At 43.4% G+C, this 72,089-nt stretch overlaps 1 protein-coding gene across 1 annotated transcript; it reads left to right on the top strand.

The window, feature by feature from the left end:
• Positions 1 to 11,764: 11,764 nt before the first annotated feature.
• On the top strand, positions 11,765 to 65,986 carry LOC135546101 (prostacyclin receptor-like). The gene is made up of 2 exons (XM_064974255.1): positions 11,765 to 13,378; positions 63,014 to 65,986. The coding sequence occupies exons 1-2, from the start codon at positions 12,551 to 12,553 to the stop codon at positions 63,296 to 63,298; spliced, it is 1,113 nt and encodes a 370-aa protein (XP_064830327.1). The 5' UTR covers positions 11,765 to 12,550; the 3' UTR covers positions 63,299 to 65,986.
• The last annotated feature ends 6,103 nt before the right edge of the window (positions 65,987 to 72,089 follow it).

The following is a 72,089-nucleotide window of genomic DNA, read 5'->3' as shown; positions in this document are numbered from 1 at the left end:
GTCAAAAGAATATCAGAACGTGGCTGTCTGTGTAAACGCACCCGTTGTGAGCTCAATTTCTCAGGGAGGATCTGTTTTACATCATGTCACGCCTTCTCTCTCTCTCTATCTCTCGCTCTCTATATCTCTCTCTCTCTCTCTCTCTCTCTCTCTCTGGCGTTTCTAATCAGGCGAACATGGGATATGGAATCCAAGTCGTCACACTGTGCATTGTTGTCCATAACAAACTGCACTCACAGATGAGGTAATTGTTATACCCAGGGCATGTTATTTTGATTACACTGTACTCTCTGCTTGTTGGGAACACTGCATTTGTTTTTGTTTTTTACAATTGCATTATGTTTTGCTATTGAATTAGACATGGTGAGGCTGGCCTGGCTGAATCATGCCAGTATTGTATGGAGGAACACAATATGCGTTCCATCACAGGGGTCTTCCCCTAACCAAGAGGGCACTTGCTCAGTGTTCCTTTGTGTCAACCGCTGGCACATACAAGGGGCTAATGTTAAGACTTGTACAACAACCAGGTGGTAAATGAACTGGTTGACCCTCTGTGCTGCACTGCCTCTTGTGAAGTCTGGATGTTAACGGCAGTTCATCTCAAGGCACCATTAGGGTCAGGAATGAGAGAGGTGGGTGGGGGGGTGATTTCTCAGTTCCTGGAAGTTACTTCTCGTTTGACATGGAAATATACCACATTTGACCCCATGTCGTTCTTATACCCAAACACAAACACGCAACAAGACATGCACTCGCGCATGCACACACAAACTGATTCAACCAGGAAAAGTATTTAATATTTTCATTACTTATAGCCTAAACCTGATCCTTATCTACCTAATAGCAAACTAAGCAACCAGACGGCCTTTCTTCGGGACAGCCTCAATAACAGAACAGATCTCACCACCGAAATGGGAAAGACCGTTAACAACATTTTCTTCATTTTTTGATCAAATGTATTTTTGGAAGTCCATGAACAAAAATATATTCATGTCCAGAATAGTCCAACTGCAGTTCCCAGACAGACTGAAGAAAAAACACACAGTCCCTTGTGGCTTTACATTCTCCCCAAATGTCTGTCATTGGAAGATTCAATAATGCTGGAAACATTGAGAATCTACAGTAGTAGATGTATCTCTGTGTCCCCAATAACAATCTGCTTTCAATTACAGAAGAGACACTGGGACCACATCGAAGCACATTTTCCCTCCTACCATCACGCTCTTCGCAGATGAGGTGTAACTCTTTCTTTATCTATTCTCACAAAATTTGAAATCAATCTCCATTACATTTTATCACCTATTCGTGCCATTCAGAAATGCACAATTTTAAATATATTAAACCATGATTAAACCTATATTAAACCGTGATTCCCTTTATATTACACCTTGTGCTTTCGGACATTAGCCAATCAATTGAGCTGAGGGAAGTGTCAAGTAAACCAGGGACTTTTAAATGTCAGACTTGCTTGGCCACGTCATCGACAGTACATGTTGTGTACACATCTAAAAAGAGACGTGTTGTCGACAAAAGAAGTAGGTGGGAGCTGTCCTAATACACTGTGAATATGGCACAGCTCGTTGCTTCACTATACAGTTTCGTAATCCTTCACTAAATCCACATTCGTATGCTATGAATGTATGGCCACAATTTATTTTGGATAGTCAGCATTGTCCATCTGTCGATGATCTGCAGATGGTCACACCCTCTGTTGTTAAAGCAACTGCTTGCTAAGGTTAGGTTAGGGCAAGGGGTTAGGGTGAGTTAATGTTAGGGTTAGTAGATAGTTGAAATGCCCCTGATAGTCCATCTGTAGTTGCTCGACAGACCACCCAAATAAAGTGCTACCAAATATGTTTATCAGGTAATATAACATTTCATAAGAGCCCACTTCCATCACTCATTCATATCTTTATGTACATATTCTTTATCCCCTTACACTGTGTATAAGATATTAGTTTTGGAATTGTTAGTTAGATTACTTGTTGGTTATTACTGCATTGTCGGAACTGGAAGCACAAGCATTTCGCTACACTCGCATTAACATCTGCTAACCATGTGTATGTGACAAATAAAATTTGATTTGATTTGATTTGATGTTCCCAAAGACTGCTTGTCAAGCATAGAACCAGATCCAGACGAGCCGATTTACTGTTGTCAATTCACAAATGGAAATCACGGAGAGGTGAAAGTCAATCCAGACCGCTGACGATAGACTGTAAAACACTGATTTCCATTCATCTCCATAAAGGATGTTAAACTCATAGCAATGGCCATTCCTCATTCCTGTCTGTCTGTGATAGGAGGTGGTCAACATTTCATACAAGTCAATCTCATCATGTGCCACATCATCCATCTTGACTGAGGGCCTGTTTTGATTTTGAGTCAGCCGAGGCAGGGAAACAATTTTTAACTCGACAGGGGAATCTATCTTAAACGCAACCCTGACCCAGATGGAACAAGCACAGGGGCCAGAAACAAAGAAATTGGCTGGATGTTCATGACTTTATGATGAATAGTGATACCTTTTAGTGCTACTTGTTGGATTTATTGTCAAACTCAACTCAGATTTCCCGAAAGGTCAGGCAGTGTGGCAAACTGAGGTATTGGGACAAAAAGTTAATGAGTTTGAGAGTTTGTACACTGAAACCACTGTAATATCCATTAGAAAGTCAATTCATCAAAACTGACTGAACGATTTCACAGAGGGACATCACCCACGTAAAGGGACCTAGGTTGATGTCACTGAAACAATATGTACATCCAATCACCTCTTTCTTTAGAGGACTTTCAGTCCGTGGTCGAAGAAGCTACGGTCAGTCAGGTATGTACGAGGGTATAAACCACTCTAAGATCATCTGGAGCAGTTTGAGTGACATTCCCACATCCTTTCTTACATTCCTGTCTAGCCTCAATCGTTAACCTCAACATCGACTGTTAAGGACTGCTGTCCGGTGGCCTTTATGAACAATATCAGTCCAATGTTCTCCCCTTAGCCAGATAGGAGCTCGAGACGTCTAGCCATGCAGTTGTGTCTGCATCATACCATTGATGCATCATACCACGCTCCTGTTGTGGTTAATGGCTGTATGGCTCACCAACATCTGCCTTTGTGTGTGTGTGTGTGCTCGCGGGTGTGCATGTCTGTGTGTGTGTGCTTGTGTGGGCTTGCATGAGTGAGAGACTGCACGTATCACCAGATGTCTAAAGACCTGCTCTATTTATTGCTGCTTCAAACCTTGACTAGCTTCCACTCCGATCTCTGACAAAAAGGCCACAACACACCAACCTTAGTACACAAGAGCAGATTCCAGGTGAGATGTCACCATCTCTGAGTGAGCAGAGCAGAGCACTGAGCGGGCTTCAAAGAAACAGCAGCATTCTTGTACCCTTTCGGTTTTTTTCCCCCCAGGCTAACTCCCGGGCCAGGAGCACCGTCTCTGTGCAGCCAAACCTGAGATGCTCACAAAGTCCTTTTGGTGTTTAGTTTATTACCAACAGCGCTGACGTCCCAGGCCCAGGCTGTTAAATCATTTCGGGGAGATATTTAACGTCTGCGATATAAAAACACGTCTCTCAAAGGCTTCAATTCCACAGTTTATTTCCTCTAGTCCATTTCAAGTTTCTATTTCTGCTCTGGTCTCTGGCGAAGTATCCGGACAGGCACTGAACCCATTACAGAGTAGGTCAGCTGTAACAGTGGAACTTTACGAAATTCAAGACCGAAGTGCTTTCATGGAGGTTTGTCACTATGATGCATTGAGAATGGGATTCAACTCAAATAATACTTCACAAGGTCACATTATGTGGGTTGGAGATTGTTATCATGCGGTACTCAGCCATCAGACCACTTACCTAACCTGTTTGTTCTTCAACCAAGCAAGCATAACAGTAAAAACGGAAGACATCAATAAATACCAATCAATGGTGTATGTTCCTGGGCGACGCACAATTGGCCTAGCGTCGTCTGGGTTAGCGAGGGTTTGGCCAGTAGGGCTATCCTTGTCTCATCCCGCACCAGCGATTCCTGTGGCGGGCCGGGCGCAGTGTGCGCTAACCAAGGTCGCCAGGTGCACGGTGTTTCCTCCGACACATTGGTGCGGCTGGCCTCCGGGTTGGATGCGCGCTGTGTTAAGAAGCAGTGCGTCTTGGTTGGGTTGTGTTTTGGAAGACGCATGGCTCTCGACCTTCGCCTCTCCCGAGTCCGTACGGGAGTTGTAGCGATAACACAAGACAGTAGCTACTAACAAATTGAATACCACGAAATTGGAGGGAAAAAGGGGGTTAAACATTTTTTTTAAATGGTGTATGTTCTTTAAACATGTTCATCTCAGAGAGTAAACCCTATGACCCTGGAGCAACAGGCATAGGTTTAACGTACTCTACCTCTACCGTTATCCTCAGCTTACTCATAAGCTCCCGTACATTAAAGACCCAGTACTCCAACAGACACAGAGGCTCTGCAATGAATCAACCTATAGCCCCAACTGTCTGCAAAAATCTATCTCAATATGGGGCTATGCAAATAACATCGGAGTTGTGACATTGGTGTGGTAGTTGGTATATTAATGCTGGCCTCCCTGGTTCTGCGTGCCTATTCTCTCCATGGCCCATGCCCTTCTCTATGGCTTTGTCTGGGTGGTGTTTATTTAAAAGATGCCACTGTGTTTAGTTTTATGGGCAGTAGACTTGAAACACTCCCAGGCATTCTTTCAGTGATAATCTGTGAGCAACCCCCCCCCCCCCCCCCCCCCTCATGGTGCCAGGGAGCATGGGGGAAAGATAGCGGGACGGGAAGGACAGATCAGGGGAAAGGGGTAGAGGTCTTAGCTTTTCTTCCTTACGTGTTTGGTAGGAGAATATGGCTGACGTGATGGAAATGCTTCACATCAAATGTTTTGGTACAGTCTTGTTGCTACGACAAAGGTACTGAGTGTGTTTGAGTATTTCAAAGTGCAGGCCATATTGTATTGTTTCACAGCATCTTTTTGGCCTGTACCTCAAGCGAAAGGGGCCAGCCCATTCAAGTGACAAACCTTGAGCTACATGAAGGGACGTAGGTTTAAAGAAACAAACTCTTACCACAACCCAACAACCATTGGCTGAAAAATTTGTCTACCAATCAATGCATTCAATGCGTCCAGAAAATGACTGCTTAAAAGGTGAAAGCTAAACAGAATGCTGCAGAGGCAAAACAGAGCTACCCAATTGTTATTACTAATTTGGCAGCGATGACGGGTTATGTTTGACTACAGCATTCCGCGATGGAAAAGCACTCGCTATGGAGAACGGGAGCAGGTGCACTTAGTGTGAAGCTGCTGCTGATTTCCCCCCCCCGATTTTTCCAGATAATTCCATATGGGCATATACATATTTCATAATGAGAGCCTGTAACAAGCCTCGATAGGCAAATAGGCCGCCAGGCAGACTGATCATTCCTGGAGAGTGTGTGTGTATCCTACTGTTGGCAACATCATGCATCAGATGTTGTAAAAAATTAGCTCTGTGGGACAAACTAGTGCCTCCAGGTGCAGATGAGACAGATGTGATGAATCAGAGTAATGTTTTAATCAAACGGGCGGAGGCGGTGAAACTCAAATCTCCCGTCTGTAAGAAGAACCACAATCGAATACACACGTGCACACGCACACACACACACACACACACACACACACACACACACACACACACACACACGACCACGCACACACGCACGCACGCACGCACGCACACACGCACACGCGCACACGCACACGCACACACACACACACACACACACACACACACACACACACACACACACACACACACACACACATGCAGGCACCTGGAAGTGAGTCAGGCCAGTAAAGGAGGCATCTCCAAACGCTCCATGTAACATCTGTTAACATCTGTCGGAGTACAATTCCTACTAAATCAATACTGGTAAGGTCAGATACAGCGCATTTGGAAAGTATTCAGACCCCTTGACTTTTTCCACATTTGGTTACGTCACAGTCTTATTATAAAATGGATGAGATCGTTTTTCCCCGCATCATCGTACACACAATACCCTATGATGACAAAGCAAAAACAGGTTTTTAGAAATTTTGGCAAAAATATTTATTTTTAAAAAATGCACCTGAGCCCAATTTCGAGTCTCATAGCAAAGGGTCTGAATCCTAATGTAGATAAGGTTTTGTAGTTTTTTACATTCCTACTGGTACTGCTCAATGAAAACACCTTGACTCAACGAAAAAGGAACCGTTACTCGCCAAGGAAACAATTTCTCTGACAGCCCTAGTTAGATTTTCTCTGTGCCAAATCAAATCACCTTAAAGGCACATTAAACATTGGAGGTACAATTAAATCCAATGGCCTTGCTCACACCACCACGTCATTATAAGTGATGGCACTATGATCTGTAACACCTGGGTAGTATCTAGGATACCAGCATTACAGACCATTGTCACGGGGGATGTTTGGAATGGGTCATCTGGGCAGAGGAGAGCAGAGAAGAGTGTGGAGGCTGTGGCTCATTTCTGCCAGGAAGCTTTACAGCTTGAATGAATCGTCTTACTCCGCATCTCTGTGATGGGTACATGAAAACCAGTACGGACACAAGTGCGGACGCGCGCACACACACACACACACACACACACACACACACACACACACACACACACACACACACACACACACACACACACACACACACACACACACACACACACACGAGTGACACATTAGCAGTGGTTTACACAGGCATTAACACCAGGGGAACATGTTTGACTGGCCATTAGGAAGGCAAATGCCCTGTTAAAACTGCTACACTGCACAGGGTCTGATCTCTCTCTCTCTTGCTTTCCCTCAACCTGTGAAAAGTAATGATGACAGATATGTCTACCGGTTGAGACAGTGCACCATTGGGTGTCTACGTTTTTGTAAAGCGCTGGTAGAACATTCCAGTGTCATAGCCTAGGGCAAACTGTAGGTCGAACAAACATGTGCAAAATTCTATAAATCAATACTGGTAAGGTCAGATACAGCGCATTTGGAAAGTATTCAGACCCCTTGACTTTTTCCACATTTGGTTACGTTACAGTCTTATTATGAAATGGATAAGATCGTTTTTCCCCGCATCAACGTACACACAATTACCCCATGATGACAAAGCAAAAACAGGTTTTTAGAAATTTTGGCCAAAATATTTATTATAAAAAAATGCACCTGAGCTCAATTTCGAGTCTCATAGCAAAGGGTCTGAATCCTAATGTAGATAAGGTTTTGTAGTTTTTTAAATACACTGCTCAAAAAAATAAAGGGAACGCTTAAACAACACAATGTAACTCCAAGTCAATCACACTTCTGTGAAATCAAACTGTCCACTTAGGAAACAACACTGATTGACAATACATTTCACATGCTGTTGTGCAAATGGAATAGACAACAGGTGGAAATTATAGGCAATTAGCAAGGCACCCCCAATAAAGGAGTAGTTCTGCAGGTGGTGACCACAGACCACTTCTCAGTTCCTATGCTTGCTGGCTGATGTTTTGGTCACTTTTGAATGCTGGCGGTGCTTTCACTCTAGTGGTAGCATGAGACGGAGTCTACAACCCACACAAGTGGCTCAGGTAGTGCAGCTCATCCAGGATGGCATATCAATGCGAGCTGTGGCAAGAAGGTTTGCTGTGTCTGTCAGCGTAGTGTCCAGAGCATGGAGGCACTACCAGGAGACAGGCCAGTACATCAGGAGACGTGGAGGAGGCCGTAGGAGGGCAACAACCCAGCAACAGGGCCGCTACCTCCGCATTTGTGCAAGGAGGAGCAGGAGGAGAACTGCCAGAGCCCTGCAAAATGACCTCCAGCAGGCCACAAATGTGCATGTGTCTGTCTACTCAAATGGTCAGAAACAGACTCCATGAGGGTGTTATGAGGGCCCGACGTCCACAGGTGGGGGTTGTACTTACAGCCTAACACCATGCAGGACGTTTGGCATTTGCCAGAGAACACCAAGATTGGCAAATTTGCCACTGGTGCCCTGTGCTCTTCACAGATGAAAGCAGGTTCACACTGAGCACGTGACAGACATGACAGAGTCTGGAGATGCCGTGGAGAACGTTCTGCTGCCTGCGACATCCTCCAGCATGACCGGTTTGGCGGTGGGTCAGTCATGGTGTGGGGTGGCATTTCTTTGGGGGGGGGCGCCGCACAGCCCTCCATGTGCTTGCCAGAGGTAGCCTGACTGCCATTAGGTACCGAGATGAGATTCTCAGACCCCCTGTGAGACCATATGCTGGTGCGGTTGGCCCTGGGTTCCTCCTAATGCAAGACAATGCTAGACCTCATGTGGCTAGAGTGTGTCAGCAGTTCCTGCAAGAGGAAGGCATTGATGCTATGGACTGGCCCGCCCGTTCCCCAGACCTGAATCCAATTGAGCACATCTGGGACATCATGTCTCGCTCCATCCACCAACGCCACGTTGCACCACAGACTGTCCGGGGGTTGGCTCCTCATCAGGAGCATGCCCAGGCGTTGTAGGGAGGTCATACAGGCACGTGGAGGCCACACACACTACTGAGCCTCATGTTGACTTGTTTTAAGGACATTACATCAAAGTTGGATCAGCCTGTAGTGTGGTTTTCCACTTTAATTTTGAGTGTGACTCCATGGGTTGATAAATTTGATTTCCATTGATCATTTTTGTGTGATTTTGTTGTCAGCACATTCAACTATGTAAAGAAAAAAATTATTTATTAAAAATATTTCATTCATTCAGATCTAGGATGTGTTATTTTAGTGTTCCCTTTATTTTTTTGAGCAGTGTACATATATATATATATATATATATATATATACATTTTGAACTATTTCTAAAAACCTGTTTTCGCTTTATTATGCGGTTTTGTGTGTAGATTGATGAAGATTTTTTTTTGTTTAATCCATTTTAGAATAAGGTTGTAACGTAACAAAATGTGGAAAAAGTCATGACAATGACAGCTGACAGTGTTGCATTCTCATATCTTTTTCAGTACGCGGTCTGGGATGTACACCATGGGATTTTCTTTGCCAAATGACTTTTTCAGCAGCTTTTCTCTTTCTTTCTCTCTCTGATTCTTTTCGTTATAGATCCTTGCCACCTCGTCTTGGTGGGCTTTCACCCTCTTTGTTCTTCCTGACTTCTTCCTTACTCGCTGCTTTTCTAGCTCTGAACTCTTTCACTTTGTTCTTCTCCAACATCTCTCTTTCTTTCCTCTCCTTTTTCTCCTGCTTTGCCCTGACTATCTGGGCAATTTCAATTTCCATCTGAAAGAGAAAGTCCATATATGTTAGACAGTGATCTGAGATATTATTGTTACTCCCTCTCTAGCATGCAGACAACTTAATCCATTGAATCTGATAGTATAACCATTAGGAGGTGGCTTGTGACCTCCCTGAACTGTGACTGATTAAATGGAGCACTGTATCTGCGCCTGCTCTTGCTCTCTGAACTTCAGGACAGTCTGCATCTGGTACAGCTTTACAGTATGTAAGCCTCCTTCATCCTCTCCACCATATCTATCTTCTCTATTGCCCATCTGTCTTTCTCCATTTGCATTTTCTTAATTTCACTATTCTTTCTCTCCCACTTCCCCGTAAGCTCCAACCTCTCCTTTTCCATCTGTCATCCCTTCTTTTCTTGTCCATGCAGGTACAGAATCCTTCTCTTTTTTCATTCCAGAGCCTCTATCGCTCTCTCCTTTTCTCTCAGCTCAGTCATCCACACCTCTGCTGCCTGCATGTTCCTCCTCTTAATCTCTTCCTCCTCCTCCTCCTTCATCCATCTTTACCCCCGTTGATCCCAGAGGCTTCATAGGCCAGCCTTGGCCCGTCTCCAAACTGTCCTCCTTCCAGCCTACTAGTGTCTGATCCCTCTCCTGGTCTGCTGAGGCCAGAGCTGTTCTCTCTCTCTCTCTCTCTCTCTCTCTCTCTCTCTCTCTCTCTCTCTCTCTCTCTCTCTCTCTCTCTCTCTCTCTCTCTCTCTCTCTCTCTCTCCGCCCTTCCATTCTCAGCTAACAGTATGTTATTCTCCACTGTCACCTTCCATAACTTGACCTGGCCAAGGACATCTTCACCTTTGCTATCTTGTCCACCAACGTTTGTGTGTCGGCTGCTGCTTGTCCAACACCTTTTTCACCCTTTCATTCTCAGCTAACAGCCTCTTATTGTCCTCTGTTCCATAACTTGGCCAAGGACATCTTCTCCTTTGATATCTTGTCCCCCAACGTTTGTGTGTCGGCCGCTGTGCTTTCTCTCTGTTTGTCCAACACCTCTCGCTGCGTTTCATTCTCAGCTAACAGCCTCGTGTTCTCCACGGTCAACTTCCCAATCTTGGCCAAGTGCAGTATCTTCTCCATCGTCACCTTTGTCATTTTCACTTCTATATTTTCTTTGTCTGCCATTAAGCTTTCTCTCTGTTTCTTCAACATTTCTCTCTCCCTTTCGTTCTCAGATTACAGCTTGGTACTCTCCACTGTCACCTCTCCTATCTCGGCCAAGTTCATTATGTTCTGAACCTTCAGCTTTGCCATCTTGAGCTCCATCTTTTTTCTGTCCGACACTTCACTTTGTCTCTGTTTCTCAAGCAACTCTCTCTCTAGCTTCCATTGGTGGTGATTTACCTCAATAGAAGCCTCATTCTCCCTGATCTGTCTAAGCAACTCTTTAATTAGCCTTTCTCTTTCTTTCTCTGGTTCCACCCTCACCTTGTTGACTTTCTCCGTCACCTCTCTATCCAGCTTCCATCGGTTGTGGTCTACTTTGTTTACAAGTCTCAATCTCCTTTCTCATTCTCAGCAGCCCTTCATTGTCTTTCTTTCTCTCATTCCTCCCTCATCTTGTTGCCTTTCTCCATCTCCTCACTTTCAGTAAATGATTTCTCCAGCTCACTGACCCCTCTCTACATGACGAAACATGTATTAGTTTTATTTATTTGATTTGTTCATATCATTTTCTTAACTGTCTGACCATGACAGATTTTTGACTTCAGTTATCCTAAGAATAATTGGTATCAACTAGTAAATGCTAGTGAGTAGGCCTATTTTTTTTTACTGATTTACTTAAGTCTGAAACATTTTAACACATTAGGCTATGACCAGAGTTGGCCAGATTTAGTCTCACCTCCGTGAATTACGTCCAATTACAAAGAGTGAAAAAAGTAGTTCAATGAATGGATGCGTTTTTTTTCGTTGTTTCTTCTGGTTGTTGTAACATTCTAGGGTTCTAATATTTAGCTAATTATTGCATCATAATGAGATTGTAATTGTGGTTTGTATTCTGGCCAAAAATCTCTGAATTCTAAAGATATTAGAACGATATTTAAAAAAAAAAATCTTAATGACATAATACATATAATTACACAATTCGAGCTCATGGATGAGGTATCAAATTAATAAATCATTAATTCCGAGGCAAATAAATTAGGTTCAAAATAAAGATGACTTTGTAAGTAATTAAATGTCTCATATTTTTTTAGAACAAAACAATAGTCATGTAAAGCTATATTAGTACGGTATGGTTCGTCACTGGGTTTCTTGAAGGTAGTTAGAGAAAATTAGAGAGGAAAAATAGTTTTGCCATATGCAAATTATGAAACATTTGAAAACCTAAAAATCACCTCGAATCACCTCGAAAAGCGGATAGTCTTTGAAACATGTAGCATTTCTGATATGTTATATGACCTAGAGCAGTACATTTTTAACAGTCTCGGGGACTGAGAGCGAGAGAGAGAGGGAGAGTGTGTGTGTGTAGGCAACGCGTGGGCGAAAGAGTGCGAGAGAGAGAGCAGAAAGTGACACATGCACTACGCACTCTTTATCACTAGCTGTCAGACAGATGCTTGCGACAGTCGGAGAGGTAGAGTTTCGGAGAAGGACAACGGGGACTATAGAACAGATTGATCAAAAGATATGGAGTGGCAGTCGATTTTTATCGCCAATTGAGACCCGTTTGGTAAGAGTTGAGCTTGTTTCGTTCCTATACACAGTGTTATTTATTACTCATGAATGCCAATATCGTTTGAACTGCTCTTGCGCAATGGATCCCTAAATAGTTGCGTGTTTTCTTTAAGAAAGAGAACCGTTTTATACCTTGGAGACTTTGGAAACTTTACAGAAGAGCAACAAGAGAAATGGAAACAATTTGGGGGAAATCCACTGAATCACAATGATTCAACAATGCCAAACCATTGGTCACAGACGTCAGTTCAATGTCTAGTTTTGAGTTGTCAACTAACGTGAATTCAACCTGAAATCAACAAAACATGTCACCATGTCATTGGATTTAGGTCAAAAGTTGGGTGAAAAAAATCGTTTTCGAGGTTGACTCAAGGACATCAAATTGACAGTTTTTCTTGAAATGAGTGGAAAGAACGTTGATTCAACCGTTTTTGCCCAGTGGAATGGGTCTTAACACTTACCATAGCCTTTTCTGCTGCCAAAAAAGGGTGACTTTAAGAGCTTGAGGGGGCCCACCACAACACTGACAGCCTGACACACAACACACACACACACACACTGAACCTCGAGTCATGCTGTCGAACGAGAGCTGCGAGAACAGCACCCATATCCACACGGACGGGAACCCGGTGGTGAGCACGGTGATGTTCATCCTGGGGGTGATGGGGAACTTCATCGCCCTGGCTATCCTGGGGGTCCACCAGAAGGAGCGACGCACCAAGTCCTCCGTCTTCTGCATCCTGGTGACGGGACTGGCCCTGACTGACCTGCTGGGAACCTGCTTCCTCAGCCCATTGGTGTTTGTGTGCTACGCCCGCCAGCGATCCCTGCTGGGGCTCACTGGGGACCAGGGACTCTGTGGCCTCTTTGCCTTTGCCATGACCTTCTTCGGCCTGGCCTCCATGCTCATCCTCTGTGCCATGGCCGTGGAGCGCTGCCTGGCCATCAGCCACCCCTATTTTTACTCCAAGTGCGTCCGACGCAGCTTCGCCAAGGTGGCCCTCCTGCTTATCTACGTCTTCACCTGTGCCTTCTGTGTTTTGCCATTCTTCGGCTACGGCCGCCACAAGCAGTACTGCCCGGGCACGTGGTGCTTCATCAAGATGGAGGCGGTGGGCGAGGGGGCGGACGAAGAGAGGAAGGTTCTGGCATTCTCGCTGTCCTACGCCTCGGTCATGGCACTGCTGATTGTGGCGGTGTTTGTGTGCAACGGCTCGGTGATCGTCAGCCTGTGCCGGATGCACCGAAGCCAGATGACACGGCGTGGTTCGGTGGGGAATGGAGGGAGGAAGAGGAAGATGAGTCTGGGCTGGTTCGGACAGGGGGAGGAGGAGATGGACCACCTGATGCTGCTGGCCTCCATGACGGTCATCTTCGTTGTCTGCTCCTTGCCGCTCACTGTGAGTTGACCTCTGACCTCTCTCTCTCTGACCCATATCCCTGTGCGTTTGTTGTTGTGTGTGTTCGATTATGTATGTGCATATACGTGTGGCCCCAAGCTATGACTGACACACGTTCTGTGACTTATCTGCGACTCAAACTCTGTGTGACTCACTGTATTTACTCACTTCTCCCTTTGGCCAAGTGACCTCTTTCTCTTTTGTGTCTCTTCAATTGTCTTATCCTCTCGGTCTGGATCTCTCTGTATGTGATTCTGTCTGATACCTAAGTCATGACCCTACAGTACACTGTTATACTGTGGCTATTAGACATTCAAAACCACTTCTCTATGCTCCTGATCTCTCTCTGTACACACATTCTGTGTAAACAATGGCACGCTGTGCCATCTCGCTCACTGTTAGATCACTTTAGTGTCTTGATATTGAAGTGAAAATAAGAACCACAATGCTTTTGAGGAAGCATCCGATGTGGGACAACTTTGTTCCAAGGAAGAAACTGTTTAAAAAAAACAAGCGGGCCTGTCTCTTCTCCTCTACTTCCAATGGGGCCGTTCCTTATGACATATCCAATGCCCCGAGAGGTTTGGTTGCGTGGTTGCGTAACCAGACCGTCATTTGGATTGTAAAATAAACCTGACCGTTGATGTTTTGCTACTCTAATTGAGAGGTGTGTGCTAAACCTGCCAGCCCTGGAGGACTGGATCTGGCCCCTCCCTTCCCAGAGGGCTGTGGGGCGGGTCTCTGCTTGTGGGTGCTGTTCAGTGGGTTTGACACTGAGTTGGGGAGGCACCCTCCTGTCCCTGTCCCTTCTGGCTGTTACCACACACACAGACACAGACACACAGACATACATATGGACATTTGATGAAATACTGATATAGTGAGGGTTGAAACCAAAACAATCTATGTTTTGCTGAAAGTCACTGTTTGAGTGTGAAGATATAAGTCTTTAAGCTTGCCAGTTTCCTTTGATTTAAGTTCAATCATTGATTTGTGCTACTAAGTACAGTTGAGTAATGGCATTCCAGTTGCCAAAGTAGTTAAAGAGTAACTTCAAGGAATGAGGATGATTGACTGTAATGTCAACTGTTGCCCTTTTTCTTTGAGTCATTCCATACCAATCTTCTCCCCGAGGTCTCTCTGCTGCCTGTGGGTAATACTCCATGATGAGACAGACAGATGACAGAGCGGGGGGGGGGGGGGGATATGCAGGCACGTCCTGACTCCTGAGTCACTTCTTGAACCAGACGGCGTCCATGGGGGTAGAATTTCCTCCAACCTCCAGCAATGACTTGGCATACTTGTCGAAATTCAAATCCAACCAAATACTACTAAATGTGTAGATCGAGTCAGTTTCATTCACACGCAGATGGTAAGAAAGATTGCCCTGCAGGTTCGGGCCTGGGCCTGTGATACCCGATACCCGCTTTAGTTGTGCATTGGCAGTTTCTCTCTTGTTTCTCTTTGACAGTCATTCAATTAGACGAACAATTGTTAGATTGGTAAATTAGTCGAGCCCGCTATCTACACTTGTAGTAATCATGGCCAAATACCGACCAGGCAATGCAGAGCACGTTAAGGCTGTTAGTCTGCTGATGAATTGAATAGCCTGTTATTAAGGAATCGCCCAACTGACTGACTCACACACCACCTCAAACATGCCACACTGCGTGTGTGTGTGTGTGTGTGTGTGACTATGAGTGGATTAGAGCGAGGCAATAGAGGAGTGTGTATAGGATGAGATGAGTGCAGTTCAGCACAGTTGCATGTCAATGCAGCAGTCTCTCTCTCCTCCCAGCTAAGCCCTGCTGCTTTGCCTTACAGCCCCAGACCTGTAGTTGAGATGCAGGTTTTTAGAGTGTAAGACTGCTGGAACATGATGGACACCTGAGCAAGAGGAGCTGCAGGATGGAGGAAAGAAACTACTCACGTTTCTATGATTCCCTCTTTAATATGGCCGAGTGGCAGTGGGATAGAGAGTCTAGTTTATGTAATTCACTTACCCCTCCTGTCACACATACGTACAGTAGAGTCCACACACACTTAGACTCACAGGCACGCCGCCGTCTCTGTCCAATTCTTATTAATGGAACGCAAAAACACGTTGCTGTAACACTGTACAGTAGAGCACAACGCCAGGCGCTGAAGAATAGATGCTTTTTCGTACAGCGGTCTGCTTTCAGTACCGCCACAAGCTCTTAGTGAGGCTTGGCTGAAACAAGCGAATGTGAGCGAGACGGAAAGAAGAGATGTATATGGTGCATTTGGGCTGATAAGAGGAGGATGTGTTAGCTTTCAATCTGTCCACTCTGGAAGGAATGGATGGGGAGAGGGAGGGAGAGGGAGATTGAAAACCAGAAAAAGAGGAGAAGAGATGAGTAACCAGCTGGACTGGTGCTGCTTGATGCAGTGTAGGTAGGTCATATTCATGGAAAAGGCTCCATGAAGGCATATATCAATTCTTCAAAACATTTTCCACCCTAAAAATGAGGAATAAGAAAAGGCTTTCTGGTCAAACGGATGGAAAAGGGGTACTTGCCTTCTGTACATTTAAGAAATGTTGCCTAGTGTCTTGTCATTCTGTCACCAAAAATATTGAACGTTTACAGAAGTACCAAGTAAAGGCAGACCTACCGATTTAGTTAGTGTTTTTACTGAAAGCAATTTGGTTTATGATTTATTAAGTGATTAAAATGTGTCATTCGGTTACCAAATTGGTAACTGAATGACCAGAAAATCTGTAACAAAATGACTGCAAATGAATTGGCTACAATGTGAATTCATAGTAGTCACCAAGTCACAAGGTACAGTATAAAAAAGTAGAGTATAGGACAGTACAGTAAAGCACACTAGAGTAGAGTACAGTATTATTTAGTGTACTGTACTCTACTTAACAATACAGTACTCTACACGGCTGTGCTGTGTTCTGCTGTGCTCTACTCTGCTGTGCTACTCTGTGATGTCCAAACGTCTCGACTATAATCATAGACACGTCTATGATTGGTACAGATTTGGTCCATTCCAGACCAACCAAATTTGGTCTTGTTTGGGGGCGGAGCTCATTAGAATAATAGCCCATGTGTAGAATAATACCCAAGCATGAGGATATTACATTTTTTCTACCTTCGTGTACCTATTCAGGATATCACCATGAAGAGAATGACATTCATAGTTATGCATTTCTGTATAGTACAGATCAGGGACCCATGGTGTCATTCTGTTTACCATCATTCTGTTATTGCAGAGTTGTTAAACTCATACCATGGAGGGCCTAGTGTCTGCAGGTTTTTCCTTTCAAGACCTAGACAACCAGGTGAGGGGAGTGCTTTACTAGTTAGTGACCTTAATTCATCAATCAAGTACAGTCGTGGCCAAAAGTTTTGAGAATGACACAAATATTAATTTCCACAAAGTTTGCTGCTTCCAGTGTCTTTAGATATTTTTGTCAGATGTTACTATGGAATACTGAAGTATAATTACAAGCATTTCATACGTGTCAAAGGCTTTTATTGACAATTACATGAAGTTGATGCAAAGAGTCAACATTTGCAGTGTTGACCCTTCTTTTTCAAGTCCTCTGCAATCTGCCCTGGCATGCTGTCAATTAACTTCTTGGGGATTCATTTCATTTGCATGGCAAAGAGGGACTTTGCAATTAATTGCAATTCATCTGATCACTCTTCATAACATTCTGGAGTATATGCCAATTGCCATCATACAAACTGAGGCAGCAGACTTTGTAAAAATGTATATTTGTGTCATTCTCAAAACTTTTGGCCACGACTGTACAAGGGTGGAGCGGAAACCCGCAGACACTTGGTCCTCCTTGGAATGAGTTTAACAGGTTTTATCAGATGTTAAATCCACTTCACTTACTGTAGTTCATTAAAGCAAAATAGACTTTTTCGAACTCAAGTTGTCCTATCATAACGGACATCCCCTTCTTTCTGCAGACATCTTTGAATCTTAATTCGGAGTAAATATAGATATTTACAGCATTTCTGGAAAATGTTGTCACATCAAAAACTGAGGGAAATTTTAGTGTCATTCTGTAACCACACTTTACATCAATACAGTTATGAGTGCAATTGTGGTTAGAATAAGTTTGGTTCCCCAACACTAAATTGAATCCAGACAGAAAATGTGGTTGTTTCATTAACATCGCAGGCTCAGACCAACATTTGATGATGGAGTCTGTAGGTATTTCTAACGTTTGCTTTGTGGTTTATTGAGGAGGCAATTTTTCAGCTGTGAAACGGTGAAAGGTACGACAATGTGTAACATAACAGGACTGCAGACATTGCACCAGCTGACAAAGTTCCCTTTTAGACTTCTTTTCATGTTTCAATCTGGAGCCTACTTCTCAAATCTGACTCAAGGTCAGTAGCTATGTGCAGTATTGTAATTTGTTGGTCCCTGCCAGACTGTATTTACCTAGGCCTCTTAGCGCTGCCCATATGGCCTTCAATTCCTTTTCACCCTGCTTTGATTTACATCCTGCATGTGGTTGCCGAAAGCGTTTGTGACACGGAGCAGAATAGATTGGTATCATTAAACGATCGCCCTTGAACGCTCTGAGGGCTATAGTGCGTCACTGTGGCTGATCTATCACACCGAGATGTGACTGTGTTTTGGGATGCGTTTGTGTATGTAATACATCTGTCTGATGTGTATGAGAGCTGAAGTCCTTTTTCTCTGGTGAACATTCGATGGTCAGATGCTTTTATCGATTTGATTGTAAATGTCATTGGTTATTTATAGTGCATTGCAAAAGTATTCAGACCCCGTTAATTTCTTCACACTTTGTTGTGTTACAAAGTCGGATTCAAATAGATTTAATTGTCGTTTTGGTCAACAAAATACTCATGTTAAAGTGGAAGATTATTGATATTTTTTAAAGATGAATATAAAATCAAATACATCAAATAGAGTTGTTGCATAAGTATTCAACCCCTTTGTTTAACCAAGCCTAAATTAGTTGAGGTGTAAAATTTGGCTTAAAAAATCACATAAAAAGCTACATGGAGTCACTCTGTGTGAAATAATAGGGGCTGACATGGTTTTTAAATGCTAGAAGTTCATACCAATAATATTTTTTCTAGTTGATTTTGAATTTTAAGACCACTTAAAAAAATACAAAATACAGGGAATGCCAAGAATGTGCAAAGCTGTCATGAAGGCAAAGGGTGGCTACTTCGAAGAATCTCAGGTATATAATATATGTATTTATATTTAATATATTATTTCATAGTTTTGATGTCTTCGCTATTATTCTACAATGTAGAAAATAGTACAAATAAAGAAAAACCCTTCAATGAGTAGGTGTGTCCAAACTTTTGACTGGTACTATATTTGCATTCATTTTTCCCCAACTGGTAGCAGGGGGACATTCAGACGAGTATTGTGAGGCCTGTGGGCGTCCTAGAGCAAAACAACATAATTAGTGTGTAGCCCAAAAGGTTCGGACACTACAGGCAGAAGCTGGGAGATTGGCTGTACCGACTTCATACCAATCCCGTCTTTCCATAGAGGGTTCATAATAGTTTGTAAGCCAAAAAGTTCGGATGCTACGGATGATTCTGCGAGAAGACCGATTTTTCGGGATGTCTCGTGGTCTGACAAACACCGCTCTAGCTCTGTCCCCTTTCAATGCAGATGTCTCGTGGTCTGACAAACACCGCTCTAGCTCTGTCCCCTTTCAACGCAGATGTCTCGTGGTCTGACAAACACCGCTCTAGCTCTGTCCCCTTTCAATGCAGATGTCTCGTGGTCTGACAAACACCGCTCTAGCTCTGTCCCCTTTCAATGCAGATGTCTCGTGGTCTGACAAACACCGCTCTAGCTCTGTCCCCTTTCAACGCAGATGTCTCGTGGTCTGACAAACACCGCTCTAGCTCTGTCCCCTTTCAACGCAGATGTCTCGTGGTCTGACAAACACCGCTCTAGCTCTGTCCCCTTTCAACACAGATGTCTCGTGGTCTGACAAACACGGCTATAGCTCTGTCCCCTTTCAACGCTGATGGCTCGTGGTCTGACAAACACCGCTCTAGCTCTGTCCCCTTTCAACGCAGATGTCTCGTGGTCTGACAAACACCGCTCTAGCTCTGTCCCCTTTCAACGCAGATGTCTCGTGGTCTGACAAACACCGCTCTAGCTCTGTCCCCTTTCAACACAGATGTCTCGTGGTCTGACAAACACGGCTATAGCTCTGTCCCCTTTCAACGCAGATGGCTCGTGGTCTGACAAACACCGTTCTAGCTCTGTCCCCTTTCAACGCAGATGCGGAAGTGCGACATCGGCGGATGCGGTGGATTGAGACGCATCCAATGCAAAAAAACTAAATGCAAACATGCAAAAAACATATCTGTAGCTTGCAGTGCATTCAGAAAGTATTCCGAGCCCTTCCCTTTTTCCACATTTTGTTATGTTACAGCCGTATTCTAAAATGGATTAAATAGTTTTTTCCCCTTAATCAAGTATTCAGATACAGTGCCTTGCGAAAGTATCCCACTTGTTGTTGATTACACACAGGTGGATTGTATTTATCATCATTAGTCATTTAGGTCAACATTGGATCATTCAGAGATCCTCACTGAACTTCTGGAGAGAGTTTGCTGCACTGAAAGTAAAGGGGCTGAATAATTTTGCACGCCCAATTTTTCAGTTTTTGATTTGTTAAAAAAGTTTGAAATATCCAATAAATGTTGTTCCACTTCATGATTGTGTCCCACTTGTTGTTGATTCTTCACAAAAAAATACAGTTTTATATCTTTATGTTTGAAGCCTGAAATGTGGCAAAAGGTCACAAAGTTCAAGGGGGCCGAATACTTTCACAAGGCACTGTACTTTACTTAGTACTTTGTTGGCAGCAATTACAGCCTTCAGTCTTTTAGGTTTGACGCTACAAGCTTGATGCACCTGTATTTGTGGAGTTTCTCCCATTCTTCCCTGAAGATCCTCTCAAGCTTTGTCAGGGTGGATGGGGAGCGTCACTTCCACAGCTATTTTCAGGTCTCTCCAGAGATGTTAGATCGGGTTCAAGTCCGGGCTTTGGCTGAGCCACTCAAGGACATTCAGAGACTTGTCCCGAAGCCCCTCCTTCGTTGTCTTGGCTGTGTGCTTAGGGTCATTGTCCAGTTGGAAGGAGACCTTTTGCCCCAGTCTGAGGTCTTGAGCGCTCTGGAGAAAACTCCTTCTATTTAAGAATGATAGAGGCCACTGTGTTCTTCAATGTGGCAAAAATGTTTTGGTACACTTCCCCAGAAGTGTGCCTCGATACAATCCTGTCTCGGAGCTCTACGGACAATTCCTTCCACCTCATGGCTTGGTTTTTGCTCTGACATGCACTGTCAACAGCACTGTCAACCTTATAGAGACAGGTGTGTGCCTTTCCAAATCATGTCCAATCAATTGAATTTACCACAGGTGGACTCCAATCAAGTTGAAGAAACAGCTCAAGGATGATCAATGGAAACAGGATGCACCTGAGCTCAATTTCGAGTCTAATAGCAAAGGGTCTGAATACTTATGCGAACAAGGTATTTCTGTGTACTATTTTTAATACTTTTGCAATAATTTTTCCATTGACACAAAACATGTAAAACAAAATGTCAGCAAGACCTGGGAGAAGCAATTGATGACGAAGAATGAATACAGGTATGTTAGAATACCCAGTCATGTTCATATCATCTCAGATGATCAATTTATGCAGTTCAAGACCATCCATAGAGGGTAGTAACTACCAGTGAAACTGAATAGCATGCACTCAGAAATGTTATTATCCTGCTGGAGGTGTTAAGCACAAAAGGGGACATATTTAAATATATATATATTAACCTTTATTTAACTAGCCAAGTCAGTTAAGAACAAATTCTTATTTGTAATGACAGCCTACCTGATGCCATATGTTGAGGTCTTGTGAAGGCTGGCTGAATTCTGGCAAAGAGTATGTCCGTTTATCTCAGCATGTCTACAGATTCTGCTTTCTCCCCGTTTTATTTGCTTTGAAATGTTAATACTGGAGACTGTTACCAGAAGAAACGGTGTAACCAAGCATTTAAAGTGGCGAATAAATGCATTGCCATTCATTGGAAGGTTGGTTATCCTCCCATAATGTATGGATGAAATGTCAAGTTATGTACAGTACCACTAGATTTGCTTTGAGATTGAGGGTATACTGTGCAACTGTCATAAGGTCTGGAAGCCTTATGTGAAATACTGTACGACAAAAGGAGTTTGCATTGAAAACATGTCCACGTCAGGGGAGATTTAGGCAATCCTTTGCTGCTGGGCTGCTCATTCCTGGTCCTGGGAGTCTGCTGTACTGTTGACAGTCTGAAACACTCTGAAACACCTGAAACCAATAATGAATGTTTCACTAAGATCCTAAAGCTGAGTGGGGTGTGTTGGGTTGGGGCGCTGCAGGGCCATGGACCCATAGGGGCAGGACGAGGTGACCCAGCTATATTGTGTGCAAGTAAAAAGAGCTCTACAGTACTATGATGCCTATGATATGAATTATATGGAGGGTGAAATGGTTTTGTGTGTTAATGTGTGGGTGTATGTGTAACTTTTGTTTTGCAAATCTTTCCCTTGAGACATAAAAAAAACATGGGTAGGACGTTGTGTAGGGGGCTCGGATTGCCTGGGCAGTCTGACTGAAATTTGATATAGAGCAGGTATTCTCAAACTGGGGGGGGTACACACAATGCTGTCGGGGTACCGCAAATAAAAATGTGAATCACATTTGAAAAAAAATATATATATATTTTAAATAATTAATAATTCTTCACATTTTCAAACAGTCCATTTATATTTTCCAACGGGGCTATACATTTGGGTGAGTTTTTTTAATCGCCTGAGTAGCCTCGTTTCACTGCCAAAAATAAAATTAAACCATCTAGTGTTCAGCAAAATAACAACACAATGTCATACAGGTAGCCTAGTCTAATAATTAACATCCAATCGCATTAACCGTTACTCTCTCGCAGGAATTCCACTAACTGTCCGTATGTAACCAAACGTAACTGCTGCTGATGGCGCAAATGCCATGACAGGGAGACATAGTGGAGTGGTAACGCACGTGCAAGCAGTTGCTAGCGACGCCACTTGGGTACACTGCAGCATCCACCGAGAGGCTCTTGCTGCCAAGGGAATGCCTGAAAGCTTAAAGACATTTTGGACACCACGGTGAAAATGGTTAACTTTGTTTAAGCAAAGTCCCTGAACTCTCGTGTATTTTCTGCACTATGCAATGATATGGGCAGCGACCATGTAACGCTTATACAACATGCAGAAGTGCGCTGGTTATCAAGGGGCAAATTATTAACACGTTTTTTAAATTGAGAGACGAGCGTAAAGTTTTCTTTTACTGACCATCATTTTCACTTGTCTGACCACTTGCATGATGTCGAGTTTCTCACAGGACTGGCCTATCTGGGTGATGTTTTTTCTCACCTGAATGATCTGAATCTAGGATTACAGGGACTCTCTGCAACTATATTCAATGTGGGTTGACAAAATTGAGGCTATGATTAAGAAGTTGGAGCTCTTCTCCGTCTGTATTAACAAGGACAACACACAGGTCTATCCATCAATGTATGATTTTTTTGTGTGCAAATGAACTGAAGCTTAATGTAATAATGTCAAATGTGATATAGCGAAGCACCTGAGTGAGTTAGGTGCAAAGTTACAGAGGTACTTTCCCGAAAAGGATGACACAAACAACTGGATTCGTTATGCCTTTCATGCCCTGCCTCCAGTCCACTGACCGATATCTGAACAAGAGCGCCTCATTGAAATTGCAACAAGCGGTTCTGTGAAAATTTGAATTTATTCAGAGGCCACTGACAGATTTCTGGATTGGGCTGTGCTCAGAGTATCCTGCCTTGGCCAATCACGCTGTTAAGACACTGATACCCTTTGCAACCACGTACCTATGTGAGAGTGGATTCTCGGCCCTCAGTAGCATTTAAACTAAATAGAGGCACAGACTGTGTGTGGAAAATTATTTAATAAGACTGAGACTCTCCAATACAATCCAACATTGCAGAGTTACAGTGGGGCAGAAAATTGTGCAAGTTCTCCCACTTAAAAAGATGAGAGAGTCCTGTTATTTTCATCATAGTTACACTTCAACTATGACAGACAAAATGAGAAAAAAAAACAGAAAATCACATTGTAGGATTTTTAATGAATTTATTTGCAAATTATGGTGGAAAATAAGTACTTGGTCACCTACAAACAAGCAAGATTTCTGGCTCTCACAGACCTGTCACTTCTTCTTTAAGAGGCTCCACTGTCCTCCACTCGTTACCTGTATTAATGGCACCTGTTTGAACTTGTTATCAGTATAAAAGACACCTGTCCACATCCTCAAACAGTCACACTCCAAACTCCACTATGGCCAAGACCAAAGAGCTGTCAAAGGACACCAGAAACAAAATTGTAGACCTGCACCAGGCTGGGAAGACTGAATCTGCAATAGGTAAGCAGTTTGGTTTGAAGAAATCAACTGTGGGAGCAATTATTAGGAAATGGAAGACATACAAGACCATTGATAATCTCCCTCGATCTGGGGCTCCACGCAAGATCTCACCCCGTAGGGTCAAAATTATCACAAAAATCCCAGAACCACATAGGAGGACCTAGTGAATGACCTGCAGAGAGCTGGGACCAAAGTAACAAAGCCTACGATCAGTAACACACTACGCCGCCAGGGACTCAAATCCTGCAGTGCCAGACGTATCCCCCTGCTTAAGCCAGTACATGTCCAGGCCCGTCTGAAGTTTGCGAGAGAGCATTTGGATGATCCAGAAGAAGATTGGGAGAATGTCATATGGTCAGATGAAACCAAAATATAACTTTTTGGTAAAAACTCAACTCGTCGTGTTTGGAGGACAAAGAATGCTGAGTTGCATCCAAAGAACACCATACCTACTGTGAAGCATGGGGGGGAAACATCATAATCTGCAAAGGGACCAGGACAACTGATCCGTGTAAAGGAAAGAATGAATCTGGCCATGTATCGTGAGATTTTGAGTGAAAACCTCCTTCCATCAGCAAGGGCATTGAAGATGAAACGTGACTGGATCTTTCAGCATGACAATGATCCCAAACACACCACCCGGGCAATGAAGGAGTGGTTTCGTAAGAAGCATTTCAAGGTCCTGGAGTGGCCTAACCAGTCTCCAGATCTCAACCCCATAGAAAATCTTTGGAGGGAGTTGAAAGTCCGTGTTGCCCAGCAACAGCCCCAAAACATCACTGCTCTAGAGGAGATCTGCATGGCGGAATGGGACAAAATACCAGCAACAGTGTGTGAAAACCTTGTGAAGACTTACAGAAAACGTTTGACCTCTGTCATTGCCAACAAAGGGTATATAACAAAGTATTGAGATAAACTTTTGTTATTGTCCAAATACTTATTTTCCACCATAATTTGCAAATAAATCCATAAAAAATCCTACAATGTGATTTTCTGGATTTTTTGTCTCATTTTGTCAGTCATAGTTGAAGTGTACTTATGATGAAAATTACAGGCCTCTCTCATCTTTTTTAAGTGGGAGAATTGCACAATTGGTGGCTGACTAAATACTTTTAGCCCGACTGTATGTTCATCCTTTCAAGCACACCCTTCTCATTAACCTATGGTGAGTTATTCACCATTTTCGATGAACAAATAAGGTTTTATATGTAAGATGGTTAAACAAAAGGGCAAAATGATTGATTATTATTATTTGTGCCCTGGTCCTATAAGAGCTCTTTGTCACTTCCCACGAGCTTTGTTGTGACGAACTCACACTCATTCTTATGTTTTAATAAATGTATCGTATAACATTTGAGAGTGCGCTGACCCTGGTGCTAGAGAGGGGTACGCAGCTGGAGTTTGAATGTTTGAATGTTTGGGAACCACTGGTGTAAAGCACAATGGTAATAGATTGGGTATTCAACCAACTTTTGGCTGTCTTGAGTGGGTGAAAATAGGTTCCAATCAAAGTATCAACCAAATTGTGTTGAATTGTGATGAGTGTAATTCACCCAGATGAAAAAGATACTATAGTATACTATGGTAGAAATACTATAGTATTCGCTGTAGTGTTTTTGTGGACTTTACTGTAGTATTCACTGTAGTGTTTTGAAAAGTTAAGTCTGCAAATGACATAACTGTAGTGTACTGTAGTATTTACAGTTTCCTATAGTATAAATACTTACTGTAGTTTTTTTGCGAATTGTAGTATGCTGCAGTATTTACTGTATTGTTTTTGAGGAGTGTAGCAACATTTCCATAACCTGTAGGACTGAGGTCTGCATGGATAGGTCAGAGCGCCTGCTCTTTTCTACAAGCTAAGACAACCTCTTATCCCTCAGTCAGTGTGATAAGAGGTTAAGAATCATGCAAGTTGATCATAACAAATCACATTTAAGGGTGAAAGATGTGGGAGTGCAGCCATGCATGGTCCATTGTTTTGGTCTGTGTGCTATTGCTCAAGGGCACATGAACAGATTATTCACCTAGTCGGCTTGGGGACCTTTCGGGTTACTGGCCCAACGCTGTTAACCACTAGGCTACCTGCTTCCCCAGCTTGCATACCTTCTCCTGCTGTTGTCACAGTTCCGCATATCTAGTTTGGAGTCTTCCGGAGAGTAGATGTGCTCTGTGAAAGAGATAACAAACCCACTTCCAAGACCTCTCCTCCTGTTATTTCCTTACTATATATGGTTAACACATGCCCAATCATCTGACAAGGCCAGACTAATAGCCTGCCTGTAGTGTGCCTTTCACCTCATTGACCCTCACCCCTATCCGTCCCCCGTACGTCCCCTAATCGCCCTCTAGGGAACTACCCACATGGAAAAAATACTATAGAATACTACAGTACTTACTATAGAATTCTATAATAAACTGCAGTATACTGTAGAATACCAAACTACACTGTAGTATTCCTCGATCATGTGTACTTACTATAGAATGTTGTAGTATACTGTAGAGTACTACAGTAAATACTACAGTGTTATCTGGAGACAACAAAAAAACTACTAGTAAATACTACAGTAATGTCTGAAAAAAATACTACAGACCCCGAAAATACTACACTTTTTAAAATTATAGTAAATACTACAGTATTTGATTTGCATGTACCCTGCTCATTCCCCTCCACCATATCGCAGTTTGTGACACCATAAGTAGGAAACCTACATGCCAAGTGTAGGCCATATTGACTTCCCTACAAGTTATTGAAAATGTGATCTTTTACTATTTCTCCAGTAGGTTTCCTGAAGGAGAAAGCCTCCACTTCTGTGTCAAAAATGTTTCAAAAAAGACTATAGTATATAATACAATCTGCAAAAACACAATTAATTACTATAGTATAAACTACGGTTTTCTTTTACTACAGTATTTATACTAGAGTTAACTATAAATACAGTATACTATAATCTACAAAGACACTACATTAATTACTACAGTTTTCTTTTACTACAGTATTTATACTAGAGTTAACTGTATATATATATTTTTTTTAAACAGGCAAGTCATTTCAGAACAAATTCTTATTTACGACGGCCTCGGAACAGTGGGTTTAACTGCCTTGTTCAGGGGCAGAATGCTCTTGTCAGCTCAGGGATTCGATTTAGCAGCCTTTCGGTTACTGGCCCAACGCTCTAACCACTAGGCTTCCTGCCGCCCCTAAATATACTACAGTCAATACCACAGTAAAGTCAGCAAAAGCACCACAGTGAATACTATAGTATTTATACCATGGTATACTATGGTATTTTTTTTCTCGTGCAGGTGAAGCATCAGCACTTCAGGTTACTCATCAATACAGAGAGCAATAGAGGGCTGAGTTGAAAAGAGGAAAGAGGGATATGGGATCAGAACACTTTAGTGTACAGTAAGCACAAAAGTGTTGAAATGTTCACATTGGCGCCTACATACGCAAAACCACTATCAACATCGGTCCAAACCACTATTTAGGGCCCAGCCAAAAGATACTTTGGTTGAATGACTCAGGTTCTAGATTGACATTTCGTACTGGGCCTTGCTCAGCAGTACAATATTGACCTGTTCTTCTGCAATTATGTGTCTGTGACCTCCGTAACGTTCAAAGGATCGTTTGTTAATGGCATTTGCAATGTTCCAATGAATGTTCCGTTGACTATATGTTGTACAGCCGTTGAGGCTAACGTGCCTTGGTCGTGGGTGCCAGCCTAAGAAATGTCCTTCTCCTTCAGTCTGGAAATTCCAACGTAATCACATGAACTGAGCAGATCCCGACTGTGGGATCTGTCATGTCTGCTCCTGCTACCCCTCCCTGGCGCTCGAGGGCGCCAAGCTACCCGTCTTTGCACACACCTGGCACCATCATTACGTTTGTTGGATTCACCTGGACTCCTTCACGTGGCTGATTGCCCCTGTATATATCTGTCTGTTCCTCGGTGGTGTTCTCTGTGTCCGCGTTAAATGCTTGTCATGTGTTCCTGTCCAGACGCTGTTCCTGTTCCGTTTCATGTCCGTCGGCTATTAAACCTTCACTTCCTGTACCTGCTCCTCATCTCCTGCGTCGATCCTTTTCAGGATCTGAGTGGGAAAGAAGACAGAATCCCAGTGTGACGCCGAGGCTACTTTGAGCAAAGATTAGCTTGTAAGGTAAGGAGAGCTGTTTGCTGTTCTCTGGTAATGTGATGCCAACTTGGCCTTTGGAAAAGGCATTCGCCGGCTCAATAATAACTAGTGTTGCATGTGTGGGGAGACGTCATCCAATCATCGATCCGTATGAAAGTTCAGGCCTTACTGGATGGAGAGAATCCTGTAACGGGGAGAGTGAGTGAAACACTTAGACAAGCCAGAGCCTCCATTTAGTCCCAGGTGCTCTAGGCAGGGTTTCCCTATTGTCAGGCTCATCCAGGTCTCTGGTGGAAAGGTCACCGCTGTGTCGTGATAAAAAGCTAGCCTTTGTGACCCGAACAAAAAGAATTCCACCTCTGAATGAATTAGCACTCACACACACCAGTGCAGCAGGCTCTCTGTATATGTCTCCACCCTCTAGATCCAGTAGTAATTGCTGTGTCCACAGGCTCCCAGGCACAGCTTTAAATACTGTTACGTTACGTCTCAGTGAAACACAATGTTCTGTTTAGTCTAAATAACTAATTGTTAACCGACAACTGGTTCCGATGGGTTTGGCAGTGAACAAACTTGGCCACCACAGACGGGGTGACGTTTGGTGCGTCACACTTTCCACCTGCCCCTGTACCCACACATCTGACGTGTGGCACAGAGAGGGGTTAACGGAAAGGATATATCCTGCAGGGTAAATGTCCACCCGCCCACCCTTTCTCGTTGGCATCAAGAGAATGATTGGCAGTGGTGAGCTGTTGCGGGGAGATCTTGAACAGATATGGCACAGAGAGAGAGAGAGAGAGGGGAACTGAGGTATGGGGAGGGAGAAGAAGAGAGAGAGAGACTATTGTTGCTATTGAGAAAGGCCGCCGTAGGCAGACCTGGCTCCCAAGAGTAGACAGGCTATGTGCACACTGCCCACAGAATGAGGTGTAAAACTGAGCTGCACTTCCTAACCTCCTGCCAAATGGATGACAATATTAGAGACACATAGATTACACAGATCCACCAGAGAATTTGAATCCAAAGCCAATTTTGATAAACGTCACCATAAGCCATCGCCTCATAGCAGCCGGCAACATGATGCCACCCTGTTAGTCCTAATGACCTCTGGCAGCCCGGCTTCTTCGCTAAGAGGTGGAGCAATCGGCTGAAGTCCTGCATATGCTGATCGATGGATGGCTCGGGACTCGTTTGTTAGTTTATTTCCTAACAGGAGGTCCTGACCATCTGGTGGTGTGTTTTGGAGTAGAGATTGATTTGTTGGTCTGGTGGACGATGGGAGTGGTAGATACATTGCTGTTTTTACAGAGGTTGTGGTGGGCAGTAATATTTGATAAGCGAATATACAGTACATTGTACATACATTACATGCGACTCGTAATAAGACCAAGCGGTTGGCCTATTAAAATGCTTATAACTCCATAAAGATAATTAGCAATATGCAAGAGACTATGGTTGTGTTACGGTAATAGGCAATAAATAAATGTCTGACAATGGGATTCTAAGTGTATTTAATTACTTTGTAAAAATGAATGGATTCACATTCAGAGAGAGAGAGAGAGAGAGAGAGAGAGAGACCACCCCAGCAGTTCAGGAACAAAAAAGGGCTAGAACAATGAAGCTAAGACCCTTAAGAGTCTGCGTTTTCTGGATTCAAAATCTGAGTTGTTGTGCAATAGTATTGGTGTAAAGTTAACCTCCATTTGGGTGTCAGACCTATGTGACCTCAGAGGTGAGACAGTGGGAGATCAACACACAGAGTGCTGAATTCCTTCGAGGAACTTCTTGCATACAGTCCATAAGAGTCGGGCTGCCCTACAAGGTTAAGCATAGAGAGAGGAGTGATGCACTGACATGAACCTTTACAGAACTCATTTCAAAATGTGCATGTACAAAATGTCTCTCTCTCTCTTGCTGTTTCTCTCTGTCTCTCTCTGTCTCTCTCTCTCTCTCTCGCTCTCTGTGTCTGTCTCTGTCTCTCTGTCTCTGTGTATCTGTCTGTCTCTCTGTCTGTGTCTCTCTTTGTCTGCCTCTGTCTGTCTCTGTATCTTCCTGTGTCTCTGTCTCTCTCTGTCTCTCTCTCTGTCCCTTCCTCTCTCTCTGTCTCTCTCTCTCCGTGTCTCTGTCTGTGTCTCTCTCTCTCTCTGTGTGTCTCTCTCTGTCTCTCTCTCTCTGACTGTCTCTCTCTCTCTCTCTCTCTCTGTGTGTGTCTCTCTCTCTGTCTCTCTGTCTGTCTCTGTCTGTGTCTCTGTCTGTCTGTCTCTGTCTGTGTCTCTGTCTGTGTCTCTCTCTGCATGGGAAACATATATTAACATTGCCAAAGCAAGTGAAGTAGATAATAAACAAAAGTTAAATAAACATTACACACACACAGAAGTCCCGAAAGTATACATACAGTGTTGTAACGATGTGCAAAAAGTACAAAAGGGAAAATAAATAAACATAAATATGGGTTGTATTTACAATGGTGTTTGTTCTTCACTGGTTGCCCTTTCTTGTGGCAACAGATCACAAATCATGCCTCTGTGATGGCACACTGTGGCACACTTCCTTAAGTTTGGATCAGTCACAGGCGTCAGGTGTTCTGTCACTGTGTACTCTCTGTTTAGGGCCAAATAGCATTCTAGTTTGCTCTGTATTTTTGTTAATTACTTGACAGATTAGAAATAATAATATTTTTTTTTCTCATGATTTGGTTGGGTCTAATTGTGTTGCTGTCCTGGTGCTCTGTAGGGTCTGTTTGTGTTTGTGAACAGAGCCCCAGGACCAGCTTGCTTAGGGGACTCTTCTCCAGGTTCATCTCTCTGTAGGTGATGGCTTTGTTATGGACGGTTTGGGAATCGAGTCCTTTTAGGTGGTTGTAGAATTTTACATCTCTTTTCTGGATTTTGATAATTAGCGGGTATCGGCCTAATTCTGCTCTGCGTGCATCTTTCTCTCTCACTCTCTCTGTGCCATATCTGTTCAGGATCTTCCTACACCTTCTCACCACTGCCAATCATTATCTTGATGCCAATGACAATGGTGGGCGGATATTTGTTTTCCATTAGCCTCTACCTGTGTGTGTGTGTGTGTGTGTGTGTGTGTGTGTGTGTGTGTGTGTGTGTGTGTGTGTGTGTGTGTGTGCGCGTACACAGTCATGTCCCAAATGATTGGCATCCTTGATAAAAGACTGCATGAAATGTATAATGCAATATTGTATACCCATGTTTTTGTACTAATACAATTGCTCTGAAAAAGAGATTTTGATTAACAAGTCATACAAAAAAACATGTAAAAAATATAGCTGTCAAAGTGATTGCCACCCCTGTTTTCAATACTCTGGCAGCCTCCCTTTGTAAGGATAAGACCTATTGGAAAACGCATTGGGAGGGACCTTAGAACCAGAACACCACTCGAGTGAGTTCAAAATACCATACAAGGAGTTTTACTATTACTTTGGCAGTACATGGCTGGATGAACCAAGTCTCAGGCCCTGGGAAGAAAATGCAGTTTTCAAGCTAATTTTCCTGATATTCTACACATTTTGTCATGGGGGCAGAGAGAGAGAGAAAAACATCTGTTTTTAAAGCTTAAATTACAGTGCATTTATGTAAAAAACAAGGGAATTTTAAGGGAATTCAAGAAGTATTGAATTGAAAAATGTATCATTGGCGGTCTACTGTGGATACCAATATCCCGGTGAGCCTCCAAGGCCATTGTTGCCCAGGGTTAAGAACATACATTGTAGATTGAAGGAGATACAGTGCCTTCAGAAAGTATTCACACCCCCATTTTCCCCCACATTTTGTTGTGTTACGGCCTGAATTTTAAAATTGGGTTAAATAGAGATGTGTCGTCACTGGCCTACATACAATACTCCATAAAGTCCAAGTGGAATTATGCAATTTGAAATGTTAACTCATTTCAAATGAAATGCTGAAATGTCTTGGGTCAATAAGTAGTCAACCGCTTTTGTTATGGCAAGTCTAAATAAGTTGAGCAGTAGAAACGTGCTTAACAAGTCACATAATGAGTTGCATGGACAAATTGCTTTGCCACGTTCTTTTAATGTATTACCACCGAGTTTCTAAACCGAGGCACAACATCGTGAGACACTTCGGAAACACTTCTGAAACAGACCAAACAGACCAGGCCTGGGGTTTACAGGGTTTGAGAAGTCAATGAGAGAAGTGAACATTTCTTCCTTAGTCATTCATCATCTCCAACACAACCTACATTCGGGGGCCCAAAGTCTTAAGTGATTGAACATGTTATTACTCTAACCGTGTGATAGTGACAAACTGACACGTTTTCCTTTTGTTGTTGTTGTTGTTGTCAAAAACGACTTTATATCAAAGGAGTGACTTTGATTTGACAGCCTGCACATGTGCAGTTCAGCTCTACACTCTGAGAACAAAAGGTGCTATCTAGAGCCAAAAGGTTATTCGACTGTCCCCATAGGAGAACCCTTTGAATAACTCTTTTGATTCCAGGTAGAACCCTTTATGTTCCAGGTAGAACCCTTTTGGGTTCCGTATAGCACCCTCTCCACAGTGGGTTCTACCTGCAATCCAAAATATTTCTACCTGGAACCAAAAAGCGTTCTACCTGGAACCAAAAAAAGGTTATCCTATGGGGATGGCCGAAGAACCCTTTTGGATCCCTTTTTTCTAAGAGTGTAGATGACTGTTAAACTCAATGACATGTTGCTACTCATGATCTTAGCTAGCCAACGTCGCCTACAAGTGTGATCGGGGATTTCTATTGGAGAAGCAGTTTTATCTTCAATACCAAAGTTCAAACTTGTACTTTGGTATTACTTTATTGCCTTGTTGCAAACAGGATGCATGGAATAACTAACTCTGTCAGTTAGGTTTGTATTGTGGAGTAACTACCATGTTGTTGATCCCTCCTCAATTCTCTCCTGTCACAGCCATTCAACTCTGTAACTGTTTTAAAGTCACCATTGGCCTCATGTTGAAATCCATGAGCTTCCTTTCCAGCAACTGAGCAAGGAAGGGCGCCTGTATCTTTGTAGTGACTGGGTGTATTGATACTCGCTACTCAAGCTAAAGCTTTTCAGAGACCCGTCCCTGCTGTGTGTGACGCAAGACCAGTTCTGTGTTGCAGGCTGGTGTACTTGTTATGGATCCCCATTAGCTGCTGCCTTGGCATCAGCTACTATTCCTGGGGTCTGGCAAAATTAAGGCAGTTATACAATTTTAAAAACATTAGAATACATTCATTACAGAATGCACAACACACTTAAGAGCGTGCCCTCAGGCCCATACTCCACTACCACACATCTACAATGCAAAATCTATGTGTGTGTATAGTGCGTATGTTATCTTGCGTTTGTATGAGTGTCTGTTTGTGTTACTTCACAGTCCCCGCTGTTCCACAAGGTGTATTTTTACCTGCTTTTTAAATCTGATTCTACTGCTTGCATCAGTTACCTGATGTGGAATAGAGTTCCATGTAGTCATGGCTCTATGTAGTACTGTGCGCCTCCCATAGTCTGTTCTGGACTTGGGGACTGTGAAGAGACCTATGGTGGCATGTCTTGTTGGGTATGCATGGGTGTCAAAGCTGTGTGATAGTATTTTAAACAGACAGCTCGGTACCTTCAGCTTGTCAACACCTCTGATTTCCTCATTACCCATTTTTGTAAATCTCTCTCACTTTGAGCCAGGAGAGATTGACATGCATTTCATCAATGCTAGCTCTCCATGTACTTTTATGGGTCAGTTGTGCTACCCTGTTCTGATCCAACTGCAATTTTCCCAAGTCCCTCTTTGTGGCACTTGACCACACGACTGAACAGTAGTCCAGGTGCGACACAACCAGGGCCTGTAGGATCTGCCTTTTTGATAGTGTTGTTAAAAAGGCAGAGCAGCGCTTTATTATGAACATCTTAGCTAATGTTGTATCAATATGTTTTGACCAGGACAGTTTACAATCCAAGGTTACTCCAAGCAGTTTAGTCACCTCAACTTGCTCAATTTCCACATTTATTCATTACAAGATGTAGTTGAGGTTTAAGGTTTAGTGAATGAGTTGTCCCAAATACAATGCTTTTAGTTTAGGAAATATTTAGGACTAACTTATTTTTTCGTACCCATTTCTAAACTAACTGCAGCTTTTGTTAAGTGTTGCAGTTATTTCAGTCGCTGTAGTAGCTGACGTGTATAGTGTTGAGTCATCCTGTTATGAACTTGAGTGAAGACCCAAAAGCGGTTTTAACAGAAAACAGAGTTCTTTAATGAAAATACAGGAATGGCATAAATCCTCTTCCAACGTTGTCAGCGGAACAAAAAGAACGTTAGTATAGTGCAGGATGCTCCTGCCAGGCAGACTCCGACAGGACAGGACAAGGTGGAAGCAAACGAGACGACAGCTTGCTTCTGGCATCAAAAAACACAAACAAGAATCAGACACTGAAAGTAGCAGGAACAGAGAAAGAAATAGAGACCTAATCAGAGGGGAAGAGAGAACAGGTGTGAAAGAGTGAATGAGCTAGTTAGAGGAGATGTAGAACAGCTGAAGAATGAGAGACAGAGAAGGTAACCTAAAAGACCAGCAGAGAGAGAGAATGAAGAGAAAGGACAGGAACAGACATAACAAGACATGACAGTACCCCCCCCACTCACCGAGCGCCTCCTGGCGCACTCGAGGAGGAAACCTGGCGGCAACGGAGGAAATCATCGATCAGCGAACGGTCCAGCACGTCCCGAGAGGGAACCCAACTCCTCTCTTCAGGACCGTACCCCTCCCAATCCACTAGGTACTGATGACCACGGCCCCGAGGGCGCATGTCCAAAATCTTACGAACCCTGTAGATGGGTGCGCCCTCGACAAGGATGGGGGGGACGGCGGGGCGCGAAGAACGGGCTTAACACAGGAGACATGGAAGACCGGGTGAACGCGACGAAGATAGCGCGGGAGAAGAAGTCGCACTGCGACAGGATTAATGACCTGGGAAATACGGAACGGACCAATGAACCGCGGGGCCAACTTGCGAGAAGCTGTCTTAAGGGGAAGGTTCTGAGTGGAGAGCCATACTCTCTGACCGCAACAATATCTAGGACTCTTGGTCCTACGCTTATTAGCGGCCCTCACAGTCTGCGCCCTATTACGGCAAAGTGCCGACCTGACCCCCTTCCAGGTGCGCTGCAACGCTGGACAAAAGCCTGAGCGGAGGGGACGCAGGACTCGGCGAGCTGAGATGAGAACAGCGGAGGCTGGTACCCGAGGCTACACTGAAAAGGGGATAGACCGGTAGCAGACGAGGGAAGCGAGTTGTGGGCGTACTCTGCCCAGGGGAGCTGTTCTGACCAAGACGCAGGGTTACGAAAAGAAAGACTGCGTAAAATGCGACCAACAGTCTGATTGGCCCGTTCGGCTTGCCGTTAGACTGGGGATGAAAGCCGGACGAGAGACTGACGGAAGCCCCAATCAAACGGCAAAACTCCCTCCAAAATTGAGACGTGAACTGCGGGCCTCTGTCGGAAACGACGTCAGACGGAAGGCCATGAATTCGGAAAACATTCTCGATAATGATCTGAGCCGTCTCCTTAGCAGAAGGGAGCTTATCGAGAGGAATGAAATGAGCCGCCTTAGAGAATCTATCGACAACCGTAAGAATAACTGTCTTCCCCGCTGATGAAGGCAGTCCGGTGATAAAATCTAAAGCGATGTGAGACCACGGTCGAGAGGGAATGGGAAGCGGTCTGAGACGGCCGGCAGGAGGAGAGTTCCCAGATTTAGTCTGCGCGCAGACCGAACAAGCGGCGACAAATCGACGCGTCACGTTCCCGAGTGGGCCACCAGAAACGCTGGCGAATGGAAGCGACGTACCCCGAACGCCGGGGTGGCCGGCTAACTTGGCAGAGTGGGCCCACTGAAGAACGGCCGGACGAGTAGGAACGGGAACGAACAGAAGGTTCCTAGGACAAGCTCGCGGCGACGGAGTGTGAGCGAGTGCTTGCTTTACCTGCCTCTCAATTCTCCAGACAGTCAACCCGACAACACGCCCCTCAGGGAGAATCCCATCGGGGTCGGTGGAGACCTCAGAAGAACTGAAGAGACGAGATAAAGCATCAGGTTTGGTGTTCTTTGAGCCCGGACGATAAGAAATAACAAACTCGAAACGAGCGAAAAACAGAGCCCAACGAGCCTGACGCGCATTAAGTCGTTTGGCTGAACGGATGTACTCAAGGTTCCTATGGTCAGTCCAAACGACAAAGGAACGGTCGCCCCCTCCAACCACTGTCGCCATTCGCCTAGGGCTAAGCGGATGGCGAGCAGTTCGCGATTACCAACATCATAGTTACGTTCTGACGGCGATAAGCGATGAGAGAAAACGCGCAAGGATGGACCTTGCCGTCAGAGAGAGCGCTGAGAAAGAATGGCTCCCACGCCCACCTCTGACGCGTCAACCTCAACAACAAACCGTCTAGAGATGTCAGGTGTAACAAGAATAGGTGCGGATGTAAAACGATTCTTAAGAAGATCAAAAGCTCCCTGGGCGGAAACGGACCACTTAAAGCACGTCTTAACAGAAGTAAGGGCTGTGAGAGGAGCTGCCACCTGACCGAAATTACGGATGAAACGACGGTAGAAATTAGCGAAGCCCAGAAAGCGCTGCAGCTCGACGCGTGACTTAGGAACGGGCCAATCAATGACAGCCTGGACCTTAGCGGGATCCATCTTAATGCCCTCAGCGGAAATAACGGAACCGAGAAAAGGGACAGAGGCGGCATGAAAAGTGCACTTCTCAGCCTTCACATAAAGACAGTTCTCCAAAAGGCGCTGGAGGACGCGTCGCACGTGCTGAACATGAATCGAGAGAGACGGTGAAAAAATCAGGATATCGTCCATGTAAACGAAAACAAAAATGTTCAGCATGTCTCTCAGGACGTCGTTAACTAGTGCCTGAAAGACAGCTGGAGCGTTAACGAGGCCGAAAGGAAGAACCCGGTATTCAAAGTGCCCTAACGGAGTGTTAAACGCCGTCTTCCACTCGTCCCCCTCCCTGATGCGCACGAGATGGTAGGCGTTACGAAGGTCCAATTTGGTGAAAAACCTGGCTCCCTGCAGGATCTCGAAGGCTGAAGACATAAGAGGAAGCGGATAACGATTCTTAACTGTTATGTCATTCAGCCCTCGATAATCCACGCATGGGCGCAGGGACCCGTCCTTCTTCTGAACAAAAAAAACCCCGCTCCGGCGGGGGAGGAGGAGGAGACTATGGTACCGGCGTCGAGCGAAACCGACAAATAATCCTCGAGAGCCTTACGTTCGGGAGCCGACAGAGAGTATAATCTACCCCGGGGGAGTAGTTCCCGGAAGGAGATCAATACTACAGTCATACGACCGGTGTGGAGGGAGAGAAGTGGCCTTGGAACGACTGAACACCGTGCGCAGATCGTGATACTCCTCCGGCACCCCTGTCAAATCGCCAGGCTCCTCCTGTGAAGAAGAGACAGAGGAAACAGGAGGGATAGCAGACATTAAACAGGTTACATGACAAGAAACATTCCAGGATAGGATAGTATTACTAGACCAATTAATAGAAGGGTTATGGCGCACTAGCCAGGGATGACCCAAAACAACAGGTGTAAAAGGTGAACGAAAAATTAAAAAAGAAATGGTTTCGCTATGATTACCAGAGACAGTGAGGGTTAAAGGCAGCGTCTCACGCTGAATCTTGGGGAGAGAACTACCATCTAAAGCGAACAAGGCCCTGGGCTCCCCTAACTGTCTGAGAGGAATGTCATGTTCCCGAGCCCAGGTCTCGTCCATAAAACAGCCCTCCGCCCCAGAGTCTATCAAGGCACTGCAGGAAGCAGATGAACCGGGCCAGCGGAGATGGACCGGAAAGGTAGTGCGTGATCCAGAAGGAGAGGCCTGAGTAGTTGCGCTCACCAGTAGCCCTCCTCTTACTGATGAGCTCTGGCTTTTACTGGACATGAGGTGACAAAATGACCAGCGGAGCCGCAGTAGAGACAGAGGCGATTGGTGATTCTCCGTTCCCTCTCCTTGGCCGAGATGCGAATACCCCCAGCTGCATAGGCTCAGCATCCGAGCCGGCGGAGGAGGGTGGCAGTGATGCGGCAGGTGGCAGTGATGTGGAGAGGGGAGCAACGGAGAACGTGAACTCCTTTCCACGAGCTCGGCGACGAAGATCAAACCGTCGCTCTATGCGAATAGCGAGAGCTATTAAGGAGTCCAGACTGGAAGGAACCTCCCGGGAGAGGATCTCATCCTTAACCTCGACGTGGAGACCCTCCAGAAAACGAGCGAGCAAAGCCGGCTCGTTCCAGTCACTAGAGGCAGCGAGAGTGCGAAACTCAATAGAATAATCCGTTATGGGTCTATTCCCCTGACATAGGGAAGACAGGGCCCTGGAAGCCTCCTCGCCAAAAACAGAACGGTCAAAAACCCGTATCATCTCCTCCTTAAAGTCCTGATACTGGTTAATACACTCAGCCCTCGCCTCCCAGACTGCCGTGCCCCACTCACGCGCCCCCGGTAAGGAGAGAAATGACGTAGGCGATGCGGGCTGCGCTCCTGGAGTAAGTGTTGGGCTGGAGAGAGAACACCACATCACACTGAGTGAGGAATGAGCGGCACTCAGTGGGCTCCCCAGAGTAACACGGCGGGTTGTTGATCCTGGGCTCCGGAGACTCGGAAACCCTGGAAGTGGGCGGTGGATCGAGGTGGAGTTGGTGAACCTGTCTTGTGAGGTCGGAGACTTGGACGGCCAGGGTCTCAACGGCATGTTGAGCAGCAGACAATTCCTCCTCGTGTCTGCCTAGCATCGCTCCCTGGATCTCGACGGCGGAGTGAAAAGGGTCCGGAGCCGCTGGGTCCATTCTTGGTCTGATTCTTCTGTTATGAACTTGAGTGAAGACCCAAAAGCGGTTTTAACAGAAAACAGAGTTCTTTAATGAAAATACAGGAATGGCATAAATCCTCTTCCAACGTTGTCAGCGGAACAAAAAGAACGTTAGTATAGTGCAGGATGCTCCTGCCAGGCAGACTCCGACAGGACAGGACAAGGTGGAAGCAAACGAGACGACAGCTTGCTTCTGGCATCAAAAAACACAAACAAGAATCAGACACTGAAAGTAGCAGGAACAGAGAAAGAAATAGAGACCTAATCAGAGGGGAAGAGAGAACAGGTGTGAAAGAGTGAATGAGCTAGTTAGAGGAGATGTAGAACAGCTGAAGAATGAGAGACAGAGAAGGTAACCTAAAAAGACCAGCAGAGAGAGAGAATGAAGAGAAAGGACAGGAACAGACATAACAAGACATGACACATCCGCATACATAGACACACTGGCCTTACTCAAAGCCAGTGGCATGTCGTTAGTAAAGATTGAAAAAAGCAAGGGGCCTAAGGAGCTACCCTGGGGAATTCCTGCTTCTACCTGGATTATGTTTGAAAGGCTTCCATTAAAGAACACCCTCTGTGTTCTGTTAGACAAGTAAATCTCTATCCACATTATAGTAGGGGTGTAAAATCATAACACAAACGTTTTTCCAACAGCAGAATATGATCGATAATGTCAAAAGCTGCACTGAAGTCTAACAAGACAGCCCCCACAATAATTTTATCAGCAATTTCTCTCAGCCAGTAATTTGTGTATGTGACTTGCTTGTTGAGTGTCCTTCCCTATATGCGTGCTGAAAGTCTGTTGTCAATTTGTTTACTGTGAAATAGCATTGTATCTGGTCAAACACCATTTTTTCCAGAAGTTTACTAAGGGTTGGTAACAGGCTGATTGGTCGGCTTTTTGAGCCAGGGCTTTATTATTCTTGGATAGCGGAATGCTTCTAGCTTCCCTCCAGGGCACACACTTTCTAGTAGGCTTAAATTGAAGATGTGGAAAATAGGAGTGGCAATATTGTTCGCTATTATCCTCAGTAAATTTCCATCCAGGTTGTCAGACCCCGGTGGCTTAAATTTTATTCACCTCTTCTACACTGACTTTACAGAATTTAAAAGTACAATTATTTTCTTTCAGAATTTGGTCAGATATACATGGATGTGTAGTGTCAGCGTCCCTAAGTTTGTTTATCTTGCCAATGAAAAAGTCATTAAAGTAGTTGACAATTCTAGACGGTTGATACACAGTGGGTTTTGTGATAAATGAGCCAACTGATTCAATGAATGATCGAGCCGCGTTGGCTTTTTTCCTCAAATTTTTTATTTAAGGTGCTCCAACGCGTTTTACTCTCATTCTTTATATCGTTTATCTTTGCTTCATAGTATAGTTTATTTTTTATTTAGCTTAGCCACATGATTTCTTAATTTGCAGTACGTTTGCCAATCAGTTGGGCTGCCAGACTTATTTGCCATACCTTTTGCCTCATCCCTCTCAATCATACAATTGTTCAAATCCTCATCAATCCAAGGGGATTTTACGGTCATTTTCGTAATGAGTACATGCTTATTAGTAAATGGAATAAGCAATTTCATAAATGTGTCAAGTGCAGTGTCTGGTTGATCCTCATTACACACCACAGACCAGCAAATACTCTTTACATCATCAACATATGAATCACTACAAAACGTATTGTATGACCTCTTATACACTATATTGGGCCCAGCCTTTGGAACTTTGGTTTTCCTAGATATGGCTATTATATTGTGATCACTACATCCTATGGATTTGGATACTGCTTTAAAGCAAATTTCTGCAGCATTAGTAAAGATGTGATCAATACACGTTGATGATTTCATTAGACCACCAAGTGCTAACAGTGCTGTTTGTAACTACCCTGGTAGGTTGACTGATAACCTGATCCAGGTTGTAGGCACTGGTTAGAGTTTGACGTTTTTTCTTGAGTGGGCAGCTTGATGAGAGCCAGTCAATATATAAATCACTGAGAAAATATACTTCTCTGTTAATATCACATACATTATCATGCATTTCACACATATTATCCAGATACTGACTGTTAGCACTTGGTGGTCCATAGCAGCTTCCCACAACAATGGGCTTTAGGTGAGGCAGATGAACCTGTAGGCATATTACTTCAACAGTATTTAACATTAGATCGTCTCTAAGCTTCACAGGAATGTGGTTCTTTATGTAGATCACAACACCGCCCCTGTTGGCATTTCTGTCTTTTTGGTAGATGTTATAACCATGTATTGCTACCACTGTATCATCAACGGTGTTATCTAAGTGAGTTTCGGAGATAGTCAGAATATGAATGTCATCTGTTACACGGTGTGGTAGGTGAAGTGTGGCTGCAATGGGTGAGATTAGGGGAGATTTTATGACAGATGGGGAGTTTCATAGCTCTTAATCTAAATATGCTGCTCAACTGATTGAGAATGTGAAATCTCCCTCCTACTCGTTTCTTTCCCACGCATACTACACCACACACAAACCCATCACTCAATTTCTGTCCTCCTTTTATTCTCCTTTGGCTCGTATACATTTTCCAAGAGCCTTTTGTTCATCGGTCAAAACTGAGGTTGTTGGCACGGTCTTGTCTGCACCTTTGAAGCACCACAACTTTGAGGATATGTCCCTGTGTTCACCTTTACTGGTGTTTGACTCTAATAAGACGGACGGATCCTGGTTCAAACTATTGTATGTAGAGGAGGGTGCAACAGGGCAGTAGACGGTTCATTTGGTCAGACTGAGGGACAAAGACTGTTAGAGGGTTTAGAAGAGGTATGGCATACAGAGAGCGAGCGAGAAAAGATTGCGGGAGAAAGTCAAGTTAGAGGGAATCAGAGGTTAGAGGGAGAGAGCGCAAGATTGCAACTGTTAATTAGGAGCACAGCTGGTTTGTGTCGAGTCCACCGTGGCAGCTACTGGTACAAAGTGATGACCTCACAGTCTCATCCAGGACGTAGCCATCAATCAGATCTGACACTGAATACCATCACCCGTTTCCCCTGACTCTGAAGGGAAAAAAAGCATGAGCATCTGTTTGTCCACCACCAAGGGCTTCTATTTGATGCTGCACTTTGTTGTGGCTGTAGACTTGTGCAGCCATTTTAACTTTTGTGGGAACTCAACTCATCACAGGTGGGAGGACATTTTGACAGCGTTCAAAACTAAGATTCACCTTGGTGCAAACAAGAACAGTCAGTGTTTACAGTAATTACTTTGGTGTCATTTTCATAAGTATCGGGTACATTTTCACAAGTCTAAGCACAAATTTAAAGAGATCATCAAAATCGCTCATGTTCCAAAACTCTAAGCACATTTTCAGTTGACCGAGTACAACAAACTATTCAATATCTGCTTTTCAAAATGCAATATTCACTTTCGATATGATTTTCTTGTAATTCGTTAGCCATACAATTAACTCAATGGTCACTTAAATGGGAAGAGGTCTGTCGATGGTAAGGCGTTGCTCTGCTTTCTTGATATCTCAGTCAACCAGACAGGTCCTACAGGGCCTAGCTTTGTCACACCTGGACAACTGTCCAGTTCATAGGTTAGGTTTGGCAAATAAGGACATATGCCACCCCAGGTAACTCAAGCTAGCCATAAAAATAGATTTTTAAAAACAGATAAATGAACACCTTACTTATGGCACAATGGGGACTGTGAAGAGACACACAGACATTTTGTATTGTGTGTTGTATTGTATTTTGCATTGTATAATGTATGTGAAACATGGTTGAGATACGACTGTGGTGTGTGGTCGTCTCACCTGTCTATCTTAAGATGAATACACTTGCTGTGGGTCATAAAAATACTGTAAAATACAATGTGTGATGTTATTTGCGTATTGCATCCTGATTGGCCATAAAATGCTAAAGCAGGGAATGTAATGGACCATGAGGAAAGCATCTCCCTCTCTCACGTGGCCTGTAAATGTGAAGCAGCGTCAAGTAATAGCCATACATTTGCCTTCGTGGAGATGCACCGTGAGTAGTTATCTTACTCACGTACAGACAAGTCGGATTCCCACGCCACAATACACGATTACAATACAGCTGGAAGATGTATGATTGCCATCCCCATGAGCGTACCACCCTGCTTCTGACCATGGATGAGGCATGCAATGACATCAATCCAGACCTATTGTATGTCAGGCTTGGATTCATGCCATGCCAAAAGTTTTTTTCCCAAGGTGCGCTAGTATTGACGGCATGCGATTTCGATGAGAACCTATGGCCAAATGCTCAAAACAGGCTTGATGCAAACTAGCCCCTGCTAAATATTGTTCATTTCATTTGTTTCATTTCATTACATTGTGAAAGATGTCTTCAATGATCACACATTTTGATCACACACGGGATCAAAATTATCGAAATTTGATGTTCAGTCAATTTTTAAAGTGTTTGGTGAATTTTTAAACATGTAGCTTGTGTTTTTTGCTATTGGATTAACTGATTGTTAACGATATCTTCTCAATTTAGTTATTTTATGTTGTGTTTGATTAAACCAATGAATGTACTCATTATAGTTCACAGTAAACATATATTTTGAATCAATGGTTGTGTGGTGAAAGATGTCTACAAACATAATTAACGCACAATGAAAGGTTTTGAATGTAAGACTGGCTGCTATGTTTGAAAAAAATATATTTTTTACCTCATAAATGTATCCATTTGACATCAGTTTATGTTGGAAGGTTTAAAAAAATCATAAATGGATGTGGCTGTAAATTCTAATCATTCTAATTCAATTGGACGAAGTGGAATGAGTTACTCTGTGTGCTCCCATTTGAAAATATAGTGTAGTGTACAATGCACTGCTGGGTTGTATATAAGTATATATTCCACTCATTATCTGAATGTCCTAGATACACTGTAAGCTGATACATTATCACCTGTCTCTCTGCTCAAAATGCATCAGCTGACAAGTCTCATAAGAAAGGGTGATCTTGTACTATGTTGCATTGGGCAGAAATGGCTTACAACACTGTACTATATTTTTCCACTGCTTTACAATACCAATATTTCTGTTAATTCCGCCCACATACAGTGCATTCGGAAAGTATTCAGACTCCTTGACTTTTCCCATATTTTGAAAAAAAGACAGGTTTAGAAAATGCAACTGAAATGTCACATTTGCATAAGCATTCAAGACCCTTTACTCAGTACTTTGTTGAAACACCTAGGGCAGCAATTACAGCCTGGAGTCTTTCAGGGAACGAGGCTACAAGCTTAGCACACCTGTATTTGGGGAGTTTCTCCCATTCTTCTCTGCAGATCCTCTTAAGCTCTGCCAGGTTGGATGGGGAGCGTTGCTTCACAGATATTTTCAGGTCTCACCAGAGATGTTCAATTGGGTTCAAGTCAGGCCTCTGGCTGGGCCACTGAAGGACATTCAGAGACTTGTCCTGAAGCCACTCCTGCCTTGTCTTGGCTGTGTGCTTAGGATAGTTGTCCTGTTGGAAGGTGAACCTTTGCCCCAGTCTGAGCTCTGTCAGAGTGACCAACGGGTTCTTGGTCACCTTCTTGTCCAAGGCCCTTCTCCCCTAATTGCTCAATTTGGCCGGGCGGCCAGCTCTAGGAAACATCTTGGTCGTTCCAAACTTCTTCCATTTAAGAATGATGGAGGTCACTCTGTTTTTGGCGACCTTCAATGCTGCAGAAATATGTTGGTACCCTTCCCCAGAGCTGTGCCTTGACACAATCATGTCATGGAGCTCTACAGACAATTTATTTGCCATCATGCCTTGGTTTTTGCTCTGACATGCACTGTCAACTGTGGGACCTTATATTGACAGATGTGTGCCTTTCCAAATCATATCCAATCAATTGAAATTACCACAGGTGGACTCTAATCAAGTTGTAGAAACAACTCAAGGATGATCAATGGAAACAGGATGTACGTGAGCACAATTTCGTGTTTCATAGCAAAGGGTCTGAATAGTAATGTAAATAAGGTATTTTATGTTGGGTTTTTTTCTGTTTTTTTCGAATACATTTGCAACATTTCTAAAAACCTGTTTTGCTTTTTCATGATGGGGTATTGTGTGTAGATTGATGAGGGGAAAAAATTATGTAATCCATTTTAGAACGAGGCTAAGGCCACAAAATGTGGAAAAAATCAAAGGTCTGAATACTTTCCGACTGCACTGTATGTACTGTGTAAGGATAATGAAACTGTAAGACTGACATACTTCTCAACATGCTCACAACCTGCCATTGGATCAAACTTTTTTTTTTGATTGCATGTGAAATTATAGTCAAATACTGTATAGAAAAGTATATTTACCATCTACGGTTCTTTCTATTCAGCAATTCAAAAATAACAGTTTTGAAATGTGTGTCTTGTCATTTAAAAAAAAATATATATATATAATGGAATTTAAAATGACTAAATCGTGAGCCTATCATTATCTGATTTATTGGTGTCTAAACTAAAGGTGCTTATGGTATTTCACAGAAAACTTTGAATGACTGAATGACTCAATGACTCAATCACTGAATGACTGTTTTGTTCTTAGTTTTGAAAATATATCACTTACATCTGAAAAAATATGCCAAAGTGATACAAGAAAAACTGCAAGAAAGCAGAGTTAAAATTGCTAATACTGTATGTAATGACCAAATCAGAATGAATGTGTCCCTTATTACAAACGATTTGGTTTCTATTACAAATATTGATTAAGCAGCTGAAGAACACAGTTGTTCAACATGGTTGTGTCAATATTGCAACGAAAAGCCCTATGACAGGATTTAGAGGTGTCGGTGTAGAACAATAGGCCACTTGTATGAGGTGTTGGTTCACCCTCCTTATCCCAGGACATGATCTAATGAAGTCTGCCAATACACACATTGAAGTGAAATACTGCACACACACATTAAACAAACCCTATATCTAACCCAGGAGTCATGTGACTATATCACCTGAACTGCTGTTATAAAGCAGCATGCAAGAATGTCTGGTATACACAACTTCTGAGTTTTGAGTTGACTGCACTGCAGACCCTGTTGCAGTTAGCTTTTTTTTAACTGTGAGTTATTGCGAGCTTTTCTCTCTTAGGAAAAAATCCAAGTTTTTCGAATAATTGGCGAAAGTTTTGTGGATTTTTGGATTCGCCTTACACCCTTTTAAAGGGAAATGGGAATTCCAACAGTCAGAGTCATAATGATTCACCATGTGAAGAGTTTATTTGCAAAACGCAATTTTCAAAAATAATAAATGTCATATATATATTTTTTTTTCATCAGAAATGTTTGCTAATGGGTACCTTCATGTGTGGAAAAATATTACTGTTAATATTACTGATTTTTTAAATATATATTTTACCTGGAATGGAATGTACGTATCCTGTACATTTGACTGTGAAATGAGGTAGCTAGGTGAGACTATCTTAAGATGAATGCACCTACTGTAAGTCACTCTGGATAAGAGCATCTGCTAAATGACTAAAATGTCAAATGTAAATGTAATATTGATGTCACAAATGTATAATCTGTCAATTTCTTTATAAAACATGTAGTTATGTTACATTTGACTGTGTAAAGCCAAGCAGTACTACATATTTTTCTGCAAGTGAGGCAGATATATATATATATATATATATATATATATATATATATATATATATATATATATATATATATATATATATATATATATATATATATATATATATATATATATACATATATGGAGCATTTTGCAAAAAAAAAACATGATTATTTGTCTCTCTGAAAGGGAAAGATTTGAAACAAATGCATGTCTGTCATTGAACAACCCCATGCCACGATGAGATAGTGAAAAACTAACAAATCCCATCATTTCTTTAAACAATAGAAGCTAATTTACCAACATTTCTGAAAATGGATATATATTGTTTTTGAATGAAACTTTTCATATCCTATTGGGTAATATCGAGTCAAATCCCTCCATCAAACACACTTACACCCTTGTTACAAAGACATGGGAATTCCAACAGTCAAGCAGTCTTAATGATTCACCATAGCGTGTCCGAATATTAAATGAAATTCCCCAGTTACAAATACTATGTCATTTCTGAGTTCAAATCACATCAAATTTTATTTGTCACATACACATGGGTAGCAGATATTAATGAGTGTAGCGAAATGCTTGTGCTTCTAGTTCCGACAATGCAGTAATAACCAACAAGTAATCTAACTAAGAATTCCAAAACTACTGTCTTATACACAAGTGTAAGGAGATAAAGAATATGTACATAAAGATATATGAATGAGTGATGGTACAGAGCAGCATAGGCAAGATACAGTAGATGGTACAGTATATACATATGAGATGAGTATGTAAACAAAGTGGCATAGTTAAAGTGGCTAGTGATACATGTATTACATAAAGATGCAGTAGATGATATACAGTACAGTATATACGTATATATATGAGATGAATAATGTAGGGTATGTAAACATTATATTAGGTAGCATTGTTTAAAGTGGCTAGTGATATATTTTACATCATTTCCCATCAATTCCCATTATTAAAGTGGCTGGAGTTGAGTCAGTGTGTTGGCAGCAGCCACTCAATGTTAGTGGTTGCTGTTTAACAGTCTGATGGCCTTGAGATAGAAGCTGTTTTTCAGTCTCTCGGTCCCAGCTTTGATGCACCTGTACTGACCTCGCCTTCTGGATGATAGCGGGGTGAACAGGCAGTGACTCGGGTGGTTGTTGTCCTTGATCTTTTTGGTCTTCCTGTAACATCGGGTGGTGTAGGTCTCCTGGAGGTCAGGTAGTTTGCCCCCGGTGATGCATTGTGCAGACCTCACTACCCTCTGGAGAGCCTTACGGGTGTGGGCGGAGCAGTTGCCGTACCAGGCGGTGATACAGCCCACCAGGATGCTCTCGATTGTGCATCTGTAGAAGTTTGTGAGTGCTTTTGGTGACAAGCCAAATTTCTTCAGCCTCCTGAGGTTGAAGAGGCACTGCTGCGCCTTCTTCACGATGCTGTCTGTGTGAGTGGAACAATTCAGTTTGTCTGTGATGTGTATGCCGAGGAACTTAAAACGTACTACCCTCTCCACTACTGTTCCATCGATGTGGATAGGGGGGGGGTGTTCCCTCTGCTGTTTCCTGAAGTCCACAATCATCTCCTTAGTTTTGTTGACGTTGAGTGTGAGGTTATTTTCCTGACACCACACTCCGAGGGCCCTCACCTCCTCCCTGTAGGCCGTCTCGTCGTTGTTGGTAATTAAGCCTACCACTGTTGTGTCGTCCGCAAACTTGATGATTGAGTTGGAGGCGTGCGTGGCCACGCAGTCGTGGGTGATTTGATTTGATTTGAGTTCACGGCCAGGTTTGAAGTTCCCCTGCAGTTTATCAAATAAGTGTACCGTTAAAACATGATCCTACATTGTAAAACCAGCAGGCAATATTGTGTCCTCTGTTTTCATCTCTTACATTGTACATTCAGATTTATTCACGGACTGTTTAGGGAGCATTTTTTCTCTAATGAAATCTCTGTTTATTAAATATCTCTCTGATCATTCTAGAAGTCTCGGTTCCTGTGGAGAACACATGTTCCGCCAGGCAGAACGCTCAGAGCTAGAGAATGCGGACAGTGGGGACTGCACCATTTCTAATAATTGAAACCATGCATCCAGGAACCTCATCGCGGAATTAGTGGCTTTGTGTTTTAGCGACCACTGACCCATAGTTAGGGTTACTGCTACACTCCAGCTAAAAGGCCCTCTCACCCCCTTACATATCTCTTTACAGGCCTTGCCAAAACTGCTACTATGTGTTCCTGCACCTAAAAGTGCCAAGGTGAGCATCATTCTGTCCCCCTGAAATTCAACTTATTTTAACGTTGCTAAATACATAGCAATACACAAATATATAGCAATAAAAAGCCAAGCATAGTTGCTCTAACATGGGACTGTTGGTTTCAACCTAAATCCCTTCAGGGATGTGTGTGGCTGCGGCTGTATTGTATTTGAAGGGAAGGTTTAGTGACACCATCAGTAATATAGAGGTTAATGGGTGGGCATTGCAGAGGACATGTCCCTGAAGTGGGAATTGAGAGAGTTCTTTGGAGTTCTCAACAATTCCCTTCATAGCCATCCACACAGGGCATCCACTGGATGGATCCACGTTGAATCTGTGCCCAGCGGGATGTCATCTATGTGACGGATGGAGGCTGCGATCAGGTTTTGTTCATGTGTACCTACTGTGTGTTAATCAGTAACTGTGTTTGGATCACACTTTATGTCCCTGATCAATCACCTCAGGTGTCCGCTGTGTCAAATCAAATCACATTTTGTATTGGTCGCATGCACAGGGTTAGCAGATGTTATTGCGAGTGTAGCGAAATGCTTTTAAAAAAAATAAAGTAAAACATTTTTAAACACAGAAGAAATAAATAATATTGCAGTTTCCTAAGGACTTCAAGCAAAGCGGCGCCATCTTGCACTTATAGGTCATATTTCATAGAAATATGTGCATGTTCGTGTGTGTGTGTGTGAAGGAGGAAAGTTATAGGTCTGTGTGTTTTTGTTTCAGTGTGTGACAGTCAGTGTGTGTATCCTTCTGGTCCACACTCCCCCCGGTGCCCTCTATCTGTCGTCATTATACGGTGTGTGTGTGTGTGTGTGTGTGTGTGTGTGAGAGTTCACCTGATATGCCCCAGTACTCCAGCACAGCACCTGTGTGCTGCCAGCTCCACCCAGCCGACAAGCCTTGCACGAGGCTTGGCTTGTGCAATCAAGAAGGGCTCATAGGAGCAGGAGCCTGTTTCTCCTGTTTCTCCTGTTTCTGTCGTGTGAGGCAACTTTTGACTGGTACTGTACGGTGCAAGCACACCCCCCTGGACAGGACGCTAGTCTATCACATGGCCTTACCCCCACACGGTCTCTTTTAAAGTAACTGTCCAGGGTTTCCATATTTCTATGTAATATGACCTATAAGTGAAATAGTTTTCCTTCCACAAAATGGTAGTTAAAACGTTTTACTACAGTGGGTTAAATCATGGTCACACAGTGTTTTTTTGGTAGTCTTCAACAACTCTACTTTGAAACAAAAGTACACACCTCATGGTTATGGGCTTAAAAAAGAAGACGGCTGAACCAGGCCAGATAAAGAGTTGAAATGTATTACACTTTGAGTTTGCATCCCAATATTACACTTTATGTACATGACAGAAGACTGACATATATATATCTATATTTAACTTTTGACATAGAAACACCAGATTTTCTTGAAATAATGTTGATTCATTATGACAAATATTAATAACATTCCACCCATGAGGCCACTGGAGTTGGATTTGGTCTTTTGGCAGCAGGACTATGCATGTTAAAAGCAGCATTTCTGTGTTGGATGGTGTGGGCTTACCCCAACAACAGAATGAGGTGGGCGTATTGTAACGGTTTTGACTTGAGGTTATTATTTATCGGGGTGCCAGGTAGGTTGTGCCTACCAGAGAAAACATTGGTTTCTCCTTTTAGTTTCGGAGGGAATGAGTCCCATCTGGTCCGTCAAGTCTACACCAATACAAAGGACTTGTGCAAAAGTCAGGACGGAAATAAACTTTTCATAAACCCTTAAAACATTGGAAAGAACTTCAAAAACAACTATATTATTTTGCGTGGGTTGTATTAGCAACATCAATGATTACACACACATGTTATTATATCACAATGAGTTCTGGTTCTTCTAGAAATGTCCTGTACCTCGGGCTTAAAAAGAGTCCAGCCCGGTAAAGGAGTTCAGGGAACTCCGGTGACCTTAGTCACGCAATATTTGTCCGTTCATTCAAGTGTAGCGTAAGAGCGTGTAGCGTAGCAAAGAGTGGATCCGATCCTGGGTAAACTATTAGGCTACAAAACACATGTTTAACGGCAACAAAACAACGGAATAGAGAAGCTTCGCAACTGAGGGTTGACCACATCCTCATTCACGTCTCCATAAAAAAAAAACACTTTTGCGCAGCTGATGCTGGCTAATTAATTGGGAATTAAAGGGAAAGCGCACTATTGGAAGGAGCTGCACTGAGACAGTTCAGAAAAATTCAGGGCCGTCACAGTATACCGGTCATTAAAAATACTCAAGTGAGTAGACCGCTGATTGGCCAGCTCATCCTCCTCAGAAGTTTGACAGCATGAGGAAATGGCAAGCTTTTTTGAAATGGTCTGTTTGAGATACAAGTTTGAGATGGAGTTTTTGAAGTGTTTTTTTTTTCTCTCTACAATTTATGCTTTGACAACATACAAGGTCAACAACAGGTCAACAACATTATTTGAGAATAAGTTAACAGAATATAAACATTGTGCCAATAAAGTAATGAGTTTAGTTAGTCCCATCTGGATTAAAGAAACTGCCCACTGGGCAGACACTGGTTGAATCAACGTTGTTTCAATGTCTTCTCTATTACATGACTTTCAACTAACAGTGGAAACTCGTTAAATTGACATCTGTGCCAAGTGGGTGGAAGCGTTCCTCCCTTTTACCGGATGAAATTCTGACTTGTTTTTCTTTGAATATAGAGTACACATACTGTATAAGACATTAGTCAAGTGGATATGACCATGAAACCAAATACAGTATATCCCGGAAGTAGAAGCAGTCTACCACATATGGTTCTTTTTCATGCTCTCTCCCGAGTCAACGCGCCCTGCCAAATTATTGAGTCGATCATGTATTCTGCATACCACAACAAATGGCCTGCCAAACCCTGAAGCCTTGCTCTGTCTGTTTCTCTCTCACTCGTCCTTTCACTCTTTTATAGTTTTTTTTTGTTTACATTTGTAGCTGTCTCTAATTTGAGCGAACATGTGAAATGGCTGTAAAGTTCACTCATCAATTAGTTGTAGGGAAAACTCTCTGACAACCAGCCCAATGCCAACAACACTAGCGCATGTTTTGGAGCAGCCCTGTCACTGAGGCTGTCAGTGGGTGGCTGTTGCAGTTGCTATACTGAAGAGGCCTAAAGATAACCCTGGTTCGTGTTCAGTAGGGAGAAAACGTTTGGAGACTGCGTGAAACGGGGACATGCTACCGAAACTACTCAAATAAGAAACAACCATTTTCATTTCCTGTTGCAGAGCATTTCAAAACATTTTGCTATGGTGTGTCCTACTTCATACGCCCCTGTATTACCCCAGGTTTGTAGTAGTGTGTTGAGGTTATGTGCAGGAAGGTCGTTTGGTGTGTTATGGAAGCCATTGGTCACAGAGAATCCTAACGAGAGTCTACATGTCTGGGCTTGTGAAGTGGCTACAGTGACAGCTCGTGCTGTCTCTGTGGTGTAACATAAATCCACCGCATGCTACCTGCCTCTCTCACGTGCCAACAGGTTTAATAGTAAAAGACATGCAAAGACATGTACCTGCGAGGTAATCACAGTTGTACATCAGAGTGACAGTCAGAAATCCTCACCACAGGGTTTACTATCTTTAGAGATTCTATGCTACAGAGGAAGGGACTCTGGGGAAAGGTCTAGTGTTCCTCTGTGACCCTACAATCATTCTGCTATTTCTGCTATTTCCTGCCAGGTTTCTTCTGGTCTAATTTGGGCACAAAACTGGAGAAAGCATTTTCAGTCACAAAACAAATATGAGCGTTTTTAATGGACAAGCTTCCTCCGAGTGTTACATTTTTTTGAAATCCCATTTTGCCCTCTTTTGAGAGTGTCCTGGTCACTCCTGGTCTGTTCTTGTCCCTTCCGTTATCTGTCTGTCGGTCCCAGTCCCACCATGTATAGCTGGAGAAGATGGGCTATGATCTCTGCCCCATTTCCCTCATCCTCTGTCACTCAGTCACACATCCTTCCTTCTGGATGTGATTTGTGCCTCCTCGTTCTCCAATTATCGTCGTCCCGTGACTGAAGGAGTCTTTCAGGACACCGGTTCTTACGAAGTAGCTCTGTTCATCAGATCTGGGGGGGGGGGACTCCAGCACAGTGACACAGTGGCTACAGTTTAACTTCCTCTTTAATGTGGCCTCTATTAGCAGGTTCTGGGCTGGCTGCTACACAGCAAATGCAGCACTTTTCAGTCTCTATTTGTCTGTTTTATGGGTCAGACGGTGTTTGTGCTGTGTATCGGGCCACATGCTGCTTCACGTGAACAGTCTTTTTTTTTTACAACACCTGCCCTCAGTTCCCCTTAGTGGTAACGAAAGAGGACTTGGTACCGGAACAGGAGCTTTCTGGCTTTCTAAAGGGGAGAATGTAAGCAGACCGAGGTGCAAGTGAGAGAGAATGTGGGAGTGGAAGGAGAAGAGAGAGGGTTGAGCTTGTGAGGGGAGATCATGATAATGGCAACAATGGAAAAACAGGAGATGACAAGAGAGGATGGAGAGACTTGTAAGGAGGGGAGAGATGGGGAATGAAACAGAGTGCGGGAGGGTGGATGAGGGGAGAAGAAAGAGAGCGGGACCTGAAAGAAGAGGAGCACAATTAGAGAGGGGTTAGTCTGAGCGGATGGAAAGATGTCAAAGCCAAGCTGCCACACCACTCCTTAACTCACTGAGTGTGACGTCACGTCCGTGTGCGGCTGTGTGTGTACGTGTGTAAGTGTGAGTGCGGATGCGTGCATACAAGTTCTCAGGGCTCGAAAAACACGACTTAAGTAGATGTTTTCAAAAACATTGTGGTGGGACAAAACATGGGTGTGTGTGTAAAGTCAGTGACTGTCATATTTCCTGGCACACATCTGTTCTTTGTTACTTCAGTAGTCATCTGTTAGAAAGACTGCGTAACAATGATTAACATACAAGGGTAATTATGAGATAATGATCAACAACACGCAGATAGTTGCCAAGAAAAGCACAGGATGACAATGGAGCTCGATTGCTGTTTGAGGATGAGCTGAAGGAGAACGCTCTCTCTCCCTCTCCCTCAATCTCCCGCTCTCTCTCTCTCTCTCTTCCTGAAGTTGCCCTCTGACAGAGGAGATATCAACCTTGTGTTAGCTCTGGTCTGCGATGCCCAGTATCTCTTATGGTTGCCAGGCTCGGTATGAGTTATGAACAGACCACAGGCCCTGATGGGCTGTGTCTCATGGTGCCTGCCTGGTCAACATTGTGCTTGCCTCTAGAACTGATGCACCCCTCCTCAGAGCATAATACTCTTTCCAGTAAGGGTACATTAGAGGCTTTATACAACCGCTTGAACAGGTCACCTATGTATCGTGTAGTTGGATACTTTGATAAAAGCTTTGTTTCCTTGCCGGCGCGTATGCAGCAGGTCCAGTCACCGCCTGGGGATTGAGCCTTCCGGGTAAATAACTCTCCTATTGTTACCAGTCAATACACAGAAGCCTGCTGAGCACTTGTACAGTCTTAATGGCTGCATTGAAGTCTCTCTGTAGCCTTTTTGGGCTTTCTTAGTGTGTGTGCGCGCACACACACACACACACACACACACACACACACACACACACACACACACACACACACACACACACACACACACACACACACACACACACACACACACACAGACACACACACACACACACACTGATTCCCCAGACAGATGACAAAAGGATTGTGTGGACTGGTTGTAATTTTGGTGGACAGACGGAAGATATTGACAGACCGAGTGATTCCACAGATAGAATTCCCACTCGCACGCAGACGGCACACGCACATTGTCTGAGAGCTAGACATCTAGACGTTTTTTCTCCATAATGGTTTGGCTGTGGGGAAAAGGGTTCAAATGGGTGTTGATCATACAAAGTCCAGCTACCTTACACACACACACACACACACGCTAAGTAGATGATAAAACTCTCAGGCAATCGGGCTTCCTAGAGTAGGGTATAGAAAGACCTCCATGGACCACCATAGATTAATGTTCACTGTACAGGAATGACTGCATTGACGCAAGAGTTAGCCCTTGTTTGTGACCTTTCATGGCGGCAGGTAGCCTAGTGGTTAGAGTGTTGGGCCAGCACGAAGAAAATACTATAGTATACCATGGTATAAATACTATAGTATTCACTGTAGTGTATTTAGGGGCGGCAGGAAGCCTTGTGGTTAGAGCATTGGACAAGTAACCGAAAGGCTGCTAAATTGAATCCCTGAACTGACAAGATGAAAATCTGTCGTTCTGCCCCTGAACAAGGCAGTTAACCCACTGTTCCTAGGCCGTCATTGTAAATAAGAATTTGTTCTTAACTGACTTGCCTAGTTAAATAAAGGTTAAATAAATTAAATTCAGCCTGTGTTCAGAGGATGGACTGTAGTGTTCAGAGGATGGACTGTGATAACAGGCTGAGGGAAGGAGGAGGAAAACACAGGAACGTTACTTTGTGTTCTCATTCTCAGGAACAACTGAAGTCATTATTGGACTGCGAACTAACACCGTATCATCAAGACTCTTGTTCACAGAAAGATGTATGAGAACAGGAAGTGGTACTCTACGTGGTTGTTTTCGCATGGAGTTGCATGTCAAACAAAAAGTAAGAATGATGCGGTCTCTTGCTCTCTTGCTCTCTCTTGCTCTCTCTCTCTCTCTCTCTCTCTCTCTCTCTCTCTCTCTCACTCTCTCTCTCGCTCTCTGGGATCCACTGCTTTGCTATCTCTGGGGTGTGCAGATGCAGAACTTTATCCTCCCATTGAAACAAGATCTGAGGGGAAGGGGAGTAACAGTCCTCCAGGAGCCAAGATGGAGACTAATAGCCCGCTATGGACGTCCATTATGGGGCCTATTTCCTGATAGCAAAGACCAGCACCAAATGGCCTATAATGTATCCATGCCCCTCTGATCCGCACCCGCACAGACAGACTATACCCAGGTAGATACACCCTTAGGTGTGCGCGTGTGTGTTTTATTATTCTTTTATATGCCTCTTCCTACTGATGGATCGTCCCCCCCCCCAGACTGCCCTGCTGCTACAGCCTGTCACAGGGCCTTATAAACCACACACATTCATCGGTATGGAGCATGTTTAACCAGCGGCTGATGCCTCACATCTATCCTGCGTTCTAAACCCACACTTGGTGGCAGCGCCCGTGATTTGTGTCTCATTTAAAGGATACCAGGTCTGCCCAGAGGAGCCATATGTGGCTGGGTGGCAAGGAGATGGTGGTAGCTGAAGTAGTGTTGTTTGTGAGACGCTTTGGCAGCGCGTAACAACATACATCATATTAAGCTTTCTTTCACAGTCCACATCCATATCACATTTCCTGCATTTTTGTTTTCTTTTTGATGTTTCTTTTGCTGTCTGTTCTTCTTTGTGTGTTTCCTAGGTTTGTGCCTTGAATGTATAATTGCTTGGTCTTACAATGCAGGGCTCCTTTAAAAAAAAAAGAGACCTCAGTGGGACTCCCCTACCTAAATAAAGGTTACAAATAAATCCAAATGTGAGTTGACAATCACTAGGTGTGTGTCAGTGTGCCTGATGTGTGACATCCCACCCAGACACCATAAAACTGTTTTTTTATTTATTATGTATTCATCTATCACTGTTAAACAGGCTCCTAGTTTGTAACCATCATTCTTAGAGGCCTTGTAATGCCAACAATGGAGAGGCTATAATATATTAGTCTGGCTGTCACCAGCTCTCGAAGTCACGGCTTACTGAGTAGTCACCAGGGTCGTGCGTCTGCCCGGGTAGAAATATATGACATGTAGCAGACACTTTTATCCTAAATCACTTACAGTCCTGCGTGCATATATACACTACTCAAAAAAATAAAGGGAACACTTAAACAACACAATGTAACTCCAAGTCAATCACACTTCTGTGAAATCAAACTGTCCACTTAGGAAGCAACAATGATTGACAATAAATTTCACATGCTGTTGTGCAAATGAAATAGACAACAAGTGGAAATTATAGGCAATTAGCAAGACACACCCAATAAAGGAGTGGTTCTGCAGGTGGTGACCAGACCTCTTCTCAGTTCCTATGCTTCCTGGCTGATGTTTTGGTCACTTTTGAATGCTGGCGGTGCTTTCACTCTAGTGGTAGCATGAGACGGAGTCTACAACCCACACAAGTGGCTCAGGTAGTGCAGCTCATCCAGGATGGCACATCAATGCGAGCTGTGGCAAGAAGGTTTGCTGTGTCTGTCAGCGTAGTGTCCAGAGCATGGAGGCGCTACCAGGAGACAGGCCAGTACATCAGGAGACGTGGAGGAGGCCGTAGGAGGGCAACAACCCAGCAGCAGGACCGCTACCTCTGCCTTTGTGCAAGGAGGAGCAGGAGGAGCACTGCCAGAGCCCTGAAAAATGACCTCCAGCAGGCCACAAATGTATATGTGTCTGCTCAAACGGTCAGAAACAGACTCCATGAGGGTGGTATGAGGGCCCGACATCCACAGCTGGGGGTTGTGCTTACAGCCCAACACCGTGCAGGACATTTGGCATTTGCCAGAGAACACCAAGATTGGCAAATTCGCCACTGGCGCCCTGTGCTCTTCACAGATGAAAGCAGGTTCACACTGAGCACATGTGACAGACGTGACAGAGTCTGGAGACGCCGTGGAGAACGTTCTGCTGTCTGCAACATCCTCCAGCATGACCGGTTTGGCGGTGGGTCAGTCATGGTGTGGGGTGGCCTTTCTTTGGGGGGCCGCACAGCCCTCCATGTGCTCGCCAGAGGTGGCCTGACTGCCATTAGGTACCGAGATGAGATCCTCAGACCCCTTGTGAGACCATATGCTGGTGCGGTTGGCCCTGGGTTCCTCCTATTGCAAGACAATGCTGGACCACATGTGGCTGGAGTGTGTCAGCAGTTCCTGCAAGAGGAAGGCATTGATGCTATGGACTGGCCCGCCCGTTCCCCAGACCTGAATCCAATTGAGCACATCTGGGACATCATGTCTCGCTCCATCCACCAACGCCACATTGCACCACAGACTGTCCAGGAGATGGCGGATGCTTTAATCCAGGTCTGGGAGGAGATCCCTCAGGATATCATCCGCCACCTCATCAGGAGCATGCCCAGGCGTTGTAGGGAGGTCATACAGGCACGTGGAGGCCACACACACTACTGAGCCTTATTTTGACTTGTTTTAAGGACATTACATCAAAGTTGGCTCAGCCTGTAGTGTGGTTTTCCACTTTAATTTTGAGTGTGACTCCAAATCCAGACCTCCATGGGTTGATAAATTTGATTTCCATTGATAATTTCTGTGTGATTTTGTTATCAGCACATTCAACTATGTAAAGAAAAAAGTATTTAATAAGAATATTTCATTCATTCAGATCTAGGATGTGTTATTTATTTTTTGAGCAGTGTATATATATCTTTTTACATATGGGTGGTCCCGGGAATCAAACCTACTATCCTGGCCTAGCACCTTGCCATGCTCTACCAACTGAACTACAGAGGACCACAATTGTCAGCCTGTACAGTATAGGGCCTCTTAACTTCTCTACTGCCTTGGGAGCTATGTGTCAGACCCTAAACCTTACTGCCGCTGTTCAGACTCAGAGAACAGCCCATATAACATATACATCCTCTAACTCAGCCTGGGGCTACAGTAATGGCAGTAATGGTAGATTTACTTCACTATCCCTCAGCGTGCTCCAATGGATGACACATATTTCACCCCTACAGTAGGCCACCCTTTCACTGTGAATGAATAAATGACAGTGCAGCCCAGAACCAAGCCATGGGACCAACAATTGAATCAGGGAAAACCTGCTGCATTTATAATTGATCCTCCACTCCCATGAATGTAATGAATTACATGAGCTGTGGTCCCATGTAGCCATTGTTAGTCCTTAAATTAGGAAGCTTTCCTGCAACAGTGAGGTTTGTCAGCTTTGAAGAGGAAATAAGGGCCCTCGTGAGAGGGAAGAGAGGCTATGCTCTCCCTCTCTGTGTGTGTGTGTGTGTGCATGCCTGTGTGCGTGTTGGTTCTTCTATCCTTGTTGGGACCTAAAATCCCCAACGGTCCCCACAAGGATAGTAAAATAGAAAGGCTATTTTAAGCTTATGTATTAGGTTTAGGGTTAGGTCTACAATTCGGTTTAGGGTAAAGGCTGAGTGGTTAGGTTTAGGGTATGGTTTAGTGGTTAGGTTTAGGGTTAGGGTATGGGTTAGGGATTGGGTTAGTGTTTAGGGTCTGGGTTAGGGTATGGGTATGGGTTAGTGGTTAGGTTTAGGGCCTGGGTTAGGGTATGGGTTAGTGGTTAGGTTTAGGGCCTGGGTTAGGGTATGGGTTAGTGGTTAGGATTAGGGCCTGGGTTAGTGGTTCGGTTTAGGGTTGGGGTATGGGTTAGTGGTTAGGGATTGGGTTAATGGTTAGGTTTAGGGTTAGGGTATGGGTTAGTGGTTAGGTTTAGGGTCTGGGTTAGGGTAAGGGTTAGTGGTTAGGTTTAGGGTCTGGGTATGGGTTAGTTTTAGGATTAGGACTAAGGGTTAGGGAAAATAGGATTTTGAATGGAAATACATTTTTGGTCCCCACAAGGATAGAAAAACATAGTGTGTGTGTGTGTGTGTGTGACAAGTGACTCTTTCGCTAAAGTAATTTTGTGCAATTTGGGGATTCCCTTCCCTCCAAACGGCATTACTGCATTTTTGCAGAAACATCAGTTCATTTTGTCATGTGTCTGTAGTAGAGGTCGGCCGATTATGATTTCTCAATGCCGATACTGATTCCAATTATTGGAGGACCAAAAAAGCCGATACCGATTAATCGCCCGATTTAAAAAATGTTTTTAAAAATAAACAATATTTGTAATAATGACAATTACAACAATACTGAATTAACACTTAGTTTAACTTAATATAATACATCAATAAAATCAATTTAGCCCCAAGTAGATAAATAAACATGTTCAATTTGGTTTAAATAATGCAAAAACAAAGTGTTGGAGAAGAATGTAAAAGTGCAATATGTGCTATGTAAGAAAGCTAAGGTTTCAGTTCCTTGCTCAGAACATGAGAACATATGAAAGCTGGTGGTTCCTTTTAACATGAGTCTTCAATATTCCCAGGTAAGAAGTTTTAGGTTGTAGTTATTATAGGACTATTTCCCTCTATACCATTTGTATTTCATTAACCTTTGACTATTGGATGTTCTAATAGGCACTTTAGTATTGCCAGTGTAACAGTATAGTTTCCGTCCCTCTCCTCACTCCTCCCTGGGCTCGAACCAGCAATACAAAGACAACAGCCACCACATCGAAGCAGCGTTACCCATGCAGAGCAAGGGAAACAACCACCCCAAGGCTCAGAGCGAGTGAAGTTTGAAACGCTATTAGCGCGCACTAACTAGCCAGCCATTTCACTTCGGTCACACCAGCCTCATCTCGGGAGTTGATAGGTTTGAAGTCATAAACAGCGCAATGCTTGACGCACAACGAAGAGCTGCTGGCAAAACGCACGAAAGTGCTATTTGAATTAATGTTTATGCGCCTGCTTCTGCCTACCACCACAGAGTCAGATACTTAGATACTTGTATGCTTGTATGCTCAGTCAGATTATATGCAACACAGGACACACTAGATAATATCTAGTAATATCATCAACCATGTGTAGTTAACTGGTGATTATGATTGATTGTTTTTTATAAGATAAGTTTAATGCTAGCTAGCAACTTACCTTGGCTTACTGCATTTGCATAACAGACAGTCTCCTTGTGGAGTGCAACCATAGAGAGAGAGGTCGTTATTGCATTGAACTAGTTAACTGTAAGGTTGCAAGATTGGGTCCCCCGAGATGACAAGGTGAAAATCTGTCTTTCTGCCCCTGAACGAGGCAGTTAACCCACCGTTCCTAGGCCGTCATTGAAAATAAGAATGTGTTCTTAACTGACTTGCCTAGTTTTTTATTTATTTATTTTTATTTCACCTTTATTTAACCAGGTAGGCTAGTTGAGAACAAGTTCTCATTTGCAACTGCGACCTGGCCAAGATAAAGCATAGCAGTGTGAACAGACAACACAGAGTTACACATGGAGTAAACAATAAACAAGTCAATAACACAGTAGAAAAAAAAGAGTCTATATACATTGTGTGCAAAAGGCATGAGGAGGTAGGCAAATAATTACAATTTTGCAGATTAACACTGGAGTGATAAATGATCAGATGGTCATGTACAGGTAGAGATATTGGTGTGCAAAAGAGCAGAAAAGTAAATAAATAAAAACAGTATGGGGATGAGGTAGGTAAAATTGGGTGGGCTATTTACCGATAAGACTATGTACAGCTGCAGCGATCGGTTAGCTGCTCAGATAGCAGATGTTTGAAGTTGGTGAGGGAGATAAGTCTCCAACTTCAGCGATTTTTGCAATTCGTTCCAGTCACAGGCAGCAGAGAACTGGACCGAGAGGCGGCCAAATGAGGTGTTGGCTTTAGGGATGATCAGTGAGATACACCTGCTGGAGCGCGTGCTACGGGTGGGTGTTGCCATCGTGACCAGTGAGCTGAGATAAGGCGGAGCTTTACCTAGCATGGACTTGTAGATGACCTGGAACCAGTGGGTCTGGCGACGAATATGTAGCGAGGGCCAGCCGACTAAAGCATACAAGTCGAAGTGGTGGGTGGTATAAGGTGCTTTAGTGACAGAACGGATGGCACTGTGATAAACTGCATCCAGTTTGCTGAGTAGAGTGTTGGAAGCTATTTTGTAGATGACGTCGCCGAAGTCAAGGATCGGTAGGATAGTCAGTTTTACTAGGGTAAGTTTGGTGGCGTGAGTGAAGGAGGCTTTGTTGCGGAATAGAAAGCCGACTCTAGATTTGATTTTCGATTGGAGATGTTTGATATGAGTCTGGAAGGAGAGTTTACAGTCTAGCCAGACACCTAGGTACTTATAGATGTCCACATATTCAAGGTCGGAACCATCCAGGGTGGTGATACTAGTCAGGCGTGCGGGTGCAGGCAGCGAACGGTTGAAAAGCATGCATTTGGTTTTACTTGCGTTTAAGAGCAGTTGGAGGCCACGGAAGGAGTGTTGTATGGCATTGAAGCTTGTTTGGAGGTTAGATAGCACAGTGTCCAAGGACGGGCCGGAAGTATATAGAATGGTGTCGTCTGCGTAGAGGTGGATCAGGGAATCGCCTGCAGCAAGAGCAACATCATTGATATATACAGAGAAAAGAGTCGGCCCGAGAATTGAACCCTGTGGCACCCCCATAGAGACTGCCAGAGGACCGGACAGCATGCCCTCCGATTTGACACACTGCTCTCTGTCTGCAAAGTAGTTGGTGAACCAGGCAAGGCAGTCATCAGAAAAACCAAGGCTACTGAGTCTGCCGATAAGAATATGGTGATTGACAGAGTCGAAAGTTAAATAAAGGTGTAAAAAATGATAATAATAAAAATAAAACATTTGGCAAATCGGCGCCCAAAAATACCGATTTACGATTGTTATGAAGACTTGAAATCGGCCCTAATTAATCGGCCATTCCAATTAATCGGTCGACCTCTAGTCTGTAATTGTGGCGACATGGCAACGCAAATACAGTGTCTGCACAATGTTCTCTGCCTTTTGATCCTCTCCCATGTCTGTTAGTGCATTACAGGACATTGTGTCTGTTCTGGCTAGTTTAGCCCATGGTGGGGAGGAGAGAGCGCTGTTCCTGCTCCCTCCTGCATGGGGATTTGGCACAGCTCAGGCCTGTAATAGTCCCTGGGCTGCTCCCATTCCGTCTTTTGGGTTATTACTTTTCACTCCCAGGCCTTAGCAACAGGGAAACATTTGACACTGTGACACAATAACACTCCACCAGGCCACGTAATCAATTATGAGAATGTTTGTTGAATACATCACAGGAAATAAGGGGATTGGAATGGGGCGGCTGAGATGCTTTTTAGCCAGCTGCTCTCTGTGGGCAGGATGTCTGTCTGTCTGTCTGTCTGTCTGTCTGTCTGTCTGTCTGTCTGTCTGTCTCATTCTGCCTGTCTGTCTGTCTGTCTGTCTGTCTGTCTCATTCTGCCTGTCTGTATCATTCTGTCCTGTCATATATACTGGCCTTTTTATACAGGGTCTTGTCCTTAATCCTCCCTCGCTCTTGTTGCCTCCCCCTTATTACTCTCTTCCCCACCCCCAGCACTCTATTTTTCTGTATCTCTCCCTACACATAAAATGTATGGAACATTTTATGTTGACCAATAAGAGTAGCTACTGAGGATCCTAATAAACTGAACTCTTTCGTATTTAACTCTCCTCAGATTGCCGGTTTCGCCAATGCCATCGAGCCGGTGGGTGACGACCAGGAGAACCTGCTGGCGTTCCGTTTCCAGGCCCTCAACCCCATCGTGGACCCCTGGGTGTTCATCATCTTCCGCAAGTCCGTGTTCCGCCACCTCCGCTCGCTGCTGCGCTGCCGCTTCACGGGGGGAACGGTGAAGAACACGGCCCACTGCACCTTCTCCTTACCCCCTGACGACCACAGGGAGTCTCCCAAACCCTCTGTCTCCCTGCAGCCCAAACTATACTCCAGCCGGCCCCTCTGATGTGAGGGGTGGTACCCGGGGCAGGAAAGAGGATGGGAGTTATGGATGTATGTATGTGGGAGAGCAGACAATGAGGGAAGGGGTTCTGGATAGAGGATTTGGAGAATTCACTTTGTGGACCACCAGCTCTTACAGTAGGTACCTCATCCGCTATTGACTAGAATGCATATGCGTATACTGATGCATGAGCTACATATTTCATACATGGCCGTGCTGTACAAAAAAGACTGCAAAGGAGTGGATAAAGTGATTAATTGTGCCTTTAAACTCACTGTAAACTTAACTCAAAGCAACTGAAAAGGACAGAAACTCCTGCTCCGTACTGAATGTATGCAGGAGAGGACCACTAAGAGGGATTTATTATGGACAACCAGCCCTGGAGGGGAGTAACTACAATGTTTGTTGATCCATCCTCAGTTTTCTCCTATCACAGCCATTAAACTCTGTAACTGTTTTAAAGTCAGCATTCATGGTGAAATCCCTGAGCGGTTTCCTTCCTCTCCGTCAACTGAGTTAGGAAGGACGCCTGTATCTTTGTAGAGACAGGGTGTATTGATACACCATCCAGAGTGTAATTAATACCTTCACCGTGCTCAAAGGGATATTTAATGTCTGCTTTTTTTACCCATCTATCCAATTCCCTTCTTTGTGAGGCATCGGAAAACCCTTGTCTTTGTGGTTGAATCTGTGTTTGAAATTCACTGCTTGACTAAGGGACCTTACAGATAATTGTATGTGTGGGGTAAAAAAAATCATGTTAAACCCTATTATTGCACACAGAGTGAGTCCATGCAACATATTATGTCAAGCAAATTTGTTAAGACTTGTGATTTTCACTCCTGAATGTATTTAGGCTTGCCATATAACAAAGCGGTTGAATACTTATTGACTCAAGACATTTCAGCTTTTAATTTGAAACGTTTTCAAAAATCATCATCCATTTTCAATTCAGGCTGAAACACAACAAAATGTGGAAAAAGTCAAGGGGTGTGAATAGTTTCTGAAGGCGCTATATAAACCACCCGGTGAAACACGGGAAAAGATTTTGCACTAGGTCTTCTGTCCAGGTATCACAGGACACCATTTCCAAACTGAGCGAGAAAGTTCCTGTTAAAAAATATACTAATCATTCTGTTTGCTTACCAAAGATGGTATGGTCGTATCCATGATTACGACCTGATGGAATTTAGATTTCCTCACTTCCTGAATTATTTCACATCTTGTAAATGTACAACACGGTACATAAAAAACAGACAATATGCCCGTGTGTATGCCCAAGGAAATCAGGTCATTAACTTCATGTGACATCAACAACTGTGTAGTACATCAACATGCACGAACGAGTAACATGTGATTTGTTATGCTGTGTTTCATCGACAGCCCCTTTGCCCTCTTAAACTCTGAGCTCTTCACATGGCTGTCTGATCTGTCACATCATTGAAGTGTGGGATGCAGCTTACGCTCTGTTTCGCTGCACTGGTCCGTGTAGCGAAAACAGAATGTAGGCCTGCGAGGTCATGTACGAGGTCACATTCATACAGCGTGACGGCCTCTCTCTCTGTATGCATGTCCCCTGGATCTAGAGTCAAGTTTTAATGAAGGCCAATCTCTTTACCTTCTTGAAAGGCTGAATGGATCATGGATCCTATGCATGTGCACGTGACATGTCTTAAACCCACGTCTCAGTTTCCAGACCTTTGCGTCCAACACTTCGTCAATGCGCTGTCATAGGCAATCAAAGCTGGGGTGTATTATGGGCTCATTGAGAAAGACCTGTGTCTATGGAGCTATTCTGTTGTACAATATATCGTATGAACATTCCTTTGTGTACTCACGCAAGATGGTACCTCTCTTTCTTATCAAGCTAATTCATTTGACCTATATTGTCACACCAAAAATAATCCTGCAAGCCACAGGATTTGAACGTTTAGTCCATAATGTTGCTTGATCGGTGGTTAGTCTATTAGCTGGCCAAAAGTAGGCTACATGAAAAGTGCAATACTGTTAATATAACCGCATGTCAGTGTGGGTTGTCAGTGAATTTATGCAAAATCACGAAGCTCATCTGCATTTAACGCGTTGCAGTGATCAAATTAAGATCCTACATTTGTATGAGTTTGTTTGAATGTAGTTCTGTGTCGGTAGTTCCGTCGTTGAAAAAGCTCACCAAACGATGTTTGAAGATGTTGCTTTTTTTGGTCCTCTTTCTCTTCCATCACTATGGCTGTGGTCACACGGGCAGCTCAATTCTGTTATCTCCACATCAGATATTTTTCAGAGCTCATCTGATTACTAAAAAAAGACCAGAATTGGGCTGCCTGTGTAAACTCAGATTCTGAAAGTGATTGCGTGAAGAGTGCTGGGTTTATGTTTGCAGGTGGTAAGTGCTTTTTTGTGTACGTTTCTATGTATTCTCTCAGTTGTGTTGTATGGATGGTTGTGTGGTGTTGTGTATGTGAGTGTGTTGTGTTGTGGTGGTTTTGTTTCCGGAGCTATAATGTGACTCGTGCCCAGCGTGTGTTCCAGTGTGGTTTCTTGCACTTGAGAATATACGGTATCATATATGTTCTTCAGTATTGGGATCAATTGTAACAAATGTTTAAGTGAATACATGTTACAGACGTATTATGTATAGGTTGCTGTACATGTTCCTATGTAAAAATATTCAAATGCCAAATAAAGATTGAAACTATATGGTCTGAGTACCTTTCCACATGTTCATTTGAAGTCAGAAGTTTACATACACCTGAGCTAAAATACATTTAAAATCAGTTTTTCATAATTCCTGACATTTAATCCAAGTAAAAATTCCATGTCTCGGGTCAGTTAGGATCACCACTTTATTGTAAGAATGTGAAATGCCAGAATAATATTAGAGATGATTTATTTCAGAAGTTTACATACACTCAATTACTATTTGGTAGCATTGCCTCTAAATTGTTTAACTTGGATCAAACCTTTCTGGGGGGGGGGGGGGTTTCCACAAGCATCGCACAATAGGGTGGGTGAATTTTGGACCATTCCTCCTGACAGAGCTGGTGTAACTGAGTCAGGTCTGTAGGGATCCTTGCCCGCACACACTTTTTCAGTTCTGCCCACACATTTTCTATAGGATTGAGGTCAGGGCTTTGTGATGGCCAATACCTTGACTTTGTTGTCCTTATGCAATTTTGCCACAACTTTGTAAGTATGCTTGGGGTCATTGTCCATTTGGAAGACCCATTTGCGACCAAGCTTTAACTTCCTGACTGATGTCTTGAGATGTTGCTTCAATATATCCACATATTTTCCCTCCTCATGATGCCATCTATTTTGTGAAGTGCACCAGCCCCTCCTGCAGCAAAGCACCCCCACAACATGATGCTGCCACCCCTGTGCTTAACGGATGGGATGGTGTTCTTCGGCTTGCAAGTCTCCCCCTTTTTCCTCCAAACATAACGATGGTCATTATGGCCAAAGAGTTCTATTTTTGTTTCATCAGACCAGAGGACATTTCTCCAAAAAGTATGATCTTTATCCTCATGTGCAGTTGCAAACCGTAGTCTGGATTTTTTATGTTGGTTTTGGAGCAGTGGCTTCTTCCTTTCTGAGTGGCTTTTCAGGTTATGTCGATATAGGACTCGTTTTTACTGTGACTATAGATACTTATGAACCTGTTTCCTCCAGCATCTTCACAAGGTCCTTTGCTGCTGTTCTGGGATTGAAGCACATTTATCTCTAGGAGACAGAACGCGTTTCCTTCCTGAGCGGTATGACGGCTGTGTGGTCCCATGGTGTTTATACTTGCGTACTATTGTTTGTACAGATTAACGTGGTACCTTCAGGCGTTTGGAAATTGCTCCCAAGGTTGAACCAGATTTGTGGAGGTCTACAATCTTTTTTCTGAGGTCCTAGCTGATTTCTTTTGATTTCCCCATGATGTCAAGCAAAGAGGCACTGAGTTTGAAGGTAGGCCTTGAAATACATCCGCAGGTACACCTCCAATTGACACAAATTATGTCAATTAGCCTATCAGACGCTTCTAAAGCCATGACACCATTTTCTGGAATTTTCCAAGCTGTTTAAAGGCACAGTCAACTTAGTGTATGTAAACTTCTGACCCACTGGAATTGTGATACAGTGAATTATAAGTGAAATAATCCGTCTGTAAACAATTGTTGGAAAACATGACTTGTGTCATGCACAAAGGAGATGTCCTAACCGACTTGCCAAAACTATAGTTTGTTCACAAGAAATTTGTGGAGTGGTGGAAAGACGAGTTTTGATGACTACTACCTAAGTGTATGTAAACTTTCGACTTGAACTGTATGTCTTAATCTGTGATGGGCAAGTGTTTTTATTGTGTGACCATATAGTATATTTTATAGTTTAATTTCTGTATGTCCTGTACAATTCACAAAGCTTAAAGACATTGCCTATGTGTTTACAGATGAAGGGAAACAGAACAAGACAAGATACACAGGAATTTGGTTTAGTTGGGGTTTAGACAACACAACTGCTTGGACCTTGCCAGTCAATCACACACACAAAAAATGGCCTCTGGGGACAATAACATGAACATTTATGATTCTTAGAAATATGGAGAAATAAACCTCATTGGCAAGAGAAATGCCACTCCTATGGTTTACAGTAAGTATAAATATGCAGTCATAAAGTATTCATAAAACTTCACTTCCCCATATGCCATCTCAAAAGATCATTTCAGAAGCAGGCAGAGCATGTAGGAAAGGTAGTTGCAGTACAACAACAATGCAGTATATTCTAGAGGTCGACCGATTATGATTATTTCAACGCCGCTACCGATTATTGGAGGGCCAAAAAAGCCGATACCGATAAATCGGCCGATTTAAAAAAAATATATAGATTTGTAATAATGACAATTACAACAATACTGAATGAACACTTATTTTAACTTAATATAATACATCAATAAAATCAATTTAGCCTCAAGTAAATAATGAAATATGTTCAATTTGGTTTAAATAATGCAAAAACAAAGTGTTGGAGAAGAAAGTAAAAGTGCAATATGTGCTATGTAAGAAAGCTAACGTTCCAGTTCTTTGCTCAGAACATGAGAACATATGAAAGCTGGTGGTTCCTTTTAACATGAGTTTTCAAATATTCCCAGGTAAGAAGTTTTAGGTTGTAGTTATTATAGGAATTATAGGACTATTTCCCTCTATACCATTTGTATTTCATTAACCTTTGACTATTAGATGTTCTAATAGGCACTTTAGTATTGCCAGTGTAACAGTATAGCCTCCTGCCCTCTCCTCGCTCCTTCCTGGGCTCTAACCAGCAACACAACGACAACAGCCACCCTCGAAGCAGCGTTACCCATGCAGAGCAAGAGGAACAACTACTAGGAGGCTCAGAGCGAGTGAGGTTTGAAACGCTATTAGCGCGCCCAAACTAGCTAGCCAATTCACTTCGGTTACACCAGCCTCATCTCGGGGGTTGATAGGCTTGAAGTCATAAACAGCACAATGCTTGAAGCACAACAAAGACCTGCTGGCAAAACGCACGAAAGTGCTGCTTGAATGAATGTTTACGCGCCTGCTTCTGCCTACTACCACAGAGTCAGATACTTAGATACTTGTATGCTTGTATGCTCAGTCAGATTATATGCAACGCAGGACACACTAGATAATATCTAGTAATATCATCAACCATGTGTATTAACTAGTGATTATGATTGATTGTTTTTTATAAGATAAGTTTAATGCTAGCTAGCAACTTACCTTGGCTTACTGCATTTGCATAACAGGCAGTCTCCTTGTGGAGTGCAATGAGAGAGAGCTAGGTCGTTATTGCGTTGGACTAGTTAACTGTAAGGTTGCAAGATTGGATCCCCTGAGCTGACAAGGTGAAAATCTGTCGAGACAGTTAACCCACCGTTCCTAGGCCGCCATTGAAAATAAGAATGTCTTCTTAACTGACTTGCCTAGTTAAATAAAGGCATAAAAAAGTCAACTTTTTTTATATCGGCAAATCGGCGCCCAAAAATACCGATTTACGATTGTCATGAAAACTTGAAATCGGCCCCAATTAATCGGCCATTCTGATTAATCGGTCGACCTCTAGTATATATCCTACTAAAAAAAAGAGGTTAGTGAAAGACCGAATTGACAGTATAGAGTTGGCACAGACCACAGCATGCCTCACCAGACGGACTGTCATCTGAACGAGGGCACGAAACCATAACTAACAGATTCTGCCACCACAAAGCCTACTCCTTTACCAAAGCCTTAAGCAACAAAAAAACATCTAGTAGGAAGTAGAGCAGCTTTACTGACACATTAAACTGATATAGATGCTTCACTTCCCAGCATTGTTTGTGTGTGTGAGTAAGAGAGAGAGAGAGAGAGAGCTACTTACAAGCCAAAAACACTTTATGCTCATTCATAATAAAGAAATAAGTTCCCAATATCATATTCCCTGGTAATGTGATTCCACTAAGTGGTTGAGGATGGTCCTTCAATTGCAAGAGGATTTCTCATGGTCAAACGATAGCTATGTTTATTTACCACTCAGAGCCAACACAGAAACAGGCAAAACCCTCTCCCTGTCTTCATGGCCTTTCATCATCACCATTATCGCAAAGACGTTGTCGAGCAAACGCTACCCGAGTAATGAGAGTGTTATTTGTGCAGGCTATTTGCGGAGATGCTTTTTCATGTAACCACTCTGGTTTAGTAGTGTGTTGTGTGCTCAAGACTGTCGAACCAGCAGGCCTGTCATTTGAGACACAAGCATTCCAGATACACATTTGGCGCAGGTCTCTACAGCTGATTAGGTCTTGCGATATTTTCAAAATGCATCCTTACTCCCTTCAGTGGCGACATCACTGATGTATCACAATACTTTTGTTCGTGACTAAATAAGTCCATGATTAATGATGTACGGTGCATTCGGAGAAAGTATTCAGACCCTTGACTTTTTCCAGATTTTGTTACGTACGTTTCAAGCTTTGTCAGGTTGAATGGGGAGCATCTCTGCACAGCTATTTTCAGGTCTCTCCAGAGATGTTCAAACCGGTTCAAGTCCGGGCTCTGGCTGGGCCACTCAAGGACATTCAGAGACTTATCCCGAAGCCACTCCTGCATTGTCTTCGCTGTGTGCTTCGGGTTGTTGTCATGTTGGAAGGTGAAACTTTGCCCCAGTTTGAGGTCCTGAGCGCTCTGGAGCAGTTTTTCATCAAGGATCTATCTATACTTTGCTCCATTCATCTTTCCCTCAATCCTGACTAGTCTACCAGTCCCTGCCGCTAAAAAACATCCCCACAGCATGATGCTGCCAGTACCATGCCTCACTGTAAGGATGGTAACAGGTTTCCTCCAGGCGTGACGCTTGGCATTCAGGCCAAAGAGTTCAATCTCAGTTTCATCAGACCAGAAAATCTTATTTCTCATGGTCTGAGAGTCCTTTAGGTTACTTTTGGCAGACTCCAAGCAGGCTGTCGTGTGCCTTTTACTGAGGAGTGGCTTCTGTCTGTCCACTCTACCATAAAGGCCTGATTGGTGGAGTGCTGCAGAGATGGTTGTTATTCTGGAAGGTTCTCCCATCTCCACAGAGGAACTCTGGAATTCTGTCAGAGTGACCATCAGATTCTTTGTCATCTCCCTGACCAAGGCCTTTTATAATTTATTTGTATTTTTTATTTAACCTTTATTTAACTTGGCAAGTCAGTTAAGAACAAATTCTTATTTACAATGACGGCTGACCCTTCTCCCCAGATTGCTCAGTTTAGCCGGGCGTCCAGCTCTAGGAAGAATCTTGTTGGTTCCAAACTTCTTCCATTTAAGAATGATGGAGGCCACGGTCTTCTTGGGGACCTTCAATGCTGCACACATTTTTTTGTACCCTTCCCCAGATCTGTGCCTCGACACTCCTGTCTCAGAGCTCTACGGACAAATACTTCAACCTCATGGCTAGGTTTTTACTCTGACATGCACTGTCAACTGTGGGACCTTATATAGACAGATGTTTCCTTTACAAATCATGTCCAAACTATTTAATTTAACACCGGTGGACTCCAATCAAGTTGTAGAAAAATCTCAATGATGATCAATAGAAACAAGTCTTATAGTTTTTTTTTTATCAATACATTTTAGAATAATGATATAACGTAACAGAATGTGGAAAAAATCATTGTATGCCATCGAGCAGAAACATTTATCCAAATCGACTTACATTATAGGTGGTCTCAGGAATTAAACCCACTGTCTTGGCATTGCAAGCACCGTGCTTTACCATCTGGGCAGCAGAGGATCAGAAGGACGGAATGATGATTTGCTCTAGTTTTGGAACAGCAGCCTGGTCTGTTGTACAGACAGGAAGCCCATCACTCTGGTTATCTGTGATTCACCAGAGTCTTGACAGTGATGAATCTTTATCTGAAGCAGAACACTAATGAACAGCAGTCCTGGCCCTCACTGAGGTTGTAATTAAAAATGTTCATTGATTAACCAGATGGAAATAGAATGTCAGTCAGAATGTCAGTCAGAAGTTTACATACACCTTAGCCAAATACATTTCAACTCAGTTTTTCACAATTTCTGACATTTAATCCAAGTAAAAATTCCCTGTTTTAGGCCAGTTAGGATCATCAGTTTATTTTAAGAATGTGAACTGTCAGAATAATATTAGAGAGAATGATTTATTTCAGCTTTTAATTCTTTCATCACATTCCCAGTGGGTCAGAAGTTTACATACACTCAATTAGTATTTGGTAGCATTGCCTTTACATTTTTTAACTTGGGTCAAACTTTTTGGGTAGCCTTCCACCCAT

The sequence above is a fragment of the Oncorhynchus masou genome, chromosome 9 (genome assembly GCF_036934945.1).
Source record: "Oncorhynchus masou masou isolate Uvic2021 chromosome 9, UVic_Omas_1.1, whole genome shotgun sequence".
Classification (NCBI taxonomy): Eukaryota; Metazoa; Chordata; class Actinopteri; order Salmoniformes; family Salmonidae; genus Oncorhynchus; species Oncorhynchus masou.
This window is presented reverse-complemented; position numbering and strand designations above follow the sequence as displayed.

Bases quoted from the DNA above. Each gene is read 5' to 3' on its own strand.
- LOC135546101 (XM_064974255.1), top strand. From the start codon at position 12,551: ATGCTGTCGAACGAGAGCTGCGAGAACAGCACCCATATCCACACGGAC. The intron at 13,379-63,013 runs GTGAGTTGACCT...AACTCTCCTCAG, and splicing joins TCTGCTCCTTGCCGCTCACT to ATTGCCGGTTTCGCCAATGC.